The 69,947-nt window shown below is 51.9% G+C and overlaps 2 protein-coding genes and 1 long non-coding RNA gene across 3 annotated transcripts; 1 reads left to right on the plus strand and 2 right to left on the minus strand.

Annotated features, from left to right (window-relative positions):
- The first annotated feature begins 12,493 nt into the window (after nucleotides 1–12,493).
- On the plus strand, nucleotides 12,494–16,697 carry BTG2 (BTG anti-proliferation factor 2). Its single transcript, XM_060644158.3, has 2 exons — nucleotides 12,494–12,781; nucleotides 14,051–16,697. Exons 1-2 carry the CDS (start codon nucleotides 12,628–12,630, stop codon nucleotides 14,383–14,385), a joined length of 489 nt encoding a protein of 162 aa, XP_060500141.1. The 5' UTR covers nucleotides 12,494–12,627; the 3' UTR covers nucleotides 14,386–16,697.
- Nucleotides 16,698–16,723: 26 nt separating this feature from the next.
- Nucleotides 16,724–24,741, minus strand: LOC132686405 (uncharacterized). The gene is made up of 3 exons (XR_009613647.3): nucleotides 24,585–24,741; nucleotides 20,241–20,380; nucleotides 16,724–16,819 (listed from the first exon to the last, which is right to left on the minus strand). It is a non-coding gene; the product is annotated as an uncharacterized LOC132686405 (long non-coding RNA).
- Nucleotides 24,742–40,826: 16,085 nt separating this feature from the next.
- On the minus strand, nucleotides 40,827–51,719 carry FMOD (fibromodulin). The gene is made up of 3 exons (XM_060644159.3): nucleotides 51,587–51,719; nucleotides 47,908–48,895; nucleotides 40,827–42,697 (listed from the first exon to the last, which is right to left on the minus strand). Exons 2-3 carry the CDS (start codon nucleotides 48,884–48,886, stop codon nucleotides 42,546–42,548), a joined length of 1,131 nt encoding a protein of 376 aa, XP_060500142.1. The 5' UTR covers nucleotides 48,887–48,895; nucleotides 51,587–51,719; the 3' UTR covers nucleotides 40,827–42,545.
- Nucleotides 51,720–69,947: the final 18,228 nt, after the last annotated feature.

Consider the following 69,947-nt stretch of genomic DNA (forward strand, 5'->3'; position numbering starts at 1 on the left):
AAGTCAGCGTTTTCTACCCCCCACCCACACTTCTGAGCCTCCTTATGAATTCAGTGAAATAGTGAAAAGCCTTTGTGTATTTCAGTTCTTAAGCAGAGTCCTTCCTCCTAAGCCGGGCCAGGCTGGACAGGGGTGGTGGCCTTCCTGGACTTCTACGTATTTTTACATAAGGATGCTTACTTACTATAGATTCTTCTTTGAATTCAGAACGTGGGGGGCAGGGAGTTGTTATCTGGCTAGGAGCTTACCCATTCCCACTGAGATCATCATCCTGCTCAAATCTGGGGGCTCCCCCTTCTCAAAACCCTCTTAGTCCTATCTCATAGCATTCCTCTCTCCACTCACCTCAGGAGCTTCTGCCAGGGGACCCGCCTCCCTGCCTGCAACTCCAGCGCTGGAGGGAGGCAGCAAAAACCACCTGCAGCCATTTGTATGACTCAGAGGACTCAACCCCTGACCCCAAGGGAGTTGTTTGAGCCAAGAAGGAGGGAGGGTAGGAAACTGTCAGCTGAGCACAGAAGGAAAGATGGGAAGGATGTTGCTTGCTATTTTCCCAGCCATTTATCCCTGACTCTGATTACTCCCACTGTCATCATGGGCTCTCATTAAAGCCCAATTGAAGATGGTACTAACTGCCAACTGAGAATAACTTCAGATCCCTTGGCTCCAATATTCCAGCATAGGGATTCACACCATAAATTTCTTCTTGAGTTCAGTGTGCGCATGCACACGTGTGTGTGTGTGTGTGTGTGTGTGTGTGTGTGTGTGTGTGTGTTGGGGGGCATTAATTTAACAGGCTAACTTGAATACTTTCTTACGTTTCACAATGGAAACTATATAATGCATGTATTCCTTTTTTGCCTTGGTTTCCTGGAATCTCAAAGATAATTAAGGGGTCAATAAAGGAACGAATTCAAACACATGAGCAAATACCTAACGTTATCTCTCTCCCTCATACTACCAATTGGTTTCTGATCTTTAACATAATATAAATATATACATATAATTGTCTTCTTTTATATGTGGTTCAATATTTTAAGCTGTCTCAAATTCTTCTTGGAAAGAAGCAAAATATAAATTATAAGTGATAATAGTTAATATGTACTGGCCACTATTATGTGCCAGGCACTAATCTAAGTACTGTAAACTCATTTAATGCAACAGCTCTATCTATGAAGTAAGAACCACTGTTAGCCTCATATTATAGATAAAGAAATTAAATAAGAAGAAGGAGAAGGAGAAGGAGGAGGAGGAGGAGGAGAAGAAAAAGAAGAAGAAGAAGAAGAAGAAGAAGAAGAAGAAGAAGAAGAAGAAATAACTAAGCACAGAGAGGTTTAATAACTTGCTTAAGATTGCACAGCTAGAATTTGAGTCCGGGAAGTGTGGATCCAAGGTACATGCTCTAACCACCACACTTGAATAAATAAATTACAAGCTAGTTCAGAAGTTTAATTGTGAACATCAGGGTCAGTCATCAGAATAAGGCTGATCTACTAAGCAGCTGAGACCACCCATTCTTAATCTGCAGAGAGACTCCTCCCCACCAATTTATTCTTAGTGCTGGGGGTGGATACAGTAAGATTTAGAATCCTTTCCCATCCTTCCCCAGGCCCACCTCCGCCTTTTAGTGCCTCTTCTGACACGTCCATCACTCTATCTGTGCTTACGTTTTCCTTCACTAATATGGGAAGAATAACGTTTTCTCTCTTTCTACATCACTTGCATGGAGATATGAATTCAACCAGATTCACTGAGTCCCTACTATGTGTTGAGGACCAAGGTGTGTGCCAGGCGCTGAAGTACAAAGGTAGAAGCCAGACCCCGCCTTCAAGGGGCCCCAGTGGCACAGGGCTACGCAATGAACCGCAACACCAGCATATGAGCTATGGAGTCATAGACAGAGAAGGAAGTGACTAATTGCAATGGAGAGTTGGAGGTTGTGGTGAATCCAGGAAAGCTTCACAAAGGAGGTAACATAGAAACCAGGCCTTGAAGGAGTGAGTAGCCTTTTTGATGGGCAAGGAAGTGGACAAAGACAATTCTAGGCTGAGCGCATAATATGAACAAAGACACAGTGGTTTCCAAGGACAAGTGTATGTTTAAGAAACAGAGAATCAGGTTAGTGGAGCTTAGAGACTGACCCAGATTATAAAGGCCTTGAAGGCCCAACAATGAATTTGAACTTCCTGTAAAGAGCCTTCAAAGGTTTCCAAGCAGGAGAGAGAGAAGATAAACCTGTGGTTAGAAGGAGCTCTTACAACAGAGGATAGACTGAGGAAAGGGCGAGAAGGGGCGTACTCCAGGCAAGAGAGACCGCATAGGAAATCGTTGTGATTGTCTAGGCGAGATCCGATGGCAGGGAGCGTTAGTGGTGCTGAGGAGAAGATATTTCAAAAGGATGATTGGCAGGGCTTGGCCCCTAACTGGATGTAGGGCATCAGCTCAGGAAGGAGGCCTCCTGGATATCTGTCATCGAATCAGGAGATCTGCAGTGTGGCTGGTGATCACATAATCTCCCGGGCCCCCAGGAGTCATCAATGCCGAGCATAGATCACAGATTAGGGAAGAGAGAGGGTGGCTCTCCGGGCCACACTCTCTTGTTATAGATATGCAAACTAAGGCTCGGGCCCGACTCCCAGTCTGGCCATCAGCCCTCTTCCCCTGAACCATATGGATCAAACGCTCAGCCTCCCCTGGATCTTCACAAACACCTTGGGCCTGGAGCCAGGGGGCTGGAGGAGGGAAGCTCTCCTTCAGATTCTTCCGTGTGTCCCTCTTTCCCGAGTCTGTCTTTCTCCACACTTGAGGCCCCACCCCAGGGAGGGTGGGGGGCTGTCTCTGGCTGTCCCAGCTGTGATGCCAGCTTCCTGCCTGCCCCAGACACTCGGCAGCCCCGGGAGGCCCAGCCCCATTATGGTTCTGCCCAAACAACATCTGGGAAAGCTCTAGCAGTCTCGGGGCCTCTCCTCTTGTTTGCTGTCTGGAGATGAAGGAGGTTGATCCCGGGCCCCCAGGAGTGAGGATGAGGAGGGTTTACAACGTGTCTGCCCTCTAAGTTTGGGAAAGAGGCAATAAATTCAGCTTCAGATCTGCTGCTGCCTCCAAGTCCGTGTGTTCCCCTGATGAGTTTCCGGCACTTTCAGTCACACCTTCCAGTACCATTGGAGAAGACCCAGAGGGTGGAGGTGTGGGAGGTCACATTCTTGGGCGGGGGGGAGGCTCCAGGATAATAGACTTTTAACAGATAGTTTCCATCCTTTTGCTCTGGTGATACACCTAGGGAGTCACAGAAGCAAACACACACCGCTGGGGACCTTTCCAGGCAAATACTGGTCTGGCCATCTGTCCGCAGCTCCCCTTCACCCCCACCCACCCCCCCCCCCAGCTCCTGCCTCACCTCTTCTTTGCTCTCTCGCTCTCATACACCCTCAGCCATCCTGCCTTGCCTTGCCTTTCCCCTACCATAGGCCAGACTGGCAAAGGAGGGAAGGAAACCAGAGCATCCCTTTGCCCGTGGATGTTAGTGGGTCAGTAGGGCGCAGCAGCTGGGAAGCAACCCTCAAGGGGATAGCTGTCTTTGGGGGAGCAGATTCCCTCCCTCCACGGGGCCTGGCATAACCATCAGCATCAGTTGTGAGTCTGATGAATTAATCACGCTTTCCAGCTCTCTCCCGGAGGGAGGAGAGTGAGAGCGAGTTTGCAGGAGCCAGCATGATGCAGAATGATGGAGGGGTGGGGAAGAGGTGAGTTTGGGGAGTGCAAAGCGGGTCCTAGGGGCCCGGATCCAAGAACTTGAGGCTTCACCCAGAGGTCACCCTGCAGTCTCCCAGTTGACTCCACCCCCACCCCACGCCAGAGCAGAAGTGGCAGTTCCCTGCCCTGCCCAGCACTCTGGGTCTCCGGCCTCCTGGCTGAGCCTGGCTCTCCTGGGACCCTCGGTTCGCTTTTCTCCCAAGGCCCTGTCAGGATTACATTTTCACTCCTTCTCCTTGCACCGGTCGCTGTCCGGAAGGCAGACACTGTCATCTACACCCCGCTACGTACGTGCTCTCCCTCTCCGACAATCTGCCTCCCGCAGCCTCCCCTCCAGACCCCTTCATCAGGCCCTCTTCCGTCCAGCAGGTTCCCCCATAGCCTCAACCCCTCTGAGCACTTTCCCTACCTCCTGACCTTAACCGAAGCCAGCTATACCTCGAAGGCCCCCTCGGGGGAGTTTATCTCTGCGTCATACCCCACACCCCTCAGGCTCATGCAATGGGGCAGAGTCCTCCCCACTCGGGGCCACTGCTCCCCATGCCCTTCTCTGAGGTCTGCTCTGTCCCCCTGGAACATCAACTTTGCCTTCCTGCTCACGCCTCATTGACCTAAGATCTTGCCCCTGCAAGCCTCCCAGCTTTTCTCTTTACCCCAAACCCTTGCTATGCACCCCCTCCCCCCCCCCCCACCTCTCCAGGAAGCTTCAGCATCTGCTTGAGCAGCTGAACTCACTCTGGGCCTGGTCTCTCACTCTCCAAACTCCATGTTGGCTAGTGACCGTGTCCTGCTGTCAGCCTGCAACACTCCCCTGAATCTCCAGAGCCTAGCGCCCAGGGGGTACCTGACGAATACTCCCTGAGTGAGCGAATAAGTGAATGCCTGAATGAAGGAAGCGTGTGTCACAAGACGGGAGTCTGGAAAGTGGAAAGAGCACAGACTGCGTGGGACATTCAGGTTCTGGTCCATGAACTTACTTCAAGACTTTGGGCATCTTTCCCCATCTTGTGGCCTCCTTTTCTTCACCTGAAGGATGAAATATTTTGTGTAGATGATTTTTTGAAAACCCTGCTTCTGACAATAACAGGAACTACAGTTTCCTGAGTATCTGGGATATGTAGGCACGGGGCTAAGCACCCAATAACTCCGTGAAGAACTATGTCCCCATTTTAAAGATGAGAAAGTTGGGGATAAGAGAGATCAAATATTTGCCTTGTCATAAGATAGTGGGTGGCAGATACGGGATTAGAGTGCAGGCTGGTCAACAAAAGCGAGTATGTCTAAGGGCGCCTGGCTGGCTCAGTTGGTGGAGTATGCCACTCTTGATCTCAGGGTCGTGAGTTCAAGCCCCATGTGGAGCATAGAGCTTACTTAAAAACAAAAGCAAAAACAAAATAAAACGAAAAAACCAAGGACGTCCCAATGAGTTTCATATCTTGAGATCAAAGAAGTCTCATGTTCAGAAGGGACCACTGTTTGCGCCTCTAAGCAAGGCCTCTGGTTATTGAAGTCTCTCTGAGGTGGCAGGGGGCGGCCTTCAGAAATCTGGCTGGGGATAAAGGCCTGGCTTTCAGCCTTTGCAAGGGGGCTGCTCCCCACCCATTCAGCTCAGCCAACAATTGTGAAGCAGGTGCTGGGGAGGCTGGTTGGGGAGGGGGTCATTGCCGGGGATACACAGGGATAAAGCAGCTCTTGGTGTCTGAGCAGATACATCGGATAAGTGTGGGCTTGTGCTCTGCGACAGGGCCACAAGCCGCTGCATCATTGCCACTGAGTTCTCGTGACCAGATGCCCGGGCCCCACATCGAACCACTGAATCGGAATCTGAGGGAGAGGCTGCTTCATCTGAATTTTTACCAAGTTCCCTGGGTGATTTGAATGACGGTCCTAGGAAGTCTCATGGTCTAGGGACTTGAATGCCTGATGAGAGGTTTTTAATTAATTCTGTAGGGATTGGGAAACCATCGAAGGTTTTTAAAGCCCCCAAATGACATGATATTATTCAAGGAAAATTAGTTTGGCAAGCAGTCTTCAGCAAGGGTTGAAGTGAGGGGAGCCTGGAAGGCAGGCAAATACCAGCACTAAGCTATGGCAATGGTCTGGGGGGGACAGAAGGACTGGGGGAGGGAGGGCAATGCCCACAGCAAGGGGTGAAAACAGGAAAGACATTGCTGATGGAGACTTTCTAAGCCTTGACAACTGATTCTCAGGGGTAGGGGTAAAGAGGTCTGCTGACTAGGGAGAAATAGTAATGCCATTGAGAGAAAAAAAGAAAGGGGGGGGTTGAAAAGAGAGAAGTTTCTTGATTTGCTACATGTTGAGATTAAAATACCAGAAAAATATTTCAAAGATGCCTGGTTCTCAACCGGAAAAAAACAGTTGTTGGGAGTTCCGTCGTAAAGTTGGGGTTAGAGATGACGGTTTGGGATTTCTTCTGTATCAGGAGGCGGTATAATTTTTAAAATTGTATCTCCTCGATAAACGGTCACCACCGTGCGGCCTCTGCAGGGACGAGGCACAGAGCAGTAGGGGCCCTGGGAACCCGGGGGACACGCTCCCTATCTTAGATGCCAAGTCGGCGCTGAGCAGGAACGTGGGACCAGTGTTCACATATTCAGGTTTTTAAAGAGAAATCATAATTCGAGGGTTTTAAAAAACAGGACGCTTCCGACCAGTTAAATGTTGACAACTAATTTTTTTTTAACTTTTTTTAAACATTTTTACTTATTTCTGAGAGACAGAGAGAGACGGAGCACGAGGGAGGGAGGGGCAGAGAGAGAGCGAGAGGGAGACACAGAATCCGAAGCAGGCTCCAGGCTCCGAGCTGTCAGCACAGAGCCCGACGCGGGGCTCGAACCCACGGACCGCGAGATCACGACCTGAGCTGAAGTCGGACGCTTAACCGCCTGAGCCCCCCAGGCGCCCCAACACCTAATTTTTAAAATACTTAAACGCTATGCAGGCCAGACAATATATCTGTGGTCAGCTCCACCTCAGGGGCTTCCAGATTGTGGCTTTTAAGCTATACAGTTGGCATTTGGGAGAGAGAGTTGAGCAAATGGGGAAGAAACCAGGGACTGTGCTGTGGGGAACATGAGCCTCCCCAGCTCCCCAGCTCACCTGTGGGTGTGCTCAGGGCTTAGAGAGGCCCTGGGTGTTTTTGCCACTGCAAGTCCGGTGGGCTCCCAGCTTCGTGGCAGCAAATGGAACCCGCACCTGCCATGGCTATTTCTGTTCATCACCTGGAAGTCATGAAGCAGCCGCTGAGGTTCTGATACTTTCCAGATGCCGCTTGGGGAAGGAGCCTGCGGCCTTCACCCCACCACCTCCGGTGGCCAGCTCCGCCCTCCCTGTAAAGATGTCCCGCACCTCAGAGAGTCTGAGTCCTGACCGGAGCAGGCATCTTGTTAGCACGTCCTAGATGCTTACCTTCCTATCAGGAAGTTACTCGGTTGCCTAATTTAGGTGGGTGCCTTTTGTACAATTAAATCTTTTTGCTTGGAGCTTCAGAGCAAGTGGAGGAAGGGTTACTTTTTTAGGGTTCCGACTCTTCTCCATCCCTCCAGGGGTTCTCAGAAACTGTCCTCAGGGACTTGGAAATTGTCCAGGCCTGGAGATTAGGAAGCCCTTCGCATGCTTATATCTTACCAAGACTTCCTTCAGTCCAGATGGGTAGTTTTCCACTTAACCCTCAACCCTGATCACCTTTGCATTATCTATTTCCGTTCCTGTTCTCGGTTCACTTTGGGCTGGGTGAAGGGGTTTAAAGGCAGACCATTTGAAAAGGGCTGACACCCTCGCTTTCACGCAGGCTTTGTTAACAGGTTTGAAGGACAATGTCATTTTCTTCTGTCTTTGTCGCCCGCTTCTCATTGTAAAGAATAACCCCCAGACTGGCCGGCCTCGAGCTGCTCTTGAGAGATAACTTTGTGAGAAGATGGCAGGGGACCCTAAAAGACGTCTGGACATTACCCAGCGACATCGCAGACGGTTGTGAATATGTTTGGCAGTGTTCGCGCCCTGATTAGGAAGTGAGGAAGAGGCGTCTCGTCCTCCCTGGGTGGTGTTTCTTATCGGCTCTGGGCAGCAGAGCGAGGCTGTCACCAGTGAAGCCTGAAAAGAGGAGAGAGCAAATTAGCATCTGTACCAGCCACGCTCAGATCGACCCCGCCAAATATACTCTCCCCGCCAAAACACACACTCCACCAAAACATCCACACTTCATGAAGTGACGTTCCTCAATATATATATTATCATAAGTGCATTTTAACATCTACGAACACATATCTGTATTCCCTCCTACCCTCAAGCATCAGAGCACACGACACACTGAAGTATATACTCATTCAAATAGTTATGCTGCCCTCCCTATCCACACTGACACACACACACACACACACGCACACACACACACACACCTACCTATAAGAACTACACGCTGCACGGGGTGGGAGTGAGCTGATGTCATCCCCCTAGAATACCTCAGCCCAGCCTCTGCCAACAGATCGGCTTTGCTCAACCTCAGGGTTCCACGTGGGGTCAGGAAACTGAGAGGTAACCTTGGCAATCAAGCCAAGGCCTTGAAGGCCTAACAGGACACTGGGAAAGACAAGAGTCCTCAACAATGATCTGGCTGTTCCTGACTGGGGAATGAGCGGATAGCAAGGCCTGTGTCAGGAACCCCCCCAGACAAGCTGAGGCCTGAGGAGAGGGACCCCGTCCGGGGTGGGGGGGGGGGGGGATTTGATCTGAGCAGGGCGGGGTGGGATGCTGTGTGTCACTCTACAGTAAGTCACATAGGTGCCCCGTGCAAGTGGGCATCCAGGACCAGGGGAGTCAGTGGGTCGGGATCACATGGCACCGAAGTTTCTGGTCCAGATGAGGCATAGACTGAGGTCCGCCCCCACCCCCACCACTACCTGCCCACTTGGCAATGGGTGGCGTCACAGGTTAGCACAGTGTATCAGGACATTTCATGTTCAAAATTCAACCCGAGGCCCTTGGGCGGAGAGGAAAGAAATGAATGAAGACGAAGAGGGGGAAGAAGAGGAGAGGGGGGAGGGAGGGACCCGCTGCCTTTATCCTAATGCTCAAATTACACCTGGACCACGCCAAGGAAAGAGAGGCAGCAGGCAACATGCAAAGGGAAGAAGTGAAATCTGGACTCTTGAGCTCGTAAGGATCCTGATCCTAGCAACTGAAGGGCAGCTTTGGAAATTTCAAAAAAAAATTGGACTACTGTAATGTATTTGCCCTGATAAGAAGCTGATCGAGGGGGTGCCTGGGTGGTTGAGTGGCTCAGTTGTTAAGCGTCCAACTCTTGGTTTAGGCTCAGGTCATGATCCCGTGGTTTGTGGGAGCAAACCCCTCCTCGGGTTCCTTGCTGAGCGTGAAGCCTTCTTGGGATTCTCTCTCTCTCTCTCTCTCTCTCTCTCTCTCTCTCCCCCTCTGCCCCTCTCCCCCTCTTACCCCCTCTCTCTCAAAATAAATAAATACACTGAAAAAAAAAAAAGGAAACTGAGTGAGAATCCAAATCCTCAGTTGGTCACAACTACACTGCACAGTGACTCGGAAACTTTGAACGTGGGATAACTCAGCCTCCTCTCCCTAGGCTTGTGACTAGAAAGAAAAGAGACTAGGAAAGCCAGGGGAGTGTCTTCTGGTTCTTACCGATGCCCTACACAAGGTACGTCATCACCAATGAGGAGGCGAAGACACATCCTGAGCAATGCAGAACACTTCGCCTCATGTTGTCGCACCGTCCTCTGGAATGACAGCACTAGAGAGATCAGGTGTCGCCCAGGCCAGAACTGTCCAAGGTCCACCACCAAGGAAGTCAGGGGAACGGGACAGGGAAGTCAGGGGAACTGACCACGGAACTAGGGACCATTCCCCTGTAACAACCGCCCAAGGACTCCATGGGCCAATGAAAAGCACACCATATTTGAAGTCAACAGATCTGGTCCTGGCTCTATTGAGAACTAGCTGTGTGACTTGGTGAGTGATACAAAAATCTACATAAGGACAGAGTTCTACTTCCTAAGGCAAAAAAAAAAAAAAAAAAATCCCAAAACAACAAAACAAAACAAAAACAGGCGGTCTGTCTGTCTGTACTTTTTTTTTTTTTGCACCAGTTCTAGGTAAAAGCAAGGCCCAGAACACCCAGCCCCTGTCGAAGACACACCCAGGAAGATGTTAAGTATTTTCAGATGCAGGTGCCGAACCACCCTGTCTATACTTTGACCCGTTCCCCTGCCTTCCTTGGCGGTGGACCTTGGACAGTTCTGGCCTGGGCGACACCTGGTCTCTCTAGATGTTTGTTGCAGCAGAGGTGATCCTGTTTCCATCCCCAGCCCTGTTTTCTGTAACACAGCGTTTCCCTCTCACCGAGCAGAGGTGAGGGTTTCATTGGGCCCCATCCAGCTTCGGGGAGGAGCTGGCGAGGGGGCCATCTAAAGAGATGTGCTCTAGTGCGTCCTCACGGGCCACATGAAGCATTGGAGTAGAATATTTGAAATCTAAACTGCCCTGGACAAATGTAGGACAAATGAGTATAGTAACCTGTTTTCAAGCAGCCTGCAGACGGTTGTTGAGATAAGATGTCAACCTCTAAAAATACCCCTAATAACACCAAACCACAGATTATGAGTGCCACATAAATGGTATGGGTAACATTAATTCTGTAGTGCGGGAATGGTCGGTGCGGGTTTTGAGAGTGGGAGACCAAGCTTCAACCGGGCCTTCGGGAGTGTGGGGGTTTGGGAGAGGTGAGGAGGAGGCAGCGAGGTGTCCAGGGGAGAATGGCATGAGCCACAGTGCAGCAGAGCCCGGCACATTCAGGCATACCTGGAACGGGGGCTATGTTACAGGGCAGGGCTGGGGATCACGGGCAAAATGTTGGGGGCTCTGGGCTGCAGAGCCTGATGCTTAGAGAACAGCAAGGAGGATGAGCCTAGAGCACAAAGTGGCAGAAACCTAAAAAGGTGGGTGGGGCCAAATTCCGAAAGATCTTAATATTAGGCAAAGGAGTCCAGACGAATGGGGGTGGAGGGTGCCTGAGAATGATCTGAGCTAAGGAGCAAGCGAGTGCAGACCTGTTGGAATGCAGCCCTACTAACAGCAGGAAGGGTCATTTGGGGATGGCGTTTGACAAGTCTACTGCAATCATCTAGATATGAAGAAGCAACTGGTCTTGGGGCCAGATCTGAGGAGCCAAGTACAAGAAGTCAGAAGTGAGTGTGAGTTTTCAGGGCGGAGTGCCTGGGGAAGGGAAGGCATCTCTGGCAGACATGGACATCAGGAAGGGAGCTGGAAAAGACCGTGGGCTTAGACTGACACTGAGCTGGTGGCTGGACACCCACGGGGCAGGAGAGAGCAGGTGGGGGGAGCAGCAGGATGAAAGGACACCAGGACAGACTATGCAGATTCGAAAGTCAGTTGTGAAAAAGTAAGCAGAGTGGACGACATGAATAGGGTTTCTGTGAGGAAGGCAAGTGGAGAGAACAGGGAGAGGAGGGAGGGGCCACAGAGAGGGAACAGGGGCAAGAAGGGGTCCAGGGCGGACACAGCAGGGGAAGGAGGCTGAGAAGCCTGGTGCCAGGTGCCCCTGAAAAGGAGGAGAAACTGCTTCCTGAGGTGGTCAGCAGGGCCCAGAGTCCAAGGAAAGTAAGAATTTACAGAGGCCACTGGGTTTGACTCATCTAACAAATATATATGGGGCACCCACGTATGCCAGACTCCGGGATGTGGGTTCGAAGTTCTCTGTCCATCTAGTGGACATCTGCCCAGCGCCTGTGACGGGGCCAGGTCCTGACGGTCCTGCATGTGGATCTCCCACACTGAGGCTGGGTTCTTTCCTGCAAGAGCCCATGTTTACAAAAGCTTCAATCCACAAGGAGGAAGGACATGAGGGAGGGCTGGGGGAAGAGGGGAGGAGGAGGAAAAGGGAGTGGCCAGGAAAATGTGTGCAGTTGAGAGCAGACCACTTATTCAAAAATTTTGGCATTCAAAGGAAGGCGAGACTAGAAAAATAACTTGCGGGGACAGAAAAGTCTTGCAACACTGCTCCCACCCTTCCCCCTCAAACAGGTAAGACTTGGATGCTAGCAGGCAAGAGAAAAGGCATCGGTGTAGAGGAAGGGCAGAACATGTTTGGGGGAGACGGGATTATTGCCTAAGTAAATACAAGACTTGGTCCACATTTCCGAAGAGCCGAGAGAAACCTATTTAACAAACAGGGCAAAGCGGTTAAAAAGTGACAAAGCGTCCGAGTGATTCGTTCTGACCGTGGGCGTTGGAAAATGTGGGAGCCAGAAAAGGGGCCGCGTGGGAGAGAGAGGTGTTATCAGCGGAGGCTTCTTGGAGGAGGTGGCCGGTGACCTAAATCTGGAAGGACCGGCGGAGAGGAGAGGAGGTCCAGGCATCCTGGCCGCGAACTGGACGCAGCACTCCTCCGCCCAGAGGCTTCGGCCCCTCCCCGGCTCCCCTTTTCTCCCGGCGCCTCCCTCGGCCCGCAAGCCCGGCTCAGGTTCCCAGCACTGACGTCAGCGGGCGATGACCTCAGCGCAGGGGAGGTGGCGGGGGCGGCGGCGGGGGCGGGGGCAGGGGCTAGCGGCCTCGCGGCCCCGGGAGCGCGCGGGGCGGGGCCGGGCGGGCGTCAGGCCACGCCCCCATCCGCTGGCAGTAGCCAATGGGCGCCGGCGCGGGCTCCCCCGCCTCTCGGAATACTATGAAAGGCGCGTCCCGGGTAAAGTCCCCGCAGAGCCCTAGCAGCGGCCGAGCGCACGGAGGAAGCTTGAGAAGCGGCACGTCCCACCGGACACTTGCCTCTCGCTGCTCCCCGCCGCTGCCACCGCCTCCTGAGCCGAGCAAGACATGAGCCAGGCCCGCTGGACCGGGAAGAGAACAGACATGCTTCCGGAGATCGCCGCCGCCGTGGGCTTCCTCTCCAGCCTCCTGAGGACCCGGGGCTGCGTGAGCGAGCAGAGACTAAAGGTTTTCAGCGGCGCTCTCCAGGAGGCACTAACAGGTGAGCACACGCCGAGGATCCTGGCGTCCGTCGACCCCTGCCGCTGGGGCTCGGCTCCCCTTCCTGCCTTGGTCGTTTCCCTCTGCTCCCAGAGCAGGGCTCCGCTCACGAGCAGCTCCGGGACTCGGTTTCCTCCAGCCCCCGGGGCAACCCGCAGTCCCCGCAGTCCCCTGGGTCTGCGCTCGGGTCTCGGTCCGTGTCCGCTCCGGTAGGGTGCGTTCGAAGGCGCAGACCCTGGCCCTGGAGTGTGAGCCGAGTCGCGGCTTTTGCCCCGGGAGAGGAGGCACCTGCGGGCCTGAGCGCGAGCTCGTTGCCCTTACTGAGACTCTCCAGGGCGCCACGGACGACCCAGCCCGGCCAGCCAAGGGGTCATTATGGGAGAAGAAGGCGCAGTTGAGCCTTCTTAACAACTTGGGAGTCTCGGCCGTGGTTCTTCCGACAGTGCGGGGCTGCGCTGTGCCCGGGCCGATCGTTGATTCGTTCGAAGTTGGAATCCCGGCCCCCTTTGTATGCTTGGCCCCCCGAGCCATCTGCCACCCATTACGGTCCCGAGAAAGCCTTGTAGGTCGTAACTGCGCTCTGCTGGCTTGTGTGTTGGGGGCGGGGGCGGTGTGAAAAGGGCGGTGGACAAGAGATAACCAGCCGCTGCCAGACTTACCTCCCAGCTGTTTTCCAGCCGGTTGGCCGACGGTGTTGGGCAGCGATAGCCATCTCCAAACGTGCCCACACAGATCCTGCCTTCTGAGGAGCAACATATGTTTCATCAAAACCAACCCGATTTAGACTCCCTTAGCCACTGCTCAGGGGCTCTGGCTTTTGAAGGAGGCAGAGGGAGCCTCTAGGGCTCAGAGTGGGGGACACAATGAGTCGCTGTGGATCTGACAATGGTGGCAGCCTTCCTGGCCTCCAACTTCAGCCAGTAGGTCTCCAGCGGCCCTGTCTGGACATGCCCTCCCCAGTCTCACCCCTCCTCCTTAAACTGGGGTGTGCCAAAAGCACTGGCTACTTGGGACTGCCTCAGAGCTATGGGACTCCCTCCCAACACACACACATCCTCCTCCTAGTGGGGGGGGGGGGGGGTTCCAGATTCCATACAATTATCTCTGCTACAGCGACAGGAGGGTCTCAGGGAGGTCCTGGAACTCATGAGAAACTACATTGCTTACTTAAAATCTCTGGGTTCCTGCCTCTCCTCCTGTCCCTTCATCCCCTTCCCCCACAGCCCAGCTGCTCTAACCAGGGCATCTCCCTCTTGTTCCGTCTCCACAGAGCACTACAAACACCACTGGTTTCCTGAGAAGCCGTCCAAGGGCTCCGGCTACCGCTGCATCCGTATCAACCACAAGATGGACCCCATCATCAGCAAGGTGGCCAGCCAGATCGGACTCAGCCAGCCCCAGCTGCACCAGCTGCTGCCCAGTGAGCTGACCCTGTGGGTGGACCCCTACGAGGTGTCCTACCGCATTGGGGAGGATGGCTCCATCTGCGTCCTGTACGAGGAGGCCCCGGTGGCAGCCTCCTATGGGCTCCTCACCTGCAAGAACCAAATGATGCTGGGCCGGAGCAGCCCCTCGAAGAACTACGTGATGGCGGTCTCCAGTTAGATCCCCCGCCAGCCCCACCAGGCACTCTACTGTACTCGTTCTGTCGTGACAACAGGCCGCTGCATACCTCAACCTGGGGAACTGTATTTTAAATGAAGAGCTATTTATATATATATATATATAAATATATTATTTTTTTTAAGAAAAGGGGAGAAAAAAAAAACCAAAAGATTTTTTTTAAAGAAAAATCCTTAAAGGGAGCTGCTTGGAAGTGGCCTCCCCAGGTGCCTTTGGAGAGAACTGTTGTGCGCTTGAGTCCGGGAACCAGCGTGTCTGCCTACGGGAGGGGGGAGTACGGAAGGGGGGGGGGGCGCTGGCTTGAGGTGAGGTGGGAGAAGCTTGGCTGGCACCCCAAGAAGATGGGGGAGGGAGCAAGCAAGGTTAGCAACTGTGAAAGAGAGGTCAGGATCTGCCTTGCGGGGAGAAGAGGGGCTGAGCTCAAACCTCTCCCTCTCCGGAACGGGACACCTGTATCCCCTGGCCCCTCTCTTACTCAGGGGCATTCAAGCCTGGACTTAAGTTATACTATGTTGCCTAATCGTCTTTCATGTTTCTGATGAGATCCAGGGCAGAGAGTGAAAAGTCCTCTCCTGATTGCTTCTGCCCTAAGCAGCTTTTCTTGAAATCATGACTTGTTTCTGATTCTATGCTCAGGGGCCTGGTAGATGTTGCTTCCCAGCCAGGAAACAAAAGCTTTTTGTTTTGTGGGGGTCGGGGGAGTAAGGCAGGAGTTAGAGGTTATCGGGGTTGGGGCCGAAGGGAACTCTGCACGAAACCTTTGCTTTGCTGTGTGCTGCTCTGTGTGTGAGTATATGTGGTGATTAAGTTGGGGGTGATTTGCAATGGAATTTTGGGACCCAAAGAGTATCCACTGGGGATGTGTTTTTTTGTTTTGTTTTTGTTTGTTTGTTTTTTGGGGTTTTTTGGCCAAAACCCTTCTTTCTGGAATCACAGGAACGTCCTGATGCTGCTGCTGCTGCCACTATCCCTTCAAGAGTTGGCTCAAAAGCTACAGGGAACTCTAGGTTCTTTACTACTGCCTTCTTTTTAAAAGCACAACACTCCTCCCTGACTCTCCCGTTCTTCTCCCCTTCTGGTTGGGTCACAGAGCTACCCAGTTTTCCAGAACAAGAGCTCTCGACTCATTGTGCAATATGGCCTCCTGGGTCCCAGGAGAGTCTGAAGGAGACCCAGCTCTCAGAACCTCCTGGTGCCCCGGAGGGCTTCGGGAACTATCCCTCCGTCCTCGGGACTCTGGCTGGCTGGTCGGCCTCGCAGGTGTTCCTTGGCCGAATGGGAGAACTCCCCGACTTCTGCAGGACTACTTGGTATTCTTGTAGGGCTGACACTAAAAGCCAAAATCCTGGGCATTATTTTCTCCCTGGTGCTCAGAGCACCTGTGGGGAAGTTGCTGTCTCTCAGTACAACCCAGATTTGTCTGTAGACTTGTGCAATATTTACCGTGCTGGGTCGGAGCCAGTGGAAATCTATACTGGGAAGAAATCGCCTTCCTTCGGTTTTTCAGTGACATTAGTGAGGGGGTCCTCAGAAGGCCTTGAGTTTCCCAAACTCAAAATCACTTTAGAAGGACGTAGCTAGAGCGTCCGGTCTACCTGGCTACCCTCCTGTCCAGCCCACCAGGCTGTCGCCCCTTAGTGAGGAAACTTTCTTCCCTGCCCGAGGGTCCCCCACTCCACAGCCCGTCCCCTTCCCTGAATTTCTTAACCACTCACTTCTGATTCAAAGGTGCTATTTACCAAACACTGTCCCTACCCAGTCCTGCCAGTCCTGCCTTCTTTTCAACTCTAGACTCCAAGCTGCCTTCCCAGACCCTGCTTCCAGCCTTTATTGCTTTAAAGCTAACTTCAGACCCACAGACCCAAGAGCTCATTTTCTGGCCTGTGGGTTGAGACAAAGCTGTGAATCACTCACTGGATGTGGCATTGTTGCATCCTGTCCGCAAACAGATCCCTGCCTTTTTAAAAAAGAAGCAGCCTCATGGTCTCCTGCTTAATCTTTTCTCTCTTCTCTCTCTCTCTTTCTTTCTTATTTTTTTTTTTTTTTTAATGTTCACTTTAAAAAACAGCAAAACACCCAGAGCTGGACTGTTGAGCAGGCCTGTCTCTCCTATTAGGTAAAAAGAAATAATAGTAGCACGTTGGTAAGCTATTCTGACAGAAAAGACAAAGGTTACTAATTGTATAATAGTGTTTTTATATGGAAGAATGTACAGCTTTATGGACAAATGTACGCGCTTCTTTTTTCTTTCTTTTTTTTTTTTTGGTTACTTTAATAAAAATGTAGCAGATGAAGCCGTGTGGTGTAGAGAAGCCAACATCCTCAACTCACTAAGCGTTTTCTTCCGATGCAAATCCTTTCTTGGTGTCTCATGGTATTTCTCTTCAGTTACACTCAGAAGACCTATAGCAGGTGGCTGGTGTAAAAGAAAAATCTTATTATGTGACAGAGAGCCAAGAAGTACTCCTTACCTCATTCCTTAGTGCGCATTCTCACTTCCCCGTGAAAATGCTGGACGGGACGGGGTTCTAGACTGAGCACTCTTTAGCCGGGTCTCACGCATCCTGCCCTCGCTAGGCCTCAGCTGTGTTCCCTTGTTTGTTTGTTCAGCAAGCATGTACCGTCAGTCAGTGCGAGGCATGGAACACATGACAAATGATTAAGGCTCACAGCCTGAGTCTCAGACTGAGATGGTGAGAAGGGGGCACGGAACCCCTTACCACGCCGGGGCAGAATTGTTGGAAAGTTCCTGGCACAGGCTCTCTTGTCATCTCTGGGACTGCCATTGGGTACCCACCATTTTTTTTTTTTTTTAAGTTTATTTTTGAGAGAGAGACAGAGTGCGAGCAGGGGAGGGGTAGAGAGAGGGAGACACAGAATCCGAAGCAGGCTCCAGACTCTGAGCTGTCAGCCCAGAGCCCGACGCGGGGCTCCACCTCGCCAGCCGCGAGATCATGACTTGAGCCCAAATCAAGAAATCGGACCTTTGACGAAGCCACCCAGGTGCCCCAGTACCCTCCATTCTTATTAGACAAGAGCAGTTGGGCCTCAGGATCTGGGCCCTGGAACTGAATGTATAATGGACAGCCAAGGCTACCAGTCAGCTAAAGAGCAGCTGCTCCCAACAGCAAAGATTTGAGAGCCAAAGGTTACCAATTTATTACTCCCTTTGTATGGATAGGATATATGTGAGGAAATAAGAACAGTCTTTATCATCCCCGACTCTTGGGTTCGGTCCATGAGGTTTTGACACAGGCTTCCGCACCCCACCCCCCACCTGCTGTCTCAGCAATTTCCGCTGAGGTCACAAGTACATCACTGACCTGGGCTAGTTTTTTTCTTGGCCAGAGGTGGGCTGCACTTAAACCACATTTTAAGCACATTGATTCGTGAACAGAACCACCCCTCACCAAGGTACACGCTTCATTTCATGCCTCCATGACCCTCATGAACAAACATGCGGTTTGACCCGGGCGTCCTAGGTGGTCGGTAGGCCAGAGAGGCTGTGTGTGGTGCGTTTGGGAGGGTAGCGGAGGCCGGAAATGGGGCTGCGGGAAGCCGGCTCATCTGTATCACAAACAGAATTAGTTACAGGGACACTTGTGTCAAGAGGTCATTTGAAGGAATGGCCCCGTTTTCATTTGTAGCTTCTAGCACAAACGTCCTAGGCACTCATTTGTAAGGACCCGCCTTTTGGGATGTAAGGATGGAGTTAGGGTTGAATTTTTGCCCTTCCTGGCGTGCTATTCTTACCAGCACCTACCTTCTTCTTTCCTAAGAGGCTCCACTCATTGTTTTTCATATTGTTTAGTAAAAAGCCTGAAAGGGAGGGTTATCGGAGGCCAAGGGGACATCATCACCCACCTCTGTCTCCGAGCGGGGGAGACGGCCGCATAGCAGATTGATTTGGGGATTGTTCTCGGCTCCTGGTAGAAAAACGGTCCCTCAATTTACATGGGAGTGTTCTGTGTTGCTTACTTTAGATCTGGCCAATTTCAGTAGCGGTGGGGACTACCCCTTGGCCAGCTGGGGGTACAGGGGCTGTAGGCAGGAACAGTTTGAGTAGCAGCTGGTGGTTTTCACGTGTCCCGGGACCGGGCATTGGGTGGTTGGTCCATTCTGCTCCCAGCTTCACTTGGTACACTGCGCCAGCCAAGGAGACCTGGGCTCCGTCAGCTATTTCTGGATGATAACACGCTGTCCAGAGAGTGTAGACGTGGCCTGGGAGCTACAGATTAAGAGCCCATCCCAGTTCCTGATAAGGAGGTTTGGGTGGGGGACACCTTGATGTTTCAACCAGCAAGCCCAGGGGGAAGAAACGCTCCTCTGTGAGTCTGACATCGGCCCCATAGTGGCCTTCCGGGAGCACAGATAGCGAGGACTCCTGGCTTCCAGGCCAGTACTGGCACTGAGGCCCAGCAAAGCAGGACGCAGAAGTTCTGGGCTGGGAGGGAGAATATATGGGTTGTAGCCCAGGTCCTTCCTAACCAGCTGTGGGAGTTTGGCCAAGCCCCTCAATTTTCCTGTCTCAGAAATGAGGGAGTTGGATGAAATGACCTCTGTTCCTTTCTTCAGCTTTTGATTCTAAATCATCTCCATTATCCTGGCAGTCACTGGAGGGCAAATTAGGACAATTATTATCATTATCTTCAATTAGTTGAACTGGAAGGTCATTTAGGTTGGGAAGTGAAGTAAATAGTCTTCCCTTGCTTGAGTCCGACTCCTGCTGGGTAAAGTTTCCATTTCCAAGCCCAGTGGGGCAGGGCTGCAAACAGGTTAGCAGCTCAGGCAGGCCCTGGAGTTAGGCTGCCTGGGGGTCTGATCTCCTCTCTCCCACCTACTTCCTGTGTGCAATCTGGAACAAGTTACTTCAACCAGGCCTCATTTCCCCATTTGTAAAATGGGACTAAGAATACAACCCATCTTGGAGCACCTGCGTGGCTCACTCAGTTAAGCTCTGACTCTTGATTTCAGCTCAGGTCAGGAGCTCATGGTTTGTGAGATCACGCCCCGAATTGGGCTCTGCAGCTGACAGCATGGAGCCTGCTCGGGATTCATTCTCTCTCTCTCTCTTTCTCTCTCTCTCTGTCTCTCTCTCTCTCACACACGCACAATAAATAAATTAATTAAAAAAAAAAAAGAATAGAACCCATTTGAAAATGTTAAGGAGGTTGAAATGAGATCTAAACCACTTGGCATAGTGCTTTGCATATTTAAGTATGCAACAAATGAAAATTCTAGTTTTAAGTAGAAGCTAATCTGAATTGGTCCTGAGCTGAATAAGGACACTGACATTCTGGTAACTGGGAGGAAACCATTATTTAAGTATTAGTCCCACTAGTGCCTCCGAGAATGGCCGCAGCGAAGAACATCCAAGCAGCCTTCGGCCTCCCCATTGAAAGATGATTTTCAATCCTTTGCTTGAAAGTCTTTACAGTCCAGGGGCACCTGGCTGGCTCAGTCAGTAGAGCATATGACTCTTGATCTCAGAGTCATGAGTTCAAGCCCCGTGTTGGGTGTGGAGCCTACTTAAAATCAAATCAAAACAAAACCAAGAAAAATTCTTCACAGTCCAAAGAGCCCTTCCCGGCATCACCTAGCCTGTAGTAGGTACTCTGTAGGTACCTGCAGAATGAATGAATGCACTCATGTCTGATCTTGGCCATTCTGGCTGAAATGTACCATGTGCCCGCCAGACATCCGATCTCATTGGCTGGAGGGGAGCTTTGACCTCTTGGCTCCATGGTCTGCTTGTAAATTAATACCAAACTGGGCTATGTGCCCATTCATAGGCAGAGTGGGTGGGGAACGGATTTTCCAATACCAACCTTGCTTACCTCCTTCCCGCCCACCTGTGGAATCATGCGGAATCACGTTCTCCCTTCCAGGAAGAGAGAGAAACGGGGAAGCGGGGAAGGGCAAGCCTGGTGAGTTCTGGAGAGTTCTGGCTTTCTCTCTGCACCACTCCTTTGCAGAGCTGGTATGAAAAACATTTGAACTCAGTTTAAGAGGCTACCAGGGCCCTGGATAATGATCTTGTACAAACAAGCCTTGCCCAGATGTGTTGCCTGTCCTTCCCCCGGCTTCGAGGGGGGCCCCGTTCCCTGGGCGCCCACCGGCTCCAAGTCATTTTGCTCCCAGCTGAAGTGGGTCTACTAGTCCCCACCCCTGTTCCCATAAGCAAGGGCAGGCCTTATTCACCCCTTGTCCAGCAGACCCGACAGGCTTCCCAGGGCACATCAGATAAGAGGAGGTTATAGCCAGGCAGGTTGGGGCTCCTTTATTTACCAGCACCAGCAGGGAGGGGCCGTTTAGAGTTCGGTGAGCACCAGAGGAGCCAAGGTAGGGCCAGGCTGTCAGTGAAGAAGGACAGCCACACAGAGGCTGTGGTGAACTTGGGGAGTGAGCTCAGGCTTTGTCTGAAAAAGACCCTGTTCCTTAGTGCCAGTCCGCTGTCCTCCTGGGAGACCAGTGATATCAGATACTGTGATTTTTTCAAGAGAAACCTGAAATATAGACTTTTATTTCACATCTCCCTAAATTCTAACGACGGCCACTAATTTTTTTTTTAAGGGGTAAACTGCTTTTAAGTACTTATTTGCATAGGCTTCCAGTTTGTGACTTACGATGCGCCTTGGACCACCTGGAAACGGGGGTGTAGGGTTTTCTGACCCCACCCCCATACTTGGAGTGAGGCTCTGCATTGAGGACATCAATGGCACACTGTCACCACGGCTGGGATCTCTCGAAGGCACATCCCAGTATGTTCCCGACAGGACAGCGAGCACGCTTGGGGCCTGTGCTTCCCCTCCAAGGATTATACTAGAGGCAACTTGCCCACCCTCAACCGGTGCCCATTAACTCATGCCTGGGACTGCAGCCTCTGGGCCTTTGCTCAATGCTCTGCCCCCTCCTGCCTACCCACTTTTGTCTGGTTAACTCTGGTCTCTCAAGATTCAGACCTTCTCTTCCAGCTTTGCAGTGACACTGTTCCTTCCCACGTTACTCAGTCTTTTCTTCTGTCCTAGTCCTTATAACCCCGATTTTTTTTTTTTAAACAAGGATTTTGTTTTTAAGTTTATTTTGAGAGTGACGGCAGGGAGAGAATCCCAATCAGGCTCTGCACTGTCAGCACAGAGCCCGACGCAGGGCTCAAACCCACAAACCATGAGATCATGATGGGAGCTGAAATCAAGAGTCAGATGCTCAACTAACTGAGCCGCCCAGGCACCCCCTTATAACGCTGAATTTACAGTAGAATGTAAGCCAGGGACTTTACCTGAGCAGTGTTTGGTGTTGAATAGGTGTTAGTGAATATTGGCCGAACAGATGGGTCTCAAAGTTGCCAAGAGTAGAGGCTAATAGATGAAAGGAATTTAGGTAAGGAGTAGAAGAAAAAAAAATCAAGTTCATTCAGGGTTTGCCAGTGAGGGGTCCCAGCTCAGAAGAGCTAACCTGTGACTGCACCTTTTTTTTTTCTTTTTAAAGCTACTTATTCATTTTGAGAGAGAGAGAGAGAGAGAGAGAGAGAACAAGCAGGGGAAGGGCAGAGAGAAAGGGAGCTGTCAGTGCGGAGCCTGACCGAGCCCGACACGGACTCGAACCCACAACCCGTGAGATCATGACCCATGAGATCATGACCTCAGCCAAAATCAAGAGTCTGACGTTTAACTGACTGAGCCACCCAGGTGCCCCTGTGATTGCACCTTCTTAAGAAAACAGTCCTTTGAATCTTACAGGCTGTTAGGTCTTTAAGCACCTGCTATTGAAACGTAAATGTTACTTAGAGAGGGGTGGACACATTTTAAATCATAATGTGGGGGAACCTTAGTTATCAATTAACTCCCTAAATGGGTTTACCCAGACGGTAATCACACCTGGAGAGAAGGCTGGGCTACGTGTGCGGAAGGAATTCTGACCAAGGTAGCTGGAGAGAGAAAATAGACTCTCTGTCTGTGATCCTGTCCACAGAAATCCTTCCCAATGTCGACTCTGGAGGTCAGCGGCCTGGTGGTAGAAACATCCATGGGCTTAGGAGTTGGGAAGTAGGAGCCCTAGCTTCGGGTCTGACAATAACTAGTACCAGATTCGTCTCTGACATCTTAGACTAGTCCCTCCTCCCTCCTGAGCCTCAGTTTTCTCAACCATAAAATGAGCCACTTGTGCTAAATCACCTCTCACCATTCTATTTCCATTTCCATACAGGACAGGGGAAATCCCTGATTCTTCTTTTCCATTTAGGCCAGTGCATAGCCCTGGTCCTGCTCCATCGTATGGAAATAACACACAACAGCCTTCTATCTGCCTCCCTACCCAGGCTGGCCAGCAGCCTGGGCAACCACAAACTTCGTTTTCATCATATTCCTTTCCCGCTGCCTCTCCTGGCCATTCTGAATGTCTAAGATGGGAATACAAGGCGCTCCCGAACTTTCCAACCCCAGACTCCCTGTGCAATGGCCTAACCGTGCCAGGATATCCCACCTTCACAACTCTCTCCTGTTCACTTGTCCTTGCCGTCATGACCACATCTGCAAGACTCCCTACTCTGCCAATTATCACGGCCCCAAACCACTTGTCAAAGTATTTTGACATGCTTTCTTCTAGGACACGAGCACCTACTGGGTGCCGAACACCAATGTGGCCAGGCACTCTGCCTGCTGCCTTACACACAGCCTCTCTCGCACGATCTCCATGACCACACTCTGAGAGATGGTCGCCTCAAGCTCATAGATGAAGGAGGCAAAGCACCAGTGACTGGAGGGGGAGGTGGTGGAAACAGATTTAAAATCTGGACGTGTCTGTCTCCAGAGTCCACGCTTTTTCCTTCCCCTGTTGCCTCCTCAGGATGCCTTCCCTGAATAATTCCGCTTGCGTTCTTTAAAAACATTCTGACCTCAAGGCTTTTCAATGTTTGTACATATGGTTTAAAACTGCTTACCCCCTCATACTACATTCCTTATTCCAGCGCCTCTTAAATGATGTATACACATCATTTATCACTGTTTACGTGTTCATAACAAACACAGTCAGCACGTCTTCACGCGTCACTTTTGGTCGATGTCTGGAGGCTCTGCAAGCTCGCGTCCCCTCTCCCACGATTACCACACACGCCTCCATAGAAGGATCCCTTGCCTTCTGTTTTTTACACCCTCATGTGCTGCCCACGACTTGGCGTGCGACAGTCTGACGCGAGTACCCTGGCTGTTGAATGAAAAGCTATGGTTGAGTAAACTGTGGTGTACCCGCAAGAGGCTGTGGGGCAAGTGCCCTCCTCTCATGGCCCCCTTCCAATCTTCCCACTCCAGACCCAGAAAGGAAAGTGCCCTATCAGGGGGTTTCCTAAGAGGGGGTGAGGGAGCCCTGTGGGCTGCTGCTGCTACATACATACAAAGTTTCCAGCACATGGTTTATGCACCCCCAGACATGCTCTTGGGCGGATGCTGATGGTAGGGTGTCATTGACTCTCCTCAGTCAAGTCTGTTCCACCCAGAACCACAACCACTTGAAGTACTAAACGACAAGTAAGCAGATGTGGATGTAGATCTAGATAAATAAGTTTGGAAATAAATGGAGACTTCTCTTTGGAATAGACTTTGACATAACATGGGCGGCTACCTTGGTTAAGGATTCTGTCTTCACTCCTGGACATTGGGTTTAAATTTACATCGTCTAGGGGCGCCTGGGTGGCTCAGTCGGTTAAGCGTCGGGTTCTTGATCTTGGCTCAGGTCATGATCTCCTGGTTTGTGAGATCGCTGTGAGATCTGACAGCGCAGAGCCTGCTTGGGATTCTCTCTCTCCCTCTCTCTCTCTGCCCCCGCCCCGCTCACAGGTGCAAGCTCTCTCTCTTGCTCTCTCTCAAAATAAATAAATAAACTTAAAGAAGTAAATAAATTAGTAAGTTTACTTGCTCCAAAGAGGATCAGACTCTCTGGCTGAGAATGAGGAGGGCCACAGAAGGGAGGAGAGGGGCAGAGGGAAAGCCCTCTGAGCAGTCTTTACGGGTATTTGTGCCCTTGTGCTAGGAAAGCTGGCGCAGGAAGGGATGATCCCTTTACTGGAGGCCCGGAGGGAGGGTGCCAGGGATGGTGCATTTGAGCAACTCAGCGACTAGGTCTCAGCAGCTGGCGGGGGGCCAAGAGAAATGCGATTAAGCCCCGGGCGCCCACCCACAGCTCCTCACCAGCCTAATTCCTCCTGCAAACCCTTTCTTCTTTCCTGCGGGTCCCCTTGCCAGCTGCCCTCTCCTCCAGGTGTTTCCTGTGCGCTCTTTGTTTGCTGGCTGGGTGGCTGCAGGCGGGAGAGGAGTCTGTTTTGGCCTCCTGTTAGCCAATGGCAGCGGGCCTAGGGGGGGCCGGGCGCTCCTGTATCTGGGGAGAACCGACCGCAAGCGGCAGCTTCCTCCCAACACCTGCCTTTCTGAGAGTCTGTAAACAGTGACAGGCCCAGGAAGGCTTCCTCGGCAGAGCAGGGCAGGGACTTCTGTTGGGTCAGAACAAAGGGGGTCATTGCACAAATGAAATGTCCAGAAGCTCTCCACCCCAGAGGACGGGTCAAGGCCTACAATGTGGGTCACCCCAGGAACCTCAGGGCAAAGGCCCCGTTGCCCTGGACTCTAATTCCTACAGGTAAGAGGCAGAGTTGAGCTCAAACCCAGGACTGGCTGAATAAACAGAGGAGAAACAACAAGAAAAATGAAGGCAAAACTGGACCCAGGACTTCTAATTCTTCCTGTCACCCAGTGACACCCAGGTCACCAGTGTCCTGGTCTTCTGGATTCGAGGGACTTCTACACCAAGCCCCAGTTCACAGTGCAGATAGTTAGTCAAAAAATATTCTTATATTTTTTGGAGTGGAATCTCACTCCTACACATTTTTTTTTTTAATGTTTATTCATTTTTGAGAGAGAGAGCATGAGCAGGGGAGGGGCAGAGAGAGAGGAAGACACAGAATCCAAAGCAGGCTGCAGGCTCCGAGCCATCAGCACAGAGCCCGACGTGAGGCTCGAACCCATGAGATCATGACCTGAGCAGAAGGGGGACGCTTAACCGGCAGAGCTCCCAGGCGCCCCGTGTTTATGTATCGCATTTCAAATGGAATATAAGGCCCTAGAGATCACCTGGGATATTGCTCATCATCTCCCAGAGCATCTGGAGGTGCCTGGGTATGAATTTGACAGCAAGAGAGCTGGGGAACCAGGTAGTGTAGGCTAGATGCTCCAGTGACCAACCCCTCCTCTGCCTTTTGTGTCTTTCCTGTTGGAGAGCTCTCGATCCAGTAGAGACAGACCAGCCAAATGCATTGCTTCACCCCTGCTGCAAAACACAGGAACTCCTTGTATCCATTGTGACCCACTTCCTCTCTCACCCGGCCCTGTCAGGGCGGAGGCCCAGGCCCCAGTGGCTTCTCTTGTTTGCACAAAAGGAAAATCATCTACCTGTCATCGTCACTGCTTGACCAACAGACTTCTCCCATGTCACCTCCCGGGGGTGGAGGGGAACGGAACACTGACCGTGTTGTGGGGTGAGATTCAAAGATGCAAGGGCGGAACAGGATGTAGGAGCGCTTGTTAGAATTGTAGTGCTATCTGAATGTGGGGGATTAAAGTGGATCAATTGCGGCCTTGGAGTCCAGGGTCTGAAGTCTAGCACAGGGCCAGCTGCACACGACACCTTGAAAGACCTTTTTCTGGTCCAGTTTTCTGTCTGCCCTTTTATGCCTGGAGATGGGTCCTTGTGAGGAGCACAGGGTTGGGGGAAGGCAGAGATGAGGATATAGGGTTTTTGGCCTCAGGGCGTTGCCAGTCCAAAGGAGGTGATGGGATAATTGCACACGAGAGAACAGAAAATACTGACGGCATGGATTAAATGCAAACAAATGGAAATTACACAGAAGGATACATTACACATAAGTTAGTGCCCAGATGGTTGTTAGACAAATGGAAGTGATCAAAGATGGGTGAGGTTAGTTTGAGCAAGGGTTGGGAAAGAGAGATGTTTTGAGAAATGTCTTTACTATCTTATGCCAGAGAGAAAAAACCCAAACCAGCCGAGCAGAGTCACCTTGGCCAACACAAACAACAGGAGGTCAGGTGGGTGGACGGAAGAGAGGGCATGAAGCCAGGTAGGAGGGGAGTCCAGAGCTCTGCTCTCTACCTCCTGCCCCCCAACCCAGCCCCCTAGCACCACCAGCTCAGCCTTTCTGCAGAAAATGCAACTTGCGGGGGGCGTCAGGTTAGCCCAGAGGCAAGCCTATGGCCTTGGAATCATAACTTTGCATATGCTACACCTTTTTTATTGTTTTAAGACACAAGGGAGGGGCACCTGGGTGGCTCAGTCAGTTAAGTGTCCAACTTCAGCTCAGGTAATGATCTCGAGGTACGTGAGTTCGAGCTCTGCATTGGGCTCTGTGCTGACTGTGCAGAGCCTGGAGCCCGCTTCGGATTCTGTGTCTCCCCCTCTCTCTGCCCCTCCCCCACTCATGCTCTATCTCTCTCTGTCAAAAATAAATAAACATTAAAAAAATTAAAAAAAAAAGACACAGGGGATCTTCCCTTTTATTCTGTATTTATTGAGATCTCTTAGCCCCTTATCTTAGAGTTCCCAATCAGGCTGGGCTGAAATTGGAAGGCAGAGAGAGAAGGGAGACAATAATTGGAGATTCAGGAGACTGGTGGGGGGAGAGGGGAGGGGAAGCAGGGGGAACCTCCAACCTTATTGCATAAAAAAAGATCTTTCCCTGCCTTAGACCTTTCTGCTTTCAGTTGCCTCACAGAAGAATAGATATGAAGTACTTCGAAAACGTTCAAAGTGCCAAGCCCACTCTACCTCCTGGGGGGCATGGGTGTGGGGAAATGCAGAGTAAAGCCTCATATATGCCCAGCCTCTTCTGTTTGTAGAACGTGGGCTTGCATATGTGCTTATTCTCCACAGTGTTGGAGGCAGGGGCAGCCGGGCCGTGCCTTTACCCCCAGTTGACAGAGAGGAAACTGGGATTCCGTCAGCCCAGAATTACCCACCAACCAGAGGGTGAGCTGAGACCAGAGCCGGGTCCCCTGATTCCTGGTCCACTCCTCTCCACTAGCCTCTGACGTTTGAAGGCACGTGTGGATTATTTTGATGGGATCCCATTCTAGAACAACTCAAACTTGATCATCAATGGCAGAGGACCCAGATCCCGCTGTTCTCCACCTCTCTCCAAAGCCTTGGATTTTCTTTTAACTCTGTTTCTGAAAAGTCGAAACAATGCCCAGGCGGGGGATTTGGCCTAATGAAAGCCTCAAAGTGCAGAGCCCCAAACTACCATGGCATAGCATTGCTGCCCCAAAGTGATGTCTCCCTTCCCAGGGCCCCTGGTTCCGCACAGAATGGGCCAGAAGCTGAGGAGGAGCATGGGGGCAGAGCCTCCCCGAAGGAGGACAGATGGGCAGGCTGGCCCCAGCGCCAGGGCTTTGAACAACCTTTTTGTTTTCCAGCCAAACATCCAGTCTCAGTCCCCCCCACCTCCTGCTCCCCTGGCAGCTCCCGCCCCATCCCCCCCCCCCCCCCCCCCCCCAGCCAACTTGTGTATTTGGGCTGGAGCTGATGTGCTCTGGAGGGAGGAGGGCTGTTCTTTATGACTGGGAGCCGATGAAAGAAGGCTGGCAACTGTTGCCATCTGTCTCGTGGGGACGTCACCAGGGAGGTTCTCGCCCATTCACTCCTTCACGCACCACTGGGCTTGGGCCTTTTGTTTGGTTGGCTGGCGGTGGGGGGGCTTCTGCTGGGCAGTGAAGGGAGGCAGCGGGGGAGAGAAGCAGCTTCTTTGTGTCTGGACCAAACTTTCAGTGACTCACTAAGATAATTTGCATGAGCACGCTGCCCAAGCCCCAAACCACTCAAGTGATCGACAGCCTCCAGCCTGCTCCCCCTGCCACACCCCTCCCCCCCACCCCCATTTTCTGCCTACAGTTCCCCAGGGTGGGAGTGATTGGCCCCAGCTCCTCTGCAGGGATGAGGAGCTTGAAAAGCCATTGGGGTCCTCTCTCTCCACTCTCTGTCCCCAACCCTTTCCCAGTTCAATGTGGGTCTGGTGTCTTCCTCCCTCCCCACCCCCAACGGATCCCTTAGAGCTCCTCGCTTTTTGTTTGGTTCCTGTGGCCTGGGCCTGGCAGGCGGAGGGGCCAAAGCAGGAGAAAAGGCCCATTAGCTGCCCGGCAGCTGAGAGCAGGACAAGAAAGGAGCTGAATAGTGGCGGTGGGGTTGGCAGCCCTCCAGCCCAGCTCCTGGTCTTTGAATAACACCCCAGGCCAGGGGCTGGGATCCGAGTGGGGGAGGCTTTGGGGCATTTAATTATTTAAAGGTCTCAATAAAAGGAGTTAAGTCCCTGGGGAAGGGGGAGCTAGGCAGATGGTGTGCCCAAGGAGCTGGGAAGCGGGTGCGGGGTGGGTGAAGGTGGGGGTGGGGGAGGTGCAGAGTGCTGAGCAAGAGGTCAGGGCTAAGGGAGTAAAGAGAAGGAGGGACAGAAGGGGGTCAGGGATCGCTCTTCAGACACAAGTAGTGCCCAGCAAGTAGCCTTTCCCTACACCAGGTGGGAGCAGGGGCTCAGCCTCTCCTCCCTGAACTCTTGCCCGCCACTCCCCAGCCTCAGAGTTCATGTCTGCCCTAAGCAGGGTCCCTTCTGGAAACATACAACAAAACTGTGAAGTGTGGGGGATCACCCCTTCACCTCTCTTCTGGCACTTAGGGATGCTTCAGATTGACCCAACGGTGGTGATCAGGACTGGGCAGGTGGGTGGGAGGATTTCTCTCTGTCTCTCTTTCTTTGTTTTGTGGTAAAACTCCTATAACATACAATTCGCCAGCTTACCTGGTTTCATTTTCTATGGCGAGGCCATACCATGAGTCCGTGGAAGTATTGAGAAGGCAGATATTTGGAGTTCCTGCTCTCGGGGCACATGCTGCTTCAGAAGGCAACCTGTTCTGGCCTTTTTCTCTGACCACATTGCAGCAAGGGCAGCGTGGTGAAGGAGCAAGTTCAGATGGGGCCCCTCGGTGGAAACATACCAGCTAGGTTCAAATCTGGCTCTGTGACCACAGGCAAGGTACGCAACGTCTCAATGCCTCAGTTTTCTCACCTTTGAGATGAACATAAAATACAGTTCGCATTGAGTGTTGTTGAGGGAATTCACAGGTGTGAAGGGCTTAGACGAGGGTCTGGCTTAGTAAGTACACAGTGTTATTAAGTATCATTGGCACCCTTACCAGCCCAGGACGCATTTATACAGGCTGAACACTGGGAACCGAGACGAATGGGGAGTCTGGGAATTGGGTACGAGGCCAAAGGAGAATTTGGCGTGGGCATCAATTTGCTTCCACCTTTTCTCCCATTGGTAATGAGCTATGGTTGGAAATGTGGTCTTCACTGTTCCTAAGATCATAGAGCTGCTCAGGTAACCCCCTTTCCCACCTGTACCCTTCTTCCACCTTCACCAGGCTGAGCCAACAGTTCGGGTCCTCAGGCTCTGAGACCCTCGGGTCCAGACCCTCGCTGTGTGCCAGTTTAGGCATTACTGGTAGCCTCATTTTACCCGTGGAATAACCAATCCAAAAGGTTAGGACACTTCTGCCTCCTGGGTTCCCCCCCCCCCCCCCCGTGTCTCTCCTTAGCCCCTCACAGGCCGCAAGGTCACCAGGCATGAGGTGGTCACTTGGTCACTGTGGGGCACAGATTGCAAGACAATATCTTTGTTAGCCCGTCTTCAGGTCTCAGTCTGGCCCTAACCGTGTCAGGTGGGGTTTGTTTTCCGCATCTTCCAGCGGAGGCAGTTCTCTCGTCCTCAGCTCCTTTGGGGGACAGTGGAGATGCCCTTCAAGCAGGGGACAGCGGAGGATTCCACCCCGGGCGGCCTGGAATCGGACCTGCCCAGCGAGGGTGGAGACGCCAGGAGGAGGGAGAGAGGGCAGGCCTCGGGTGTGAGGGCAGGCAGGTGTCTGGCTCCCTCCCTTCTCGATGTGGGTCGAGGGAGGAGCCCTGGGCCACCCACCCACGTCCCTCAATCCTCACGGAGCAGCTGGCTGAGACCTTGAAGCTCGACCAAATGCGCTCACTTCTGCTCTCTCCTCTCCGCTGGGACGCCGCAGCCTCCTCCCGCTCGGGGAAGCCCCACCTTGGCAACAAGCTGCTGATTGGCTGGCCTGGGAGCAGAGCGAGCCAATCAAAGTCCTCCCTGACGCTAGAGGTGTGGCCGAGAATTTTTTTTTTTAAAGTGGGGGTAGGGGCGGGGGCGCTAGGTAGTTGCGGAGCGCAGTTGCTCAGCAGGTTGGCTGCAGAGAATGAGGCCATTCAGAAAGCGGGGGGGTGGGGGGGTGGAGGAGGCGGGGGGGGGGGGGTGTGGAGGAGGCAGAGGGCGGGGCCCTGGCGTGGCGGGTGCTGTGCCGGGAGCCCCTCCCGCCCGCCACCTGCTGACCGAGTGCCTCGGGTCCCTAAAGGTTGGGTGATGTCCCCATTTCGCAGCCTGTCTGCGGGGCCGGGGCCGGCCCAGCCATTCTTGAGCAAGTCTAGAGATTCTGGGTTTCGGAACCTCTAGTCCTTCCCGGTTCTCTTTCCAAAGGCCCCGTGGATTTGGGCATTTATTTCCCCAACTTTGTTACTCGGGTCCTCTTCGTTTTCTTCCTGTATGTCTGTGCACGCTTACGCCTTCTTCTGCATTACTAATCACCTACCCTCTAAAACCAAGTTGACCATCACTTTATTATACTGTACCTATTGGCCCCAGCCTCAGATTCTCTGATCCGATATATATTTTCTGAGGACACATGGTAAGTTTTGTAAGAGAAAAGTATCTTGAATAACAGTTCCCACACCCCAACACACGCCAACATACACAAATACATGGACGCAAGGGACCTAGCGTGGTAGGTAGCATAGAAATTAAGGCTAAAGACTGGTGGACCAGGGTTCGACTTCAGCCTCTTCCACTTACTGGCTGGGTGATCTTGAGCAGTTACTCAACCTCTCTGAATCTCAGTTCCTTCTATGAAAAATACTACTAATAAAAGCACCCGCCTCCTACCATTATTGTGACAAAATGCCTGGGACATAAATGCTTACTAAATGATGCTATATCTGGGGCGCCTGGGTGGCTCAGTCGGTTGAGCGGCCGACTTCGGCTCAGGTCATGATCTCACGGTCTGTGAGTTCGAGCCCCGCGTCGGGCTCTGTGCTGACAGTTCAGAGCCTGGAGACTGTTTCGGATTCTGTGTCTCCCTCTCTCTGACCCTCCCCTGTTCATGCTCTGTCTCTCCCTGTCTCAAAAATAAATAAAATGTTAAAAAAATAAAAAAATAAATGATGCTATATCAGGTATTGATAACAAAGGAATGAGTTTTCCTTTCCCACATTGAATCTCAGCCCTCCATTATTTGTTTGGCTGCTATGGAGAACTCCAGATTCTAGGGAAATTTAAGATTCCTATCCATAAAGCAATATAAGACACAGACTAAAACTTAGTATAGGCTCAAAGCCCCCAACCTAGCATGGGTCCTGCTTTTAGCTCATGGATTTTTACCAAGGGAGAGATGTTTTGGGAAGATGGGATTCCTCTTTTCCTCAAGGATTTTTCTTCCAAGTCCCCTCTCCCAAAAAATGTTTACAAAAGCAGCATCTTAGGATTTACAATGTCATTTTAATAGGATTTGACAATGTCTTTTTTTTTTTTTTTTTTTTGCATGGACTCATGGAGTGACCTACCTCATCTCTCCATATACCTACCTTAGCACCAAATCGTGATTGTTTTTCTCACACCTCTCTCCTGGAGCCACCCAGAGACCCAGCTCTTCCTCAGACCTGGCCTCCCCCCGCAATATTACACACTGGCACATGAATTTTCTTCAGTGAACACAGAGACTAGGATTCAGTGCTCCCAGACCCCTGGGCAACCATCTAGTGCTATCACCTGCTGGGCCCTGTTGATATCTGAAGTGAGCCTTTGTTGACGCTTTGTATTGTTCAAAACAAAAGCAATGGTGTGTGGGAGGCACCCCAGTGGCGCAGGGTGATGGGGACAAGAGGAGGGCAAGGGGCACACAGCACCCGACAGACAGTTCAATGGAAGGTAGTAGATCTGGGTTTCAGTGTTGGGTCTATGCCACCAGGGGCAAAGCAATCAAAGGGGGCAGGTCTCAATTACCCTTTCTGTAAAATGGAGTGAATCATACGTGTCTCCTTACCGGGGAGATATTTTAGGAAAATAACTGAAGTCATACAATTGAAAGCACTTTATATTTTTAGCAAAGAGAAACAGGTGTGTGTGTGTGTGTGTGTGTGTAGGTGGGTGGGTGGGTAATGGGCAATTAAATCCATTCCATGCCACTGTTTTCACCCCCAAAAGAATATAATCCAACAGGTGTTATTTAAAAATTTTGAGGGGCGCCTGGGTGGCTCAGTCGGTTAGGTGTCCGACTTCAGCTCAGGTCACGATCTCGCGGTCAGTGAGTTCGAGCTCCGCGTCGGGCTCTGGGCTGACGGCTCAGAGCCTGGAGCCTGCTTCCGGTTCTTTGTCTCCCTCTGTCTCTGACCCTCCCCCTGTTCATGCTCTGTCTCTCTCGGTCTCAAAAATAAATAAAAAACGTTAAAAAAATTAAAAAAAAATTGAAACCAGCTCTGTGCCAACTCTTGTGAGCTATGTGGAGGAATCATATGACATGGTCTCTACCTTTAAAGAATTTACAATCTAACCAGGTTGCTCAGCTAACACACATGAAACATTGACAAGGCGCGGTGCACTGACTGTGGGTTTGTAACGATGTTTCACAACCATCCTATTCAAGGCGATGAGGAAAGGATTATCTGGTGATGTGACAATGGAGCCAATAGACGGGCGTGCCCCTCTTGGACCAGCACAACCGCCGGCCTCCTACTGTTGCCTTTCTGTCCTTGCTGGGGCACGGGGGTCTTCCAAACCACCCTCACCCCTGTCTTCACCAGGGCTCATGAGTCATGGCCTGATGCCTTGTGACTTGGGCTTGAGGAGATGCCAGTGCCTTCCCCGGGGGTCTCCTCTCCTCATCCCTTTCCACGGTGCCCTTCACCTACAGTCACTGACACCTCCACCCCGTACCCTTTCCCCCGCCGCTGGCTACAAATGCCATCACGACTACAGTAACTGCAGCAGATGCTCTAGGGTGGCCCTGGGTGGGTCACTGCGGTGCTGTCGTCCCCATCCCGTCTGTGCTGGCCGAGAGAGGCCACCTCCCTTGCCCCTTCCACAGGAGGAAGAAGGGCGCTAGCGTATCCCTTCTAATTTCTGCATTTGCCCCAGGTGGATTAGAAAAGACGCGAGGGGCTCCCCCTTCCCCCCAGCACGGAACGCTGTGTCCCCTTCGGGGACTGCCCCCGGCCTTGGGTGGGGGAGCCAATTTGCAATGGGGGTAAAGGACCAGTTTCATTGGTCATGCAGATCCCGGCTCCAGATTCTCCAGTGCTGGGCCAGCAGACTTAGCTCCTTTTCTTTTTTGGGGATTGCCAAAAAAGGCTCAGCATAACTTCTGAGAAGGAATAGGTTGGTGTGATTGCTATCAGCTTTGAAAAAAAAAAAAAAAAAAAAGGGAAATGCTAATTAAAATAAAAATCCCTACCAAGTCTCACCCATCAGACTGTCAAAATTACTCAAGTCTGAAGCAATATTTGGCAGTGTGGGGTGTGGGGACCGGGGGCTGTCAGGCCCCCTCGGTGCCACTGGGGAGAGCAGGTTGACGACATCTAGCAGAGGTAAACTGCTCATATGTCACAGCTCAGCAGTTCCCTCCTGGGCATATGTACCAGTGGTTCTTCGTTGGTGGTGCTTTTTGCCCCCCCCCCCCCCCAGGGAATATCTGGAGACATTTTAAATTGCTTTGTTTTCTATTTATACCAACGCAGAAATATGTTCCCCCTTCTTTTCCTCTGTTGTTCGGTGCATCTGCGATGCTTACCTGGGACTATTTTTGCTGTGGTCAGGATGTCATCCACAGGACGTGGTCTGTGGGCAGGCCTTGGGTCTGTGGTGCCTGGGTCTTAGTGCCTGTCTGGTATTCTATCCCCAAGCCCCTGGAAACATCTGTCTGACATCCTCTGGGAAGCTTTTAGTCCGCCTTAGGGAGGTCCCCTGTAGATGAAATTATGGATTGAATAGCATACCTCCAAACCCATATCTGTTCAGACCCTTAGAAAATGACCTTATTTGGAAACATGAAATTAGTTAAGGATCGGGATGAGATCATTATGAATGAAATCCGGTGACCTCTATCCTTATAAGGAGAGGAGAAGACACAGAGATACAGAGAGGGACATGTGAGGACAGAGGGAGGCAGAGACTGGAGTGATGTGGCCACAAGCCAAGAACACAGGAGCCGCCAGAAGCTGGAAGAGGCCAGGAAGGATGCTCCCCTAAAGCCTTCAGAGGAAGCATGGCCCTCGTGGCACCTTGATTTTGGACTTCTGGCCTCCAGAAATGCAAAAGGATGAATAATTTTTAAAAAAAATTTGTTTCACACCACCTAGTTTGTAGAACTTGTTACGGCGGCCCTGGGAGACTAATTCGATGGGTTCTGCAGATTGGGAAACAGACTCAAAGCAGTGCTGGCCAGAAGGAGATATTTCCAGAGTAAGAGGAAGGAGGTGTTGGCATGCGGGGGTCCTACAGTGTACGAGAACACCCTACTCGCGTGTTGGTGTCTGTTCCCCAGCTCCACGGAGGCGTGGAGGCAGGTGTGGGGACCGGGACACCTCACAAAGCCCCTCCCCCAGATTTCCCAAAAGGTGACTCTGCCATCTGGCTCCTCAGCATGTGAGCCCGTCATTTCTTATGGGTCATTCTCCCCCATGTGAGACAGCCTGCCTCCCGCTGTCGAACATGAGGTGCCCATGTTGCCCGGTCTCTTGCCCGGTCTCGCGTACTGGTAGGGCACCAGCACATAATGGTTCTGCCAGTTTAGCCTTGAGTTGAGAGTTAGTGGCACGCAAAAGCCGGGGCCTCGTGGGGGGTGACAGAGTGGTGGCAGCTCCTGCCATTTTCCACATGCAGGAGCGACAGTGGCTCCCCTGAAGCATCCGTCATCCACTTTGGATGGCCTTGGTGGAGCGAGCTCCAGGGTCTGTGCCCTGGGGCGGGGGGGGGGGGGGGGGCGGTGGCTGTGACGCCTTCATGGGCCTGACCTTGGGCCTTGTTTCTGGCTGCATGCCCTTCAAGCCTGCTTCTAGAATCGTCTATCAGCTACCTGATGTGCCACCCTCTTTAAACAGACAAGCAAGCAAGCGAACACGTGAATAAATGAGTTCCTTTCCTGCTTAACTCAGCTCAATTCAATTGCTCTCGGGCGCAAGCTAAGAATTGGGACTGAGACACCCAGGCCGTCAGGCAGTCTGTCTTAGGATCTGACCCTTACGTGGTTCTTGTTGATTGCATGCCTTAAACTTCCCTGGACACAAACATTCTAAAATATCCTGTTTTATGGTCCCACAAAGACATACATACTTAGTGGAATGTGTTAGTTTTGGGTTCAGAAAATGTGATCCTTGAAGCCAGTGAGGAATGCTTTCTCATATGCCCAAGGTGTCTGTAGGCTGAGAGCCTCCGCGTGTGAGGCTGGGCCAGGAAACACCCCCTGACACCCTGAAACCAGGCTGAAGCCACCAGGGCTGTGCTGAGCCCTCTCCCATTTGCCACCGTGTCACCTCCCTGTCTTCCTGAGTCACTTTTACTCCTGGGCTGCTGGTGTCCCTGTCACCCTGACCGCATAAAGCTCGTTCTGTTTTGGGACTTGGGTTTTGTGGCTCCTTCCTTGGGATCGCTTTCCCCACACCTTCCTATACAAACTGCCCTTGTTGGCCCTCGTATCTGACTCGGGTCTGCCCCAGAACTGCCTGACAAAGCCTGGCGGGCATCTGTTACTGTCCCAGCCCGACGGCCCCGTAGGACACAAGTGGAGGAGGTGTGGGGACTATTGGACTAGAGTGTTTCCTGCTGGTGGGCTTTCTAAGAGCGATTGACACTAACCCCACCTGCTTTCTGATGCTTTTGCTCAGGTAGGTAGGTCCTCTTACCTCCTCCTGGGAGTCTGGCCCATTTCCTGTTATTATTTCCACAACCGGGTCAAGTGTAATTCTATTCTTTCTCCTTGGAGCATAGCTGGTGACCGAACACACAGGTGGGCCTGCTCATTAACGTTAGCATCCGCACTTCCTGCCGGACCCCAGCATGACTGGGGTCCTTTTGTCCATTTCAGCCTTTCTGGGCCACGTGGGGCCACAGGCAACCAAGGAAGGACCCACCTTCAGTCTCCCGTGTCAGTCCTTCTCAAACCACCCGTGGCCTGTCCCCCAGAGGGTTGTCTAGTTTCCAGGAAGGATTGCTTCCCTGGAAACTCAGGCTGCCACGGGATCGATCAGTGCGTTTGCTTTCTTTGGGCACCGCATGGTGGCCCAGGGCACCCCGAGGCTCAGCCAGTGGTGGGAGCCGTGTCTGCCGGCTTCCATTTGTCTGTTTGAGGCAGAGGACTTTCTGGGAGAGTCTGAGAAGCTCTACCCAAGACGCCGAATCCCCTGATGACACACTTTCAGCTGTGGACCCTCCAGCAGACTGCTCGTGCAGGGGATGGCGGGGCTGGTGAAGAAAGGAGAGCTTCCAGCCCCCCTGGGGGGAGATGGTGTTTGGGGCTCCTCCCCCGGCTTTCCTGGCCACTCAGCCCTCATCATTTCCTCCTCTTTTTTTTTTTTTTTAAAAATGAAGAGACATTTTGTCCATATACCTCATTCAGCACTTACAGCCAACTGCTTCAAGGGTTGTCAGATTAGCTGTGTTTTAAATGGCCAAGGCAGGGGCACCTGGGTGGCTCAGCTGGTTAAGCGTCCGACTTCAGCTCAGGTCATGATCTCACCGCTCATGAGTTCGAGCCCCACATCCGGCTCTGTGCTGACAGCTCGGAGCCTGGAGCCTGCTTCGGATTCTGTGCCTCCCTCTCTCTCTGCCCCTCCCCAGCTCATGTTCTGTCTCCTTCTCAAAAATAAACAAAAATGTTAAGCAAAATTTTTAAAAAATGGCTAAGGTGAAACACAGGTCAGTTATTACTATCTTCACCAAACTCCACAGCAAGTATCAGGAGAGCTTTATACTCATAGTTTTATACTCACTTTTGCTGTATGTTTTGCATACAATAAACATTTGTCGAGTGATGGAGCCGTCCTCCTGGAGAGAAAAGACCACAATTTGCCTTCTTTTCTTGTGTTTCTTCTATCATCCACCTTTTTGCCTCTTTCCATGGCTTAACTTAGTCTGGGATCTTGGATGAGAAAATACTGTATCTTGATTTTTTTTTTTTTCGTGGTGAATGATTTTTTTTATTTTTTATTTTTATTTATTTATTTTTTCAATATATGAAGTTTATTGTGAAATTGGTTTCCATACAACACCCAGTGCTCATCCCAAAAGGTGCCCTCCTCAATACCCATCCCCCACCCTCCCCTCCCTCCCACCCCCCATCAACCCTCAGTTTGTTCTCAGTTTTTGAGTCTCTTATGCTTTGGCTCTCTTCCACTCTAACCTCTTTTTCTTTTTCTTTTTTTTTCTTCCCCTCCCCCATGGGTTTCTGTTAAGTTTCTCAGGATCCACATAAGAGTGAAACCATATGGTATCTGTCTTTCTCTGTATGGCTTATTTCACTTAGCATCACACTCTCCAGTTCCATCCATGTTGCTACAAAGGGCCATATTTCATTCTTTCTCATTGCCACGTAGTACTCCATTGTGTATATAAACCACAATTTCTTTATCCATTCATCAGTTGATGGACATTTAGGCTCTTTCCATAATTTGGCTATTGTTGAGAGTGCTGCTATAAACATTGGGGTTGTATCTTGATTTTTCACACAGGTAACTGAAATTTAGCATTCTCTCCAATTACAAAGGTAAAAAACCACTACAGTATTTATGGTACCTGAGGTTCCGTCGTCAACTGAAATCACAGAAATTTTTATATCATATTATAATTATTGAAAATACTTCACAATGCTATTTGTGCCCATTAGTCCTTCCCTATGACCGTGATTAGACTTATTGCTGGATCCTGTCATTTGCCACATTGAAAACAAACATACATGCTATGTAAAAACGTACATATTTTACACTTTCATAACTGTATTTAAAAATGCAACTGGTTTCCTTTGGAACCCTACCTATTTTATGTCTTTAAGAAAGAGGTCCATAGTTTCACCAGCCTGCCAAAGGGGTCCACAGTACACGAAGGTCGAGACTTGTTGGTTACACAGTGACTTGTGTGCCTTGATTTTTCATCAGTGTCCAGAGGGCTGGTGGATCAGAGCAGGTGGCCAGAAAGTGGAGCGGACTAAACCTTTAAAGGTTTTAGAAAATGCTCTGACGGTGCAAAGTGAGATGCTGCCCACTAGTGGCTGGAAGTCGGAACTGCGAGACGGAATATAAGGCAGGACCTTAGGGGGTTTGGGGTTGTGGATAAGCTTCCTGGTACAGTACTTGGGGGGTGAAATAAGAGAATAGAGGCAGCGGATGATTTTGCTCCCGCCCTTATATCCCTGTCGCTTGAAACCCTCGCCCTCGTTCTCTGCTCCAGCCACCTTCGCCGTCTTTCAGCGACTCAGAAGCTTCCTCTCGCTTAGGAAGTTGGCACCTGCTGTTACCTCCGCTGCACGGCCCCTCCCACCTCGTCATCTAGATAACCGCGCTCTCCCTCCGTGTCTACGATCTGGCCCTGAACTGCCAGTCTGGGTCATCCTCCTTGATAATCTCCATTTAAACCTGTGCTCATGCCCTTCACAGCCCTTTCTCAGTTTGTAACTACATAGTCCCCCTGCAATTTTTTTTGTGTGCCATGTTGATCATCGAATTAGAGGGTAAAGACCCCGAGGCAGGGGCTGCCTGCTTTTGTACCCTCCGGCGCCTGCCCAGGGATACTCATTTATTGATGAAGAGTACATTTTAATTGGAAAAGTCATAAAGGGACGGTGAAAGCTAGCAGAATGGATTTAGGTAAGTAAAAAACTTTAGTCAGATGGCTTTCCTCCGTCTATGGCACCCTGTCGACCACCAAGGGCCCTCTGCGTTCCTAGCAGACCTGCTTACACCAGAGACATGGAGACGTCAGGTCCACCACAGTAGAAACAGTAGAGCAAAACTGACGGGCCAAAGATCAGATCCTGGCCTCCATACTTCCTTCTGGGGTTGAGCTCAGCTTCTGGGTGCCTCAGTGTCCCCAACTGTAAAATAGCAAAAATAATAGCACCTATGGCACAGAATGGTTAGGAATGCTAATGAGGTAACATAAGTAAAGAACTGAGCACATAATAAGTACCCACCAAATGGTACCAACCCAAAGGAAAGCCACATGAGCCTGATGGATTGCCCCCTCTTGCCACCCTCTTGAGAAGCCCTGGATTTAGAAACCAGGGGCAACTTGCAGCAGGGCAGGGCCTGGCTCCTGATTCTTCCCCCTGCTCTGTCTTGGGTGGGATGTTCACGGAGCCTGCTTAGGAAGCAAAACAGAGAGGCAGAAGATTCTTCCTTGTAGCTTGGCTGGATCTCTGGCCATGTGTCTGTTTCACACGGCATATCTGTCCGGCACTAAGGCAGGTGTGCCCAACTTGCTGCTCCTGGAGAGAGGCCTGTGGTTGACGTTAGGATTTGCTCCCGATCTTTCCCACCCTCCCATTCCTGCCTAACTCCTACTTCAGAGACGACTAATCAAGTTCGTTTACTCTGGCGTAAGTGGAGGTGTGACATTTGAAACAGTCTTGGCATAGAATTTCACAGAATAGATTAATGAGCATGTTCGGTGAGTAACATATTCAGCTCAAGAGATATCAGTTGCGGTTATTTCCCTATTATAAAACAGTGGGTTGTCCCCAAAGCGCCAGGCTAGTTGGCCGTCCTTACTTATGTAACATCTGCTAAGCATCTGGCGGCCGAAGGTTTATTTTCCTCTTCCAGGACCAACTGGGCTGTGCGGGTTTGAGTACCCTCAGTTCCGGAAGTTGCCACTAGAGGGCGGCAGCAGCCAAGATAACTACACTCAGGATCCGCCAGACCCAGAATTAATCCCCCAGCAAGGAGGGAAGACGGTGAAAGCAAGAAAAAATGTTAACAAGGATGACTGAAAACAAACCCAGGTGTTCTTTCTCTCTTGGGGACCAAATGGAAGGAAACGAGTAGCTAGCGGGGTTGAAGTTCGACTCAAAGAAGAACTTCCAGAACACCAAGTTTGCTAAGGAGAAATTTTTTACAGGTGACTTTTTTTTTTTTTTTTAACCCCTTCGCTACATCTGTGGAAGCAGAATAGAGGGGACAGTGGGCTCTTCCAGTCCAAGGCCTATGCGACCCCGCAGGTTCCCTTAAAGTAACCCTTCTGTGTGTGTGCCTTAAATGACTCCATTCCGGCAGATGCAATCATAAAATAACTTTATTGGTCAGGTTAACCACCACTCATGCGTTTCCTGTAATAAGGATCCTTTATAGAGGCATGATGGTGTTCACATGCAGACGCTTTCTGAAGGGCCTGGGGGCAGGGGCAGCCTTGCCCCCTCACATCAGAGCTCCTTTGTTGAAATGAGCTGGTTTGGCTTTTGTGGATTTTGGAGTCTGGAGCCAAGAACAGAATCCAGGGCTCCTCCCCTTCACTTCTCAGGGAAGCTGCTTCAAAGCACACACAGTATCAGGGATGTAATGGCATCTGGACAGGGGCCAGGCTAGGACTAGCTCTTCTCAGGTCAGCCCCTGCCCCCGGCCACTCCATCCCAATGGCGCCCAAAGGAATAGGCCGGTTCGGCCCCAGGCAACATCACCTTTCAGACATGGGGAGAATGAATTGCTCTCCAGCCAAGCTATAAAGCAACAGCCATCTTCAGGAATGAGGGTGTAGCTCAGAGATGTGACAGCAGAGGGTTTCATCCTCAGCACAAGCCAGATTTGGCTGTCTGGCCCGGGCTTCACAGACCCAACGAGCATCTCCAGCCGGAGCTTCCACTACGAGCTGTGGTCTCAGGACAAATCAATGCATACGGCTGAACCACAGCCTCCACCTGTGGGCTAGCCAGGCAAGTTCAGGGCTGCCTGGACTCTGTTTCTCCCATCAGGGTGTAGACCTTTCTGCCTGGACAAGAGAGGGAGAAACTACCTTTCTCGTGCTTTGAGAACCATATGCCTTTGAGGACGAAGACCCAAGTTGGGAGCTGCTGGGAATATAGAGGGTTCTGGGCAAGGGCGAAACCCCAGGGGGCTGCTTCCTTAGTTCGGCCGATTCGGGACGTTTGCCCCCATTATGGATGCCGATGTAAGCAAAGGCTGTCCTTTCCTGTTCGGAAGTCTGATCCACCTTCAAAGAACTGCCCAGCTGCTAAAATATAGCCCCACCCATTTATCAAAGCCTAAGGTTGCTTGTCTCCTCCCGCATCAGTCCCTGAATATTGTCATCATGCTGGTGACCTCCAATCTGGTGGCTTTCAAGGAGCGGAGTTAGGGACGGTGTAGAGGTGACTCCCAGTTTCCTTCCACCTCCAGACACTAGTGTGAGTTCTCTGCATAGGCCACCAGGCAGATGCCCGCACACCTTGGGCTCGCATGCCTCTGCCTAAGGCACGGAACAGGTGTCTGTGGAGCAAGGCTGAGTGGGTGAGGGGGACGAGGGAGGAGGCAGTTGGGCAAAGAGGTATATTCCGAGGAGCACTGAGTGGGAGCCCGGAGTAACCACACGGTCAGCCTGGCAGGCAGGAGAGTGGTCAGGCGTTGCTCACAGAGAGAGCCAGGGATTGTGGGGAAAGCACGCTATGTGCCATTGCCCGAGTGACTTTTAGAGTTCATGACACCAGATCGTTGGGAAGAACTTAGAATAGTGAGGTTTCTGGGGTTGGGACTTCCACGGATTACTTCCTCTGCCACCACATCTGTCCTGGAAAAGTGAGCTGCGGCCGTGTCCCTCAGTAAAAGGCTGCCTGTCCCCTGATCCCACCTGACCCTGCCTACAGGGAAGAAGACTACAGAGGGAGCCCATGGAGTTCTGTCACATGGTCTGTCCCAGACCTTCCAGCAAAAGCCAAACCAAATCATCAAGCCAAATGCAGTGGGGCGCGGGGGGCTTCGGCCCCGTGCCCCGTGCAAGGGCCACTCAGATCTCGATGAGGCTGGCAAGGCGCAGGCAGAGGGGCGCGTCCACGGGCATCGCGCTGCGCTTGATCTCGTTTCCGTCCAGGCGAAGCACCTGCAGCTTGGAGAAGTTCATGACGTCCACCACGGTGCAGAAGCTGCTGATGGAGAACTCTGCGGGGACAAGAGGGGCGGGGGGGGGGGGCGGGAGAAGCCGGGATCAGGGACCCGGATCCACAGGGAAGCGGGTCGGCCCCGGTGAAGCTGCTGCAATCCTTCCGAGGGGAGGATGGGACTTGGCCGGGTGGGGCAGCGTCTTCCGCGATCGAAGTCATACCGACTGGGACCGCTAGGGGGCAGCGCCGGGGCCAGAGTGGGGGTCTCCGCCTGTGTCTGTCACTCCGCTTCCCAACCACCCCTGATCCTCGCATCACTTTGCAGACCCCGGAACGTCCTGGAGTGTCCTTCCAGCGAGGACGCGATCTTTTCCCGCCTGTAAGCGGCAGGGGGAACCAGAAGGTAGTCAGAGATCAGCTTTAGCGGTTTTGAAGGACTTGATTGCCTTTGGAGAGGGAGGGCTTTGCTGAATTGCTGAGAAGGAAGACTAGGGAAATGGAGGGACCTAAATCTGGAACATCTACTGACACTTTGCAGATAGAGTGGCAGGAAATTAAAGAGAGAAAGCCCGGGCAGGGAGACAACTGTCTTCGCGTGCCGGAGCTTTGAGGGGGTGGACCTCTTCCTTCCCGGGACTGCCAAAGGAATGATGAGCAAGGCCCTGAGGTCTAGGAAGGCGGAAATCCATAGACGAATACGGCTGCCATGGACCTCAAAAGTCAAATCAACAATTCCCTTGCCTCCTGCATTTAATATATGGCTCACCCCCGCCCCTTCTTTTAATCTCAAAAGAAGTCCCCCTGTTTTGAAGATATCCTCCCCCCCCCCCCAAAAAAAATCCCCACACAATCTTAACAGATACAATAGTTCGCTTTGGTTTTAACATAAATCCGTCTGTTTTGCCTCTGGTTGTCCTTTTGGACAAATCAACTACCTCTGTCTCAAGTCTACCGAGTTAGGATCTTAAAGGGAGAAAGCCAGGAACTCGACTGAATCTCCAGCAGGGGTGGCAAAGTCACCACAAAGAGCTGCTGGAGGCTCCACTGGTGGCAGCGTGTTGTCTGAGGGCCTCTGGAGGCGGCTCCTGTCGCAGGGGGTCCTGGTGAAGTCGCCTGTCGGATCCCAGTAGGATCTATCTCAAGGGCTGTGACATTGGGACCCAGGGCCTGCTTTTGCTTCTGCCAGAGGCATTCCTCAGCAGGTAGGGCAGCTGGAGGAGCTGGGAGGAGGCTTTTCTGACTCTCTTCCTGGGGGCGACCATGGAGGGCCTCAGGGAGGGTGTGATCACGGGTAGGAAAGAGAAGGTTGCAGGGAAGACAGCGTGGGGAGCTTAAATAGGCTGGTGAGCAAAGTGTTTTTCAATGAGCGCGAACAGTTGTTTCCAGTCTCTCTTAAGAACTGACCAAGAGGAGATGGGGCGAGGCTGCAGCCCATTAACTTGTTCAGCAAATATAAGACAGGAAATCCAGCCCCGAAGAATAATGGAGCTCTGGACTAGAAGGAGGGGGGAGGATAGGAAGTGTCCTTCTATGGACAGCATTCCGTGGGGCGGGGTGGGGAGGGAGCGCGGGGATGATGGAGATCTTTTGGATGCTTTTGGATGCCTCCATTCCGGTCCCGGGAAGTAGATTACATGGCCTCTGAGGGGGCAGGTTGGGGGCAGAGCCTCGGCCAGCGGCTGCATCTGTGGTGGCCACAGAGAAGGGTAGAGTGGGGTGGGCTGCGGGGAAGTCAGGTGGGTCGGCTTATAGATCACTTCCAACTCCACTGCACTAGATGGGGTCTCTACCCCAGCCTCGGGCCCTCCGACCATCTGCTAAAACCCCGGCTCCCTGAGCATGTGTATACATAGGGGGGATACTGGGGCGCCTGGGTGGCTCAGTCGGTTGAGCATCCGACTTCCGCTCAGGTCATGATCTCACAGCTCGTGAGTTCGAGCCCCATGTCAGGCTCTGCGCTGACAGCTCAGAGCCTGGAGCCTGCTTCAACTTCTGTGTCTCCCTCTCTCTCTGCCCCTAACCCACTCGCATCCTGTCTCTGTCTCTCTCAAAAATAAATAAACACTAAAAAATTCTTTTAAAAATAAAAAAAAAACCCCAGGGGGTTACTTAGGGGCTTCCAGGCACACCATGCACATTGATTCTGTCCACGCAGCGGACGCCCTGTGCCCCCCCCGTTTGTCTTCCCCAAGCTCAGGAATAGGACAGGGCTTCTGCCTGGAGACTCTGGAGGACATTTTCCAGGCCAGATTAAATACTGACATAAGTCTTTCCAAATTCCTCCTGGGGTACCCGCCCAGCTCCACAGATCCCACGGCTCCCGAATAACATTCCGAGCTGTGTTCCCTGGCGGTTGCCAGGCTGGAAAAACTGAGGGGGTTGCTAATGGAGGAGGGAAGGGGAGGGAGGGGACTGGCCTGATTCCCCTGCACACCCTTTAGTTCCTGCCCTTCTTTTAGCTCCTCCCCCAGAGGGTGGCTTCCACCCCACCTTCACCACCCCCCACCAGGTGGCGCCTTGGCCCTGGGAGAGGGGCCCCAGCTGGGGGGACTGGGCCTTCCTGCTGGTGGTCTGAATCTGAGAGACACTCCTCACATTCTCAGCCAGAGACACCTGACTCTAGGTCCTTGGATGCTGAAGGCCGGCGCTCAGGGTGACCACTACGTCATCTGGGTGACCCCAAGAGATGGCTACTCCTTCTCTGAAAAGACCTCCGTGTCCCCATCTTCGCAATGCAAAAAGTGAAACAAACGGAGTCGCCCGGGGCGGGGGCTCAGTCGGTTAAGCCTCTGACTCTTGATTTCAGCTCAGGTCACGATCTCACGGTTTGTGGGTTCGAGCGCCACCTCGGGCTCTCCACGCTGACGGTGCGGAGCCTGCTTGGGGTTCTCACCTCTCTCCCTCTGTCTCTGCCCCTCTGTGGCTTGTGTGTGCTCTCTCTCTCAAAATAAATAAATACTTTTTTTTTTTTTTCAAAGTGACAACGAGAGGAAAAAGGAACAGTTCCCGTGTGTTGCCTCTCGGTTACGTGCCAGGCCCTGGACAAGCACTTCACATGTATTAATTCACTAAGAAAAATTAAATGCAGGAGTTGGTGTTATTTTGCCTTAAAAGGAGACTGGAAGAGAGACCAAATGATAACTAGATAAGGGAATTTGGCTTAAATTACATGAGAAGCGGGGGGGGGGGGGGGGGGGCCTGGGTGGCTGAGTCGGTTGAACATCCGACATTGGGTCAGGTCACGATCTCACGGTTCATGCAGTCAAGCCCCGCATCAGGATCTGTGCTGGCAGCTCAGAGCTTGGAGCCTGCTTTGAATTCTGTCTCCCTCTCGCTCTCTGCCCCTCCCCCACTTACCCTCTGTCTCTGTCTCTCTCTCTCTCTCCCTCCCTCTCTCAAAAAGAAACATTAAAAAAATGACAGGAGAAGGGATTTGGGGGAGACACTGAACATCTGTAGGTTGTTTGGCTTAATGGAGAACTTTCTGGCAAAACCTTGGGACACTTAAGGGAAGTGATTCTATCTTCTGCGGAGCTTCTGGAAGGGGCAGACCACCCTGTATTTGAGTGGCAGGTGTGCTCCGCACGAAGGCGGAGGGCGACAGGATGTTGTGATAGAGCCCTGCCCTCCCCAGCTTTTTCTGACTATATATAGTCAGGCAATAGCTAATGGGTTCCCTCCCATGACAGCTGCTCTTTGCTGTCACAATTTCAGGGTCAAACACAGCACGTAATGTGACAGTTCTGGTGTGACAATCCTCCTGGATGTGGAGTAGGGTGGCAGGTGACTTCTGGGTGGGGTGACGGACAGCCATGAGTAAATGGCAGACCCTTTGCGGCATGCGACGTCTCAGAGACGTCTCCGAGGACTGCCCCACTTGGGGAGGAGAAGACGTCCCCCCAGAGAAAGACTTTACATAATAAAACAGTTTGGGAGCCCGTGATGGTGTCTTGCCCTTCAAACCAGAGGATCAGACACCTCTCACCTTGCCCGCCCCACTGTCGGCCTCTGGGGCCAGGTGCCTGTCTCGCTCAGAGGGCTGTGCAGTGCGCGGACGTCTTGCCAAATGACTGATCTGTTCCCTGAGCACAGCGAGAGAAAGGGCGGGAGGGAGGATTTGAAGCCTCCGTCCTCATCAGTGCTTTGATGGTGCCTTGTGCTCACAGCAGGCTCCGCTTCCGAGCCCTTTGCCAGTGGTCATTAATGAGTCCTTTCCCAGAGACGGGGGGACCTTGCTGCCTGAGGAAGGGAGGTTAAATGCTGGCTCAGTACCTTCCAGCTGGGATTAAAACATCAGAGGCCCCCGGGTAACGTAAGCACATTCGGAACACAAGATCCTGAGACAGAGCTGAAAAGCAACTAGATGATTCTCTCCGAAATGAATATTTTAGTCCTGAGAGGCAAAGAGGCAGGCTTTTCGACTCCTTGAGGCATCCGCTGGGAAGTGCTTGGAAAACAAGAGGCCCGTGTCCTTGCCCACCACCCCGGGGCCTTGTGGTGATAGGGCTCCCGTTACCCCGGGGGCCTCTGCCCTACCACCAGGGGCTCCTTGTACTCCAGGGAGAAGGGACCAGAACAAGTACTGCATTCAGCTCTGAGAGGCTGCACATTCTTGTCCAACAGCTGTTAGGTTTAAAAAATAAATAAACAGCCAAAACACAAGAGTGACTATAGAGGCAGGAGTAGAGCATGTGGAAACAGAGAGCGCATCCTCTTCTGGCTCAGGAAGTAAGTGCAAACTCCATGGTTTCTTAACAGCCCACCTTCCTCCCGAGACGGACCCTAGAAACCCCACTTAGATCCGCCTGTCTATGAACTGCTTTTATCCCCACCTCTGCAAGCTCACCCCTCACTGCCCCTCAACGTGCAAGCCCTTCCTCTAAGACACCCAGATTTCCTGGCTGTCCCCTGCAGGTGGCCTGTTAAGTGGCTGGTCCCTTTGTGGCACTCCACTTCCCAGAATGGCTTTGTCCCGTTCCTCCAGCCCACGCTCACCTCTCTCTCCAGTCTTAGACGGAAGCTCACCCCTACTGGGAAGTCTCCCTCCAAGCCAACCCACGCCCCCAAGGAATTTTCCAGAACCGCTGTGTAGTCTAGGGGCCATTTTGTACCCCTTGTACGGGGGTATAGCTTGGACTGCAGGCTGCTTCATTCGCGACCTTTGTCTCCCCTGCTTCTATGTCTTTTGCGTGGCTACTGGCACCCGGGACAGGGGTTTTCTAACGGAACAGACAGCCGCTCCCCACCCCCCCTTCGTCAGCGTCTCACCATTGATCCTATTGCCTTGGAGGTAGAGATTCTCCAGGTTGGTGTTGACCGGGGGGATCTTCTGCAGCTGGTTGTAGGAGAGGTCAAGCTCAAGGAGGCTGCTGGAGTTGAAGGTGTTCGAGGCCAGGCCATTGTTGGTGAGACTGTTATGGGACAGCCGCACATAGAGCAGCTTGGGTGACCCCCGGAAGTAGCTGTCAGGGACGGAATAGACGTTGTTGTGCTCCAGGTATAGTTGCTCGAGGGCTGAGGGCAGTCCATCGGGCACCTTCCGCAGGTGGTTGTAACTCAGGTCCAGCAAGATCAGTGACCGGAGGCCCCTCATCGCGCTGCCCACTTCCTGGATCTCGTTGTGTTGGAGGTACAAGGCGGTGAGGTTCTCCAGCCCCTCCAGAGCGTTGTTGGGGACCCTGGAGATCTGGTTGTGGTCGAGATGGAGCTCCCTCAGGGATCGTGGCAGCGGGCCGGGCATCCGGGTCAGATTGTTGTGGTCCATGTACAGCCTCTCCAGGTGCCTCAGCTTGGAGAAGATCTTCCTGCCCACCTTGTCGCTGGTGATCTGGTTGCCATGGAGAGCAATCCAGAGCAGCCCCGTGGCGTTGTCGAAGACCCCTTCCTGGATGGACGAGATCTGGTTGTTCTGGAAGTAGACGTACTTCATGCGGGACGGGACGAACGGCAGGTACTTGAGGTTGCGGTTGTCGCAGTACATGGCTGTGGGGAAGTTGGGGGGGCAGTCGCACTCCTGGGGGCAGTCGCGGGGCTCTGGAGGGGGTGGAGAGCCGTAGGCATAGGCTGGACCTTCCTCCACCCCATAGGGGTAGGGCTCATAGGGCTCGTAAGGGTAAGGGTCATAGGGGTCGTAGTAGGTGGACTGCTGGCTGCGGAGGTAGTGGAACCACCAGTGGGGGTCTTCGTCATACTGGGCCCGGGAGAGGGAGCAGAGCCCTGCCAGCAGCAGGAAGGAGGCCCACTGCATTTTGTCTCTCTGGAAGAGGGGAGAGAGAACAGAGCGAGCAGGCATGAGTGAGACAGTAGGGAGGCAGGACGACGGATCGGGGCGGGGCTGGGGGGCGGGGAGCCTTGGGCTGGGAGCTGTGCCGATTTCACGGGGAGCCCGGTTCTCACTGCCTGCGTGCCTCCCCTCCCCCAGTGCCGACTCCGCACACGCGGTCCGGCTCGGCGGTGGCCACCTGGGGGAGCTGGGTCCATTTTACGGAGTCACAGAAACAGAGCCTTCAAGATTAGAAGGAACTTGAATGGGGGGGCTCTGCATTTTTTTCTAGGGGCAGGTCCTTAGGAGCCTCTGGCCACCTGAAGGTTCTGGTGACGGAGCTGGAGAGCCCACGGCAATCATCCCTGTGGGGGCGGGGGTGGGGGTGGTGGGTGCTCTTCAGGCGCGAATTCGTATTCAGTCTGCATTTCTCGGGGATATGATATTTTCCAAGAGTCCAAGGAAAAAACCCTCTGGTTCCTTCCATGTCTCTGGGAAACCTCCAGAAGCAGCTTGAGACCTCCAAGGGGAAGGTCTGAATTACTTCTGGAAGATCTTTTGGTCTTGGGCAGGCTGGGGGTTTCGGGTTTCCAGTCTTGGGGGAGGGGTGTGGCCCCCCCCCTGCAGTCACCGCAAGGTTTGGGCTACCCTCCAAAGCGCCAGTGTCTGGAACAGTCTGCTGGGTGAGAAAACTCTCCGGTGGGCAGTTTGTGGCTACACACGCAGCCCGGCTGGCACAGGTCTTCATGTAGCACAACAGCCACAGTCCCCTCCAGACGGGGGACCCTGGCTCCAGGTATGGCACTTGTCTTCCGGTGTGTGGGGTCTGGGTCTGTCTACCCGATGTGGTCTGTGCTGTCTGGTAAAGTGTTAGCCCCCCCTCACGCTCCACCATGGACATTATGCTAGAGCCACGTGAGGCCCAGAGAAATGAATGAGGAACACTGAAAAATGGAAAAGTAATTGAAGACACTTGAGTGTACCCAACAGAACGTGGCTCTGGAGTGGGATTCTGGCCTCCCCTCTCCCACCCTAAGCTACCTGTGATGCCACCTGGATTACCAGCCTCCTACTAGGCCCCCACTGTGCCAGGCAGCCTGTTGCCTTGGGCCCGTGCGCTAGTGAGATGAGAACAGGGCAGGCTTGGAGAGAAAGGTGGGTTTGGTGCATGCTGGGAGGGAAGCTGAAGGTATGGGGGGACCAGGGGCTGGCATATCAGGCCTGGGCACCCTGCTCTGAATACCTATAGCCAAGGCACCAGCTAGCCCTTGCAAGCAGTGGGAACCTTCCGGAGCCGTGAGTGTCACCCTTGTTCCGAGGAACCTTAGAATCTTTCTTGGTCCCGGAAGGGTCACATATGTCCCTCACATTGCTGTTGGGCCTCCTGGGACGGGCAACTGTAGACAGGAGAAAGAAAGGAATCTAAAAGTCAGCATCAAATCCAACGAACTGATGGGAAAAGACCCCGACTGCGGCACTCAATCTAGTCACCTTCTGCCACCGTTCCTCCCGGGCCCCCCGAGCTCTCTGTTTCCTGAAAGTGATTCCCTTAGGCCCTCTTCATTCCATTAGCCTCTGGGCTGCAGAGGAGAGCCATCTGGCTCATCCTCAAGCGGCCTCAGGCCTCAGACAAAGAGCCCACAGTGTTTCTGAGAAGCCAACCCAACTGCCCACTGCCTGGGCACGCTGGCTGGGCCCTGGGTCTGTCCAGGAGGGAAGACGGATGGAGTGGCCCACTGCCAACGGCGCATTTTTCCATGCACAGCCCTGGGCTGCTGCAGGACCAAGGTGGCACAGTGAGCCTCTGTCTCCATTTCTCCTTCCAGACCGGGCATCTTGGCAGGCAAGAGCCACCTTCCTCCTCAAGACCCAGCTTTCCAGGGGCTGTGCATCCTACCCACGTTGGCCTCTCCTTAGGAGCCATGAGTGCTAAGAGGGCTGGATGGGAAACTTCTGCCTCTCCTCTCTTCCGACTCTTAGCAGTGTTGCTCCAGGGTCGTATGCTTTTCAATCCCCCTGCCCACCCTAATGGTAGAGACCCTCCTGTGCGCAGAGATTTGTGAGGTGGAAAGTTTCTGGGATTGGGGCTCCATGAGTTGTGGGAGGCTGACTCAGGAGTTCGTGCTGTTCTTTTATGCCTCTACGGCCTTTCCCTCCTATCAGGATCCAGGAAGTCAGACCAGAAGTCATCCCCTCAGCTGGCTTGGACCCTCCCTCACAGTTCCCTGAACATGGTCAATTCTCAACTCTTCTCTTTATTCCCTCCCTTTCCCCCCAGCAACACACACACACACACACACACACACACACACACACACTCACACTCCCTCCATCCTTCCCCTATAACAGCACTTAGGTACCACAACTTGCCTACAGGACAGACTGGAGGGCTGTGGTGGATGCTGAGTGCTGGCTTCCCTAGATACCTAGTCCTCTACTTTTTCATGCCTGAGAAATGGAGTCCCCCTCTCCCCCCAACAACCAGAAAGAAACCGTAGGACAGAGTAACATGTTCCCTCTCCTCCTCCTTTGCCCCTCTCGGCATCCTGGGGTCATGGCCCAGATGGGAGAATGAGGAATGGTTCCTCCCTGCCAGCCCCTCTCCCCACACGCCAGCCCCTTTCCTTGATTCCCGTTATGGAACCGCAAGGGACCAAAAAACTGAAGGAAAATGGCTAAACTTACCTCCAGTTGAACCTTTCAGAGAGTGACCACGTCCCTCTGTCTGGCCTCCTTGGGTTGGAGAACGTGTGAGAGAGAGAGAGAGAGAAGACAGAACGTCTACTGAGAGTGTGCGGGTCTGTGCCAGGCCAGGGTCCCGCCCCCAAATTCCTAATCAAATATTGTGAAGAGAGGGACTGAGGAGGCCGGATCCTGGCTTTTTCGGCTCTGCTGCAGGGGCGGAGCTCACACTCAACCAGGCAAAATTCTTCTGTCCGCCTGACGTTATAAAAACCACCTCTTTCCACTCACTTATCTTCCCTAAAGCATTGGCAGCTCTGAGTCTCTTTCTGCTGAATGAGTTAGTGGCGCCTTAGAAGGTATTTGTACAGTCTCTTACCAAGTGCCTGGATTTCTCATTAAACCCACAGGCCAGATGCAGGGCTGGGGAGGGCAGGGATTTGGGAAGAGGCATCTTCACGCTTTTAGCAACCCATGTGTCCCCCCAGAGAGCCAGGACTACTTAGCCTTCTTGGCTCCCCCTCCATGCAGGTGGTCAGACGAGGGTGTAACGGAGCATGACACAGGACGGCTGGCTCTGGCTCTAGTTCCATCCCTTACCAGTGTAGACTCGTCTGGGCGGCAAGTTTTCCCTCCTCCATCGGAATTAACGGAAAGGAAGGGGATCTCACGTTGGTTGATCACTTATTGTGCACTAGCATCGCGCACTGTCCTTTAATTGCCTGGCAACCGTTCTGCTTGCCGTCTCTGTGAGTTTGCCTAGTCTAGAACCTCGCATCGGTGCAGTCGCACGGTGTTCGTCTTTTTGTGGCTGGCTTGTTTCGCTTAGCATGGTGTTCTTAAAATTCCTCTGTTGTGGGGTGTGCCAGAGTCTCCTTCCTACCACATTCGACTGTGCGTATATGCCGCATTTTGGTTATCCAGCGATGGACATTTGGGTTGCTTCTGCCTCTTGGCTCTCGTAAATAACCCTGCAATGAACATGAGGGGACAAATATCTTTTTGAGACCCTGCTTTTGATTATTTTGGACAGATGCTCAGAAATGGAATTGCTGGGTCACATGGTAATTCTGCTTTTCATTTTTTAAGCCACCCTACTATTTCCCATAGTAGACGAGAACACCAACAGTGTGCAAGGGTTCGAGTTTGAGACACTCCTGATGTAAAAAAAAAAAATGCATACCGATTGAGAAAACCTCAGATTTGAATTAGAAGACTTTAGAGGGGTCAAGGCAGATGCGACTTCTGGTTGCTCCCATCGGTCTGAACTGTGGAGGCCATCGGGAAGGTCTTTGTCAGGAACCCACTCTTCTCAAGACTTATGAAGAGTCTTTTAAAAGATTAAACGTAATGAATGGTTGCTGACCACCTGCTTTAAACTAGGTGGTTTACTTATGTTGTTGCATTTAATGATCACAGGAGGTATTTTGTTTTGGAAAAGGAGGTGCAGGGATGTGGTGTGCCTAGCTAAAGAGTGGTAAAACAAGGATTTGAACCTTGATCTGCATGATTCTGAAGCCCACGGAATTTCGCACATCAAAAGGCCAGAGGACTGATGGAGTGGAGGGTGCGATCACTGCCCTACTGTCCCAGTCGGACTCAGTGACTATGGAGCCCAGCTAATTATAGTGGCCCAATCTGCTGGAATCTGGAGACAGGGGAGGATAACAATGAGGGGGGCTGGGATACAGAGCATCTCTTCTGGAGCCCACACACGTTTCATTTCAGTTTAACAAATATGAGCATGTACTCCACGGCCGGCATGGTCTTAAATGTTGGGCACACATAGAAGGTTCCCATATAATGCCTACTCACAAGAAAGCAGGAGCCTGTGTGGCAAACTCTGATCTCGTGAGTGAGGCAGAGTGGCCTTAATATGAAGATGGTTTTCAACAATGCATGGATAAGCTTCTCATCTTTTTTGAGTCCAGAAAGCAGACCCTGGTTTTGACAACAGGGCCCAAGAGACACTTCTTAGAGGGGCCTAGACAACCGGGCACATTCACCCCACTGGGTACAGATGGTTATTGTTTTAAACTGCAGCATGGTGAACAATACTGCATTTACTAACAGTGAAAGTCAGGGGAGCCTGGGGACCAACCATTGGCTGGGATCCTTCCCAACAAAGCTCCACCCAAAAAGGCAGTATCTCCATGTGTTGTGGTGACCATTTCTAAAGCTGTGAGATTTGCACCAAGTCTTTAGTTATCTGTCCTGTTCCAAGGTGGGCTTGGGAGGAAGAAAGAAGAGAGGATGACTGGGACCAGGTCAGGAGGCAGGTTCCAGGGGACCAGCCACTGTTCAAAAGTTCCTTTGTCAATGGGCTCTAATCTCCATTTGGACTACTTCTGCTCTGTTTGCCTGGGTCCTAGATCTAGGCCCTCCGAGCTTGGCTTCAATATGGGAAACCAAGTAGGGGATGCTGATGTCCTCCAGATTGCCGAGGGAGTCCACATGTGAAAAGGGTTCATTTGGGACACTGGTGCTCTCTGGGAGGCGTCGAGCCAGCCCTACCCAGTCACCAAACTGCAAGCAAACTAAAAAGAGAGGCTCTGTTATTCAGTTATGTAACCCCTAGCTCCAGCTGGGCACACAACGTCTGGTGCTTAGTAGGTAATCAGCAAAGGGTTATGGAATGAATTGTATTTTTGGCTCCCTACAGTCTGCCTGTCTTCAGTACCCAGCGCAGGGTGGAATAAACAGCACCAACAAGGCCAGGAAAACCGTTTGGCCTTCGGACCTATTTGACTTTCCAGGGGTTCAAGCCACTGCTATTTCCTCTCTACCCAGAAAAGTACAGGTTAAGCCACAACCGCTAGGCAAAGCTGATTGTCTCTGATGTTGGACCCACCCTGTCTGGAAGGGATGAAATGTGTTCTGATTCAAATCCCTGTCCGCAAAGACACCGTGATGCTTCAGTGGCCACCACCCCCTTCCTCTTTCTCCATAAGCCCCAGTACCCCCTGTTTTTATAACATAGCCTCTGATCCCCAACGATCAGGGGATGGAGGGATACGGCTGGAAATCCACCCAAACAGAATTAGTGAGTTGAATATAAAGAGGTCAGTAGAAAGATGATCATGGTGGTACAATCCAGACTCCACTGCTGCCCCATCCTGAAAGCTCTTGACGCCAGAGAGGGATTGTTTACTAGTCTGATGTTTTGATGGAAAGTCTAGGCTACACTGGCACCCAATAAGAGTGTCCCGAAGTTTCCAGTGCAGATGTTTCTCTTTATTCCCTTAGTATTGAGGGGTCATTAGAAGTCCTCACCATGGATAGTCTCCTCTTTCCAGAAGGATGAGACAAAGATATTGGAGCCGGAAAGACTCGTTTTCTTTCAAATGGAGTTGAGGGCTTCAGAATTTTCTTCTAATAAGCTCCTTAAAATAAGACAGAGAACAACGTTTCTCTTTTAATGGATAGCATCCCTTATTTTTACCGTGTATTTACTGCACGCTTGGTGTTGTTAATCTGATGATGATATGACGGAATTCAGAAGATCGCCTTCTAGAAAGTATGAATGCATTTGAATTGGGAAGTCAGGGTTGGTTCAGGGAGAAAAACCTAAATGAGGAAGGAGGCAGACGAGATAACCTAAAATCTGAAGTCTGGAGGTGACTCAGTGTATGACATACTTCTTGTTTTGCAAATGAGCTAAGAATTAATGATGTTCCTTGGGCTGTACTGGGGAATAGAACCAATATACGACAGACCAGTTCCAAGGATGCCAGTACTTGCTACAATTACCTGACTTTGGTAAGACCAGGACTCGATATTAGCTCTAAAATACCAGCTACCATTTCTGAGATCCTCACCACAACCCCATCCAGTAGGTATTATCATACTTTATGTTTACAGATAAGGAAACGGAAGTTCAGAATGTCTCACAGTTCGTGAGATCAAACCTCACATCAGGCTCTGCACTGACAGCACAGTACCTGCTTGGGATTCTCTCTCTCCCTCTCTGCCCCTCCCCTGCTTGTCTCGCTCTCTCTCTCTCTCTCTCTCTCTCTCAAAATAAATAAATAAACATAAAAAATAAATAGCAGTCACCTTTGGTTATTTTACTAGATTGCAAGTTCCCTGGGGAGGGAGGCAATGTCATTAGTTAGCATAATGTTTGGCCAAGTACCTGGCACTTATTAGGCCCTTTCTAAACACTGGTTGAATAAATGGAAGGTGTGAAAGCTGGATTTTGCCGAAAGGTAGTAAATCTACTTTCATAACTTAAACCAATCAGAGAGAAGCTAGCCAAGGATAGAGGCGGGACTTCTCCCCCACCCTGCCAAGGAAGAACAAGAAAGGCGACTGCAAGGTCAGTGTAGGACTGCAGATCTGGAGAAATATCTTTGGTGGGAGTGGGGAGGGTGGGGGCGGAAGGTCAGGATTTAAGAGCCAAGTACAGAGCAGCCCAGAAGAGGAGATGTCTGGCTCCTTCTCAGACAGAGTTGAAGAGTCAAATTTAGGGTGGAGGGGGGGTAGAACAAGAATACTACCTAAGGAATAGCATCATTCTGAATCCCTTTGGGCTGAGGAAAGAGATCGGCTCCTACCTGAGGATGGACAGGGCTAATTCCTCAAAGCAAGAACCAGTGACATGGGGCCATGCAAAGGTTTAAGGACTCAGATCTATTTCTACCGGAGTTCAGAGAATAATGGAGAATAATGATCCTTAGTAATGTGTGCGATGTCTTGAACTCTGGTCCATTCTATTGTCTGCTTACCTCTGTATGGTCCCTGTAGTAAAGTAATAGTTTAACAATGAAATAAAAAAATAAATAAGGAAAACTTAAAAACAAAAAGAAGTTTAGGAAAGGTAATGTCTTGTCATTGTCTTGGAAAAGGCATGGGTTTTGAGTCAGACGGAATGGCTTTGAATCTCAGAAATTTAGAGTGTGTTCCTTAATTTCCTTGGTCTTCAGGTTCCTTATCTATAGAATGGGAATGATTAACACCTAGCTCATTAGGTGGTGTTAAAGCAATTGTAAGGGTCTAGGAGAGCACCTGACACATGGGACACACTTAGAAAAATGGCACTTCCTTTCCTCACCTTGGGCTTTTGTCCAGGAACTGGTTGGGGTCGGGTCATAGAAAGGAAGACTTTATGTCCTAATCTATGGCAAGGTTGGAGAGAAGATGATTTTAGTAGGATTTGGGTGATGGCAGCTTGGAAAGAAAACAGACGAAATATCTGACATTTGTAAGGAAAATAGCGAACTGGAGGTTAGCAGCCCCGCAGAGTCTGGGATTCTGGCAGTACAGCTCTCCATTTGAGGGGACTGGTGCTTAACCCTGGCTGCACAGGGGGAGCCAGTGGGGCCGCTTTGGAGAGCACCCAGGCCGAGGCCCCACTCCAGATGACTGAAATAGGATCTGTGCAGATGGGGTCCAGCATCTTTTCATTGATTAATTGATGGTTTTCTCGTGTAGCCAGGTTTGAGAGTGCTTTCTGGAGGCAGGGAGATCGACATGATGACCTCTAAAATAGAGGCCGCCGCTGAAGCATCTGTCTCTGGAAAGAGGGGCTTTCCAAACTTTTCTTTATGAGGTATCCAGAAAAGGAGAGAAGAATGAAAGCGTGCCCTCCGGTGATCATCCTCCAAGGGCATCATCCAAAGTTGCCCCTCAAGCTGAAATCTCACATTTGATGTTAGAAAGTCATGCAAATTTTGCATTTTGTTCCATGAGACATTCCTGTTTATTTCAACAGCAATCCCCCTCCTCCCGGTGAAAACTCCTTGGGTGAAGACGGTGCTGTAGATACATCATGCATCTCCAGGGGCTCTGTGGACCCCGGCAATGGCAAATTGAACAGCCATTCACCTTGGCTGGCAAGCTCCCTGGTCACTGGAGGGACAGCTGGGGGAGCTGCCCCTATGCATCCTGGAGATGCCCCCTGGCTGTGGAATTCACCAGGGGGCAGGAAGAGATAGCCCCGCTCCCTCTGTCTGTGGCTGGATCATGAGGAGGGGACAGTATTGCTTCTTCGCCACTTGTCCTGTTGGAGAAACTGCCAAATGGGTCCCAGCCAGGCATCTTGGTAAGCTTTGCAAAGAAATAAATTCCCTTTCCCATGCCCAGGAGGCTGTATTTCTAAAGGAGTTTGCAAGAATAGAAATTGTTTTGATCTTCAATCAAGATACAGAAAGATTCACTCCCTCCCCCTACCTCCCACTTCTTTGATCCCCAACCACGTTAAGTAACACACCCCTTGTGGGAGAATTTGCTCCTCCCCCACCTCCCTGGTGGGGATAGCCATCCTCAAAAGGCAGCACGGTTCTCTGGTTCTTGACTTCACCCCCTGAGGCATTTCTGCCAGGGCCACGAGGTTTCCTTCCGACCAGCCCCTCTCTCCTGATCCATTGCCCTCTCTTCCTCCAGCTCTCCATTTCAACAAAGGAGCATCTTCCGTGAGCCAACGTGTTTTACTTTGAGGGGATAACTGGGGTATGGGGCACCGGATTAGAAGAGACTGCCTTCTTTCCGGAGCACCAGAGAAAAGAAGAAGGGACTGATATTTTTTAGGGTTCTGGGCTAGGCTCTTCTACATACATCATGTAAGCTTCGTAAAACCCTGAAGCACAGTTACGATTACTTCCATTTAACACGGAAGGCAGACTGAGGCTCAAAAAGGTAAACTAAGACTTGAACACAAGCCCAGCCTGTGGCGTACTGTGCGAATGAGAGGTCGACTGGGTGAGCGGATGAGTGAGGAGATCAAGGCAACTGGGAAGCAAAATCTGACTTCTTCTGGCTGCCATCTGCCCAAGGGTCACCAGGAATTGCCCCGCCCCTCGGAGAAACGTACTGGTGGAGATTCTCTGGGCTTCTCGCGGGCAATGCCAACTCCTCACCGTCCTCGTTTCTCTTGCTGTGGAGGGTCTCCCACCGAAGGCAGACAAGGGCAACAGTGAAGGAGCTCAGCATTTGCCCCCCAAACCTGTATTACAACCCACGTTTGTCCAAAGCAGTCTTCTGGACCCACCTGGGAGTATTAGAAAAAAAGCTCTCAGAAGGCCCCAACTCTGGAAGACCAACTTCTGGGGTCTCCACCCCGGAGTTGGGGATGGGACGTCACCTGACCTTCCGCAGCAGGCCCAACTCACTCACCCCGTCTGCCCTTCTCCCCAGCCAGGCTTCCACGAGAACCAAGCCTGAAGGGTACGGAGGTGACTGGGCCTTCTTTTATTCTTTCTTTCTTTCTTTCTCTGTACTCTTGCCTAGTTTTCTCCGGCTTTGGCCCTGGTTTGCACTGACGTTGCTGAAGGAACAGCTCCCCCACAATCCCGCACCCATGCTTGAGGCATTGTGGGTATTCGGTAAGGTTTGCTGAATTGCATTGAGTTGACAGCTGCCAGACAGGACAGCTTTGCCTCCACAGGAGGAAGGGGAGGGAAGCGGTGCGGGGAGGAGGGAAGCCGGAGGAGGCTGCCGAGGTAGGAGGCTTGGTCTTTAGGTGGCTGCTGTGGGTTGGTTGCCCGAGAGGCGCTGGCACCACCAATTACTGGGATTTGACGTGAGCAGGTGCCTTTCTTTGGCAGGGAATGAAGACTGGAAAGGTTAGGAGCCGGGAGATGGTCTCGCCTGGTCATACTGCTGTTCCTAGAGCCCCATGTCAGCGACCCCCGGCCTGGGAGCCCCTCGGAGGCTCAGAGCCATGCGGAGGGGTCATCAGGCGGCATTTTTAGGGAGTGGAAAAGGCGACTGGGGCTCAGACCACAAAGTTGATGCTTTAAATAGCGTCCTTTCCTCTGCTGTGGGGCAGTCTTTTCTCATTTACCGCAGCAGGAGGTGGTGCGGGGGCGGTGTGGGGGGGGCAGCGGTGTGTGTGTAGAGGGCCAGTTGGTTGCAGGTAAAGGAAATTCAGATTCTGTTGTTTTGCCAGCTGCAGAGGCCGGCTGCCGAAAAGCGCTGGCCCCCTTCTGCGTTATTCTCCCGCCTTTGTTGAGCATCGGTTCTCGCCGGTCACGGGTGTGGGTGTGCGTGCATGCACTGGGGAGGGTGATGGGTGCAAACGGTTTGATTGGTGTGTGCCGGCCCCCTCTCCCTTCCCACAAAACCTTACTCAGGCTGCTGTCTGCACCCCGATGGAGGGCCAAACATGTGGAAGCTCTCAGGCTGGGCACAGTCCTCGGGGCTGCCATTGGCTTCCCCTGAAGTGCCAGTACCTCCCAGGCCCAGGGGAAATGCAAGGAAACACTAAGGAGCCATTACCTAAGGCCTCCAGCATCCGGGATTTCAGCGGGCTTGGCTACCACGAACAGGGAGCTTTGAGTGGCGCCGGCTGGGCCCCTGGAAGCGCCCATGCTAACTGCAGCACCGACTGGGGGCCAAGGAGCCCAGCGGCACGAAATTACTTCCACTCTACACTCTACATTCAGAGAGGTCACCTGGCTCCAGTCCCGTAGGGTCATTAGGGACGTGGCCTCGGGGCAGCAGGCAGCTCATCCAGAGGTTGGTGACCCGGGGCCTGCTGGGCCTCCGCATCCTCTGGGGGTCAGAGCGGGGGATGGATGGAGGAGAGCTGGGGGCCCCCGCCTGCTTGACAGTCTAAGAAAGGAGCCTTTTCCCGGTGAGCTCACAGCACCCGAGACCGTTCTCTCCCCACCACACACGATACCGCTCTGTCCACCCAGCCCTTCTGGGATCTTCATGCAAAATAATAAACCCAGGACGATCGGCAGAGGAGGCCTGGGTGCCAACCCGGAGGGCAGTCCCTCCTTCCCTATGGTGCACATCTAGCCCCACCACGCCCTCTGGCCTCTGCCTCTCTGGAGATGATCCCCAAGGAGAGCAGAGCCCTTTTAGTGCTTGGAGATCAGCCCGGAAAGAGGCACTAGGTGGGTGTGGGGCGTTGTTCATCAGCTAAAAGCAAGTCCTGCCTGCGCATTGCATTATGGCTGCTACCCCCGCAGCCTCCCACGACCCACTGGCCTGCCGCCACTCGCTATTGTCTCTGTCTCAGCTTTTGGTCACCGCCGTGTATGAGGAGGGCTCGGTGCTAATAGGAACCCATCGTATTTGCTGATAATTCCCCGCCCCCCGAGGTGGGTACGTGGGGAGCTGTGGGCACACTCCTCCCTACAGAGGAAGGAATGCCGTCTCCACGTGGGAACTGTGTACCCCGTGGAGCACCGCAGCCCACAGCCGATCGGGGCGTGCACGGATCACATACGCCTGTGCAGTTTGGCGACCACACCGACCCAGGAGGTTGAATCCAACCACGTGCAGAGAAGCGTGGCTACATTGTGCTTTAGAGGAGAGCCAGGGCAAGCTGCCTTTATCCCTTCTCATTTTAGAGGAGTAAAGCTAGCCAGAGGTCACGTACACCAACGACTTCACACACGGCCGTGACTTCCGTATTTATGTATGGATATGTCTTAGTAGATGAAAGTCACATGATACACAATTAGCCATTTTAATTTTTTTAATGTTTATTTATCTTTGAGAGAGAGAGAGAGAAAGAGAGAAAATGGGGGAGGGGAAGAGAGAGAGGGAGACACAGAATCTGAAGGAGGCTCCAGGCTCTGAGCTGTCAGCACAGAGCCCGACACGGGGCTCAAACTCACCACCCGTGAGATTATGACCTGAGCCGAAGTCGGACTCTCAACCGACTGAGCCACCCGGGCGCCCCCACGATTAGCCATTTTTAAGTGTACAATTCAGCGTCATTCGGCGCATTCCCAGCTGTGCCGCCACCAGCCCTCTCTGGTCTCAAGAGGTTTTTATCGCCGCAGAAGAACACCCTTTACCCATGAAGAAACCACTCCCCATTGTCCCCATCTCCCGTTCCCTGGCAACCATGCATCGGCTTCCTATCTCTAAGGATTTGCCTATTCTGAGTATTTCATACAGAAGAAATAATACAATATGTGATTCTGTGTCTGGCCTCTTTTGCTTAGCATGATGTCTTCCAGGTACATCCATGTTGCAGCACGCATCTGGTCTCCATTTCTTTTTATGGCTGAATAATATTGCATTGTGTGAACGTACCACCTTCTGTTTACCCATCCACCCAATGGTGGACGTTTGGGTTGTTTCCACCTTTTGGCTTGTTGTGAGTAGCGTGAAGTGCTGTGAACATTTGTGGGTATTTGGTTTCAATTCTTTGGAGTATATCCCTAGGAGTGGAATTGCTGGGTCACATGGTAATGCTATGTTTCAGTTTTTAAGGAAATACGTTTTTTGAATGCTTATTTATTTTTGAGGGGAGGGGGAGAGAGAGGGCCGAGAGAGGGAGAGAATCCCAAGCAGGTTCTGTGCTAATAGCACAGATGTGGGGCTTGAACCCATGAACCGTGAGATCATGACCTGAGCCGAAATCAGGAGTCAGATGCTCAACTGACTGAGCCCCCCAGGCGCCCCAGGAAATACATTTTTATTTGATCCTTACAGCATCCCTGTGTGCTAGATATGGTAGATATTAGAGAGAATGCATATTAAGCATCTAGCCCATTACCCTGCGCATAATATGGGCTCAGTAAAATTGAAACATGTTATTATGATGACCAGATGTGGAAACTGAGGCTCAGAGAGTGGAAGTGACTTGCTCAAGCACGCTCTAAGTAGTAGGATCAGAATGAAACCGGGCGTTTCCAGTTTCTAGTCTATAAAGCCAATGTCTTGGAGCAGATTTCAGAATCCAGGCCACCGTTTTGCCCAGAAAACAACTCCAGTGGGTATAAATTTCCCCATGGGCGCGGAGACTGCCCCCCCCCCACCCGGCCCAACACCCCCCATCCCCGGCCCAAGCAGAGAGAGCCCTTCCAGTTGGCTCTCCCAACCCGCCGCACCGTCCTGCCTTCTCCTGGTGCCAGGCCTGACAGCAGATAGAGAGTGGCACTGATGGTAACCGACAGCTGGCTGAGCAGTCACTTCCCCTGAGCTCCTGTTGTCTCTAGGAGCCCCTCATGGCTGCCTGCATTGAGCCACCCCCTCAGGCAGCCCGGCGGGGGGGAATGTGTGACCCAGAGGCTTGTCCTCTGCAGAAAGATCCAACTGCTTGTCGCTTCTCATCTGGGAGCTCGACTGGACATCTCGTGTCTGCATTGCTGTTAACTCACTACCAACCCCGGAGGGCCTCAACCGGTGCCCTTGCTTCAGAGGGCTTGACCTGCAGCCCAGAAGACTTAAGTGACTTTCCAGAAGTCAGGCAAGGGAATAACAGCTCAGTTTCCTGGCTGACGCTTTCTGACTGGCCCCTAGTCTCTTGCTCTCCCCTGTTCCTGCCCTGCTCTGGGATACCAAGAGCTGGAGCCCAGGATCCCGGAAGCGAGAGAGAGGTCACAAACTCAGGCCAAGGAGCAGCGTGGTTTACCTCTGCCTCTGGGCAAGATTAGGCCCAAATCCTGAGGATCAGAGTGACTTCTGCCATTTTATAGCAGAGACATCTCTGACAGGAGGAGGGAGGGAGAAGTGGCTGCAGACAGCCAGTCCTGGGAGACTTGGTAATTGTTTTGTATCTTTAACCCATCCACTCTCCCAGCCCCGGGGCCTATCCTTCTGCCCTCCCTCCTCCCTCCCCTCTTGTTAAAAGTCTGTGGTTTGACTCCTTCAAAGAAGTGGCTGCCACTCCCAGGTTTTATGGTTCTGAAAATGTCAAGACCAGTTAGGAGCTGTGTGTTTTTTTTTTTTTTTCTTCTGAAGAGAAGGACGGAGAAGAACCCTAGAGAGGCATGGCTGCAGGGAAATGCTGAGCCTCAGGTCTGGAGGACTTTCCTAGGACAGAGGCTTCTGACCTTTTACTATAGCCTCCATTGATTCTTAATGACACAAATGTCAGAATGGAATGTGTGGTCTCGTGAAGAGAGAGCGCAGGGCCTGGCAAAGGACAGCGGTTACCTGGGGGAGGAGGGAAGGAAGAGAGATTGGTGGGGGACGCCTGGGAGGTGAACAATGTTCTAGTCCTTGACCTAGATGCTGGTCACGTGGGTGTTGTTTTCCTCGAGCTTTACATTTGTGTTTTGTGCATTTTTATGTATGTGTCTTGTAATACGTTGCAATAAAAAAAGTTTAGGGATAAAGAATCCCGGCCGAAGAGGCGGGATATTTGGGTTCAATCTTGTCTCTTCCCCTTGTTTGCTGTGACACCATAGGATGATCTGTTCGGTCTCTCTGGCCCTCGGTCTCCACGTCTATAAAATGGGGTCAACAGAACAAAACTCTCAGGCAGGCTGTGTGGACGGAGTGAAAACTTGGGTATTGTTGGCTGATGAGAGAGCGTAGGGCAAGCTGAGGGCAAAACACAGGCTGGCAACCCCCGCCCCCACAACCAGATGGAACATGTGTGGTATTCCTCGGACACTCCGGGCTACCCAGGAACAAAGGAAAGGGGTTTAACTGCTTGCCATGGTGACGTGGGAAACTAAGGCAAATGAAAAATTAAATTCCCTTACTGCCTGCAGCCCACTGACAAGTCCTTGAAACCGCAGAGTGACCTCCCTCTAGGAGCTCAGCTGCCTCAAGGATGACACTTTGCTGGGGGCAAAAGAGAACCTTAGCTTAACGTCATCCCAACCTTGAGGATCCTGTAAGTCTACTTCCTTTATCTCAACTCCCCCAAGATCTATGTGGCAATCATACTCCAAGCTTATGGCCCCCGATACACATCTAAAGGGTCTCATGACTGAGGTTTTATTAAATGGCAATAAATGGCCATGGGAACAGCTAGTCCCTGAACGTCCTGGAAACCTTGCTTCCAAATACCTTAGAGACTGGCGCTATCCCTGAGCCCCTCCCAACCTGAGGGTATGTAATGAGTTACTCATCACCACCCCAGTGCAGCTCTTCCTGTCCATTTGTCCTGTCCCCATGCTTTAATAAAATCACCTTTTTGCACCAAAGATGTCTTCAAGAGTTCTTTCTTGGCCGTCAGCTCCAGACCACCCACCATCACCCCAAGACTTCATCATTGCTGCCCTCTAAACTATAAAGCATGGTTTCCATGTAAAATACTTCTTTGTTTCAGAGAGAGCCAGATAGAGGTGGATATCCCTAGGAAAGCAGAGGCTGCTGATAAGAATGGGGCCAAGGAAAGTTCAGTGGCCATACTCTGGGGGGAGGATGGAGTACTAGTTTCCTAAGGCTGCTGGAACAAATGACCAAAAACTGGGTGGCTTCAAACAACAGAGATTTATTCTTGCACAGTTCTAGAGACCAGAAGTCCAAAATCAAGGTATTGACAGAGGTATATGACACTTCCTCTGAAGGCTCCAGGGAAGGATCCTTCCTTGCCTCTCCCTACTTTCTGGTGGCCCTAGCTTGTAGGGCACCGTTGGCTTGTACTTTGTCACTCCCATCTCTGCCTCCATCTTTCCATGGCCTTCTTTGTGTATCTCTGTTTCCAAATCTCCTCCTTTCTTTATAAAGACACGAGTCATTGGCTTTAGGACCCGCTCTGGTCCAAGGACTTCATTTTAACTTGGCTATATGTACAAAGATCTTATTTCCAAGTAAGGTCATGTTCATGGGTACTAGGGCTTAGGACTTCAACAAATGTTTTGGGGGAGCACAATTCAAATCACCACAGTGGTATCTGGGTGGAGAGTCAGAGAATCCAGACTTGGCCCCACTTCCACCATTTTGTGGCCTTGAGTGTTGGCTTCTCCAGTCTAAAGGAGAAAGTAAGTAGGAATTGGAATTTGTTGAATGCCTGTAGTGTGATAAAAGGGCGTGGTGAGGTTGATGGTGTCATCCCTACTTTGCAGATAAGGAGATTGAGGCTGGGAAAAAACATGAAGGTTACCCAATCCCACCATAATACGAATGGTTTCCAGGAATATACGAGGTGATGGAATGCATACTGACCCCTTCTGGGTTCAAGTTCAACGTAGTCAAAATTGTATTTATGATTTCATAAAATACCAGAGAGTTGATTCTTGTCCCCTAGTGAATTACAGGTTAGAAGATTTAAAACATCAACTGCAGATGAAACCAGAAACCAGGACTCATATGGCCTTGTGGAAATGATTAAGTGTGCTGGACCCCTGAGACAGGACTCACAGCGATGTGATTCACTCTGTGCAGTGGCCGGTTCAGCACAGAGCCCTGCTTTGGTCAGGTGACATGGACCACCAAGAATAGGACAGATTCAAATCTCTGCTCTGTCTGCAACTATAGGGGTCCCCAGTGACAACCCAAAGTGCTCTGACCCTTGAGGGCTATGACGTAGCTTCCTGTCTTGGTTTTAATGCTGCTGCTGCTGCATTATCTGTGGGTGGTCAACCTGACTATGTGTCCCCCTCAGACTGAAAGACCCCCAGAGGCCATCTGGTGAGCATTCAGCACAGTCCACTACTCAGGCACCTTCTAAATGTAAGCACTGTGCTAGGGATATGCGTGAGAGATTGGTTTTCCCACTCCAAGGAATTGGCCCTGTTTCCGGGAGACATTTCCTCTTCCAAACCGGCTGGCCAGCTCCTTCCCTGGGGTCCATCTCCTCAGCAGGTGAGAATTGATCTTCTCTTGCCCTGACCCTTTCCTGGGGCCACCGCTGCAGCTGCCAAAAGTTCTGGTCACAGCCCCAGGTGCAGGGGAAAGGAAAAAAGCGGTGGTGTTTACTCTTCTAACAACTCTGAATAGAACCTTTCAGAAGGGCCTTCGGCTGGCTGGCTGGCAGCCGAAAAGGCTGCCAGGTATATCAACAGCCTTGGAGACGTTGTCCACTGCAACATTTCCCCTGCAACAGAGAGAAAACTAGAGATGTCCTGGTCTTTGCTCCCCACTTCGTGGGCTGCCCTGAGTGTGCCCGAGGGAGCCACAGCTGGCGTCGGAATTCCAGAGGGCCTCTTGGATCAATGGCTCCCCAACTCAAATGTGTCTCAGAGCCACCTAGGGCAGGGGTGCTCCGACTTCTGTGTGCAGCCGTATCACCAGAAGGATTGTTAAAACAGGATTGCGTGGCCCCATCTTGAGCGCCACTAATTCGGCGAGTCTGGGGTAGAGGGAGAATTTGCATTAACAAGTTTCCAGGTGTTGATGACGTGGTCTGCAGACCACATGTTAAGGACACTGGTCGAGGGCCAGAGTCTCAAGCCCCAATCCAGGGGATTCTTGGTCAGAATAGAGTGGGGCGCAGGAATCTGTATGTTTAACAAGCTTGCAGGTGACGCTGAAGCACGAGGTTTAGGAAACCAATGCCTTAGGGGCGCCTGGGTTGGTGCAGTTGGTTAAGCGTCTGACCCTTGATCTCCGCCCAGGTGATGATCTCATGGCTCATGAGTTCGAGCTCCACATCGGGCTCTGAGCTGATGGTGCAGAGCCTGCTTGGGATTCTGTCTTCTCTCCACCCCTCCCCCGCTTGTGCTCGCTCACTCTCTCTCTCTCAAGGTAAATAAATATATATTTTTTTTAAATTTTAAAAAAGGGAGCCAGTGCCTTAGATCTGCATTGTTAAGCCAGGGCCCTAGGGCCCCCAAAGTCATACTCAGGGGATGCTGAGGAGATGGGCTTTGAGCCCACTTAGGTCAAGGACAGTGTCATAGAGACAGCTGGAAAAAGTTGTGAAATGAGAGTTTATTGCGGAATGAAACCTGAGGCCCCCAGGTAAATGGCGATCAAATACCTTCCTTTTTTAACAGGGGTGACATCAGATAAAGCTGGCCGTCCTGCTTACATTCCAGGACTTTGCTCAGCCTGACTAAGGGGGGGGGTTTCCCCCTTTGAGTTCGGAACCAGGTAAGATGTTCGTATCTTCTTTCTCCCCCAATTCTCCTCTTCCTAAAATGGTAATGTCAATTTCCCTCTGAGATTAGAAGGGAAAAGGAGCTGGAATCCTAATTAGCAGCTTTGAGCTTCTTATCCTATTTGGGGTCTGGCCTGGTGAACTGTCACAGGACAGAGGAGACAGAACTGAGCTGGGAATCTGCCCCTGGGCTGGGTCAGGCACTTGCTAGGGGAGCCAGCTGCAGGGGCCGGTGGGGATCTAGACTGGCAGGCAGAATATAGTGTGGGAGAGGGGACACAGCAGGTGGTGGTCCAGGGAGGACCACCTTAGAGCTGGAGGTCCCAAAGCAAAATGGCCGGGTTGTCCCCGCAGGTAGGACACGGCACAAGAGACGTGGGGTATACAGACGGATGTGGAAATTGTGGCAGCCCAGTCCGTTGAGGGGCCTTAGCTGCTGTCAGAACTCTGGGTTCTGAGGGAGAAATGGAAGAAGCATTTACCCAGAGAGGGTAAATTGGTGTCCACTCCCATTCTAGGTCTCATGGATTGGTAGTGACCGTCTGGAGCTCTGGGTCAAGGGGGATTTTAAGTCTGGCTTCGGCAGAAAAAGGAGGAAAGAGCGGTATGATTGACAGTGGCTACCGTGGACGTCTAGGGGGTATTTGCCATCCCTGGGCAAGAACAGACAACTCCCAGAGGCAGGGATTCACTAGAAGACTGGTGGGGAGGCCTCGGTCCTCCGGGTATAAGAAACAGGGTCTCAAGAGCAAGGCCGAAAGCTGGCTGTCACAATTACAGCCTGAGGTCAGAGGTGGATGAACAGCCAGGGGCTTGATGCAGGCACCGAGGGCACTGGGCTCCAGCAGCTTTAACAATGGCTCCCACCCAGGTCCAGGCCTGGGACACAAGACCGTGGCGTGGCATTCTGCTGGAGTGGGAACCAGGCCAGGCCACCTGTTGGGCCAGCCTGGACGGACTCGTTCCAGAAAGAAGGAAAATGGATTCCTCAGGGCTCCTGAATCCTGTCGGCGGTGCTGACTTCTCAGCCCTGACCTCATCCTCCTAGGCTCTGCCGAGGGACTGGCCAGCCCTGGATGAGCCATTTGGGAAACGTCTGAGATCAGAAGAAAAAATAAAACAGCCGGGATCTGGGAGATACATTAACTTTTCCACCCTGTGTCTTCACACCAGTTTTTCCATAGGGGAAACTCATGACATGCCTCTGCCTCCTTCTTGACCTTTGTGGCCCTGGCTGGGCCCCCTGACCTCGTTGCCTCCTTTCGTCCATCAGAGGACGGCATCCATTCAGGCACGGCTCAACACCAAGATCTCCCACCCAGGCCACACTCGCCGGTGTCTCGTTCCCGTGCAACACGGTTTGCGGCTTCCAGCCTGTGCACATTCCTGTCTGAGGACAGAAGGGGTCGTGATGGGCTCACAATTAAGTCCTGGAGCCGCAGCGTGGAGCCAGTCAGTATGGAAGGCCCAAATGAACGTCGTGCGTGCGGCAGCCTGGGGGGACACATCCGGTCTCGGGCTCCTGGGCTCTGAGCAGGCCTAGCGGGTAGAAGCGGCAATAGCAAGGTTCCCCCTTCCATTCACCACCCCCCCCCCCAGCTCCCGCCCCCCCAAAGAGCAAAGCTATGGAGAGCAGCCTTGGACTGGCACCAGGCATAAAAATCACCCACTGGGGCACTGCCTCTTCCCAGGCTGGTTCGCTGCAGAGCCCATTTCTTCACCAGGGGCCCAGGGCCCCTGTCAAATTTTCTCTCCTCCTCAGTGCAGCTGGGAAGGCACCGTTCTCGGTTCCCCTCCCTCGCTCCTCCCATCTTCCAAATGTCTCGAGGACATAGGTCTATTTCAAGACGTCTCTGTGGAACAAGCTGATGGTTATCAGAGGGGAGGAGGGAGGGGGGGATGGGTGAAACAGATGAAGGGGATTAGAGTGCATTTGTCCCGATGAGCACTGAGCAATGGAGAGAATGGTTGAATCACTACCTTGTACCCTGGAAGCGAATAGAACGCTTCCTGCGAACTGGATTGGCATTAAAATTAAAAAGAAAAAAAAAAAAAAATAGGCGGCAATCAGCCAAATCGGAAATAAAGGCTTTATTTGCCACAAAATTGTACAATCGAGATTGTCCATCATCCACCTCAAAGGAGTAAAGGATGAGAGTAGAGAAAATAATAAAACAAAATAAAATAAAATAAAATAAAACAAAATAAAATAAAATAAAATAAAATAAAATAAAGACATCTCTGGGGAAATGGACAGGTGACAACAGAATCACAGGGAATATCCCCAGAGGTTTTTAAAACCCTTTCAATCGGGAAGAAAAGAGAAGCCGGGCAGCGGCTGACTCACAGGACACAGCAGGCCCGTGATGCCTCTGATCTTAACTTTTCTTGGGGGCGCATCTCCTTCTCTGAACCGGATCGGACATTTCTTGCGATGAGAGGCAGTGTCTGCACGTCCTGACAGATCCACGGGGTCTGCTGGTGTCTGCCTCCCAGTAGGTGCTAAGTAAAAAATGTCTCACTCCCTCATTCACTTTTTCTCAACGGCGTTTGTTGAGTGTTCTTATGTGCCAAGCATGGGGACCTCAGTGACATAGAGGACTGTTGGAGTCCCCGCCTTCAAGGAGCACACGGCTAGAGAAAGATGTGAACACATAAAATTGCAAAAGAGAGGGGACG

Source organism: Panthera onca, chromosome F1, assembly GCF_046562875.1.
Source record: "Panthera onca isolate mPanOnc1 chromosome F1, mPanOnc1 haplotype 2, whole genome shotgun sequence".
In the NCBI taxonomy this organism is placed as follows: Eukaryota; Metazoa; Chordata; class Mammalia; order Carnivora; family Felidae; genus Panthera; species Panthera onca.

Coding starts and splice junctions, on each gene's coding strand:
- BTG2 (XM_060644158.3), top strand. CDS start 12,628: ATGAGCCAGGCCCGCTGGACCGGGAAGAGAACAGACATGCTTCCGGAG. Junction 12,782..14,050: donor TCTCCAGGAGGCACTAACAG/GTGAGCACACGC, acceptor CCGTCTCCACAG/AGCACTACAAACACCACTGG.
- FMOD (XM_060644159.3), bottom strand. CDS start 48,886: ATGCAGTGGGCCTCCTTCCTGCTGCTGGCAGGGCTCTGCTCCCTCTCC. Junction 42,698..47,907: donor CCAAGGCAATAGGATCAATG/GTGAGACGCTGA, acceptor TTGTCCCCGCAG/AGTTCTCCATCAGCAGCTTC.